Source organism: Triticum urartu, chromosome 7, assembly GCF_003073215.2.
Source record: "Triticum urartu cultivar G1812 chromosome 7, Tu2.1, whole genome shotgun sequence".
Classification (NCBI taxonomy): Eukaryota; Viridiplantae; Streptophyta; class Magnoliopsida; order Poales; family Poaceae; genus Triticum; species Triticum urartu.
The window spans coordinates 45,164,478-45,236,566 of NC_053028.1; the positions used below are offsets into that span (position 1 = coordinate 45,164,478).

Below are 72,089 nucleotides of genomic sequence, written 5' to 3' on the forward strand. Positions count from 1 at the left end.
CCACAAGGGGATTGGAGAGGATTGGAGGGGATTGAGGTGGATTTTGACTTGTGGGGGATTTAATCCCTCTCAATCCCCTCCAAACCCCTTCAAATCTGAAGGAACCGAACAAGGCCTAAAGCCCAATAAGGCCCATATACTCTCCGGCGAATTCCCGTAACTCTCCGGTACTCCGAAAAATACACGAATCACATGGAACCTTTTCGAGGTCCGAATATAGTCGTCCAATATATCGATCTTTAATCCGGGACTCCGAACTACCTTTAGTACATCAAAACACATAAACTCATAATACAAATTGTCACCGAACGTTAAGCGTGCGGACCCTACGGGTTCGAGAACTATGTAGACATGACCAAGACACGTCTCCGGTCAATAACCAATAGCAGAAACTGGATGCTCATATTGGCTCCTACATATTCTACAAAGATCTTTTTCGGTCAAACCGCATAACAACATACGTTGTTCCCTTTGTCATCGGTATGTTACTTGCCCGAGATTCGATCGTCGGTATCTCAATACCTAGTTCAATCTCGTTACCGGCAAGTCTCTTTACTCGTTCCTAATACATCATCCCGCAACTAACTCATTAGTTACAATGCTTGCAAGGCTTATAGTGATGTGTATTACCGAGTGGGCCAAGAGATACCTCTCCGACGATCGGAGTGACAAATCCTAATATCGAAATATGCCAACTCAACAAGTACCTTCGGAGACACCTGTAGACCACCTTTATAATCACCTAGTTACGTTGTGACGTTTGGTAGCACACAAAGTGTTCCTCCGGTAAATGGGAGTTGCATAATCTCATAGTCATAGGAACATGTATAAGTCATGAAGAAAGCAATAGCAACATACTAAACGATCAAGTTCTAAGCTAACGGAATGGGTCAAGTCAATCACATCATTCTCCTAATGATGTGATCCCGTTAATCAAATCTATACCTACTAATAAAGCAAGGTGCGTTTCGCCAATTTTTTCATCCGTTCACCGCTAAAAATAATTTAGTTTCCTATATCCGAGGTGGTACGAAATTTATATATGTTTGTCAGTTAGAAAAAGAATTTTCGTACGTGGGCCGCACACTATGGCCCAGCAAAGCCAGCCCACGTATTTTTCTGCCCACGCACTTGGGAAAATTCTATTTTCCGCACAGGGCGATAAATAGTTGAGTTTCCCACTAGACAACCAATATTCAGCTGGCCAATTTTTTTTGTGTTTTACTTCTATTTTTATTCTTAGTTTCGTATCTCTTTTTTCTCATCCAAGTTTATTTTCCTTTTAGAATTTATTTCTTAAATTTAAAAATCCTCAAAAATGTTCCGAATTAATTTTTTTTTGAAAATGTTCAAAATTCAAATACTTTGTTACTATTTAAAAAAATATTCCAAACTTGCAAAGAGTTTCCCATTTTTTCAGAAAATATTTTTTCAAAATTGTTCAAGATGTCTAAAAATCAAATAGCATTTAAAAATGCTTCAAATTCAAAAAATATTCTTATTTTTGTGAAATTTTCATAATAAAAAATAATGTTCGTTTAAAAAAGATACACATTTTCAATTTTTTTGAATTTTCAACACATGTTCCTGTTTTTAGAAAATGTTCACAAATTTAAATAATTTTCATGTTTTTAGTTGGAGTTTCGTATAGGACAACCAATAATGGGCTGGCCCAATTTTCTTTATTTCTGTGTTTTACTTCTATTTTTATTCTATTTCCTATCTATTTTTTCCCTTCCAAGTTTAATTTTATTTTAGAATTTATTTTGTAAATAAAAAATTCTCAAAAAAGTTCAGACTTAAGATTTGTTTTTTTAAATGTTAACAATTCCTTTTTTTCTATTTTAAAAAAATATTCGGAACTTGCAAAAAGGTTCCCATTGTTTCCAAAACAATTATTGTTTTTCAAAATAGTTTGAGATGTCTAAAAGAAAATAGCGTTTCAAAAATGCTCCAAATTCGAAAAATATTCTGTTTTATTGAAATTTTTATCATTAAAAATAATGTTTTGTATAAAAGATACATATTTTCTAAAAATCTTACGAATTTTGAACATATGTTCGCTTTTTAAAAAATGTTCACAAAGTCAAATAATGTTAATGTTTTTATAAAAAAATTGGTGTTTTCAGAAAATATTTGTGAATTGAAAAAGATGTTTCCTTTCATATTTTGTTCGCCTTTTAAAAAGTGTACATTATTTTCAAAAAACTATTCCAGATTTAAAATATTACTCATGTTTCCTAGAATATTCAGAAACTTCATACCTTAAAGTCCCCTGGATTGGAAGGATTGAAAGGAAAAATAGATTGAATAACTCATGGTTCCTCCCTGACGTACGATGACATAACAAAAGTCTTAAACACCATCGATCAATGAATGAAAAAATAACGGATTGATTCCTCCACACGCTGCGAAACCGAGAAGCTAATCGTTTCTTTTCTTTGTGTGCACATAGGGTTTTGCTTGCACATATAATTCTCACTGACTTTAACTGCATACTATTTTATCTCCTGTTGCAACGCACGAGCATATGTGCTAGTGACAAGTCATGTCTATGGTCATGAAACTTAACCATCTTTGATTAACGAGCTAGTCAAGTAGAGGCATACTAGTGACACTATGTTTATCTATGTATTCACACATGTATTATGTTTCCGGTTAATACAATTCTAGTATGAATAATAAACATTTATCATGAAATAAGGAAATAAATAATAACTTTATTATTGCCTCTAGGGCATATTTCCTTCAGTCTCCCACTTGCACTAGAGTCAATAATCTAGTTCACATGGCCACGTGATTTAACACCAATAGTTCCCATCACCATGTGATTAACACCCATAGTTCACATTGTCATGTGACCAACACCCAAAGGGTTTACTAGAGTAAATAATCTAGTTCACATCGCTATGTGATTAACACCCAAAGAGTACTAAGGTGTGATCTTGTTTTGCATGTGAGTGAAGTTTAGTCTACGGGTCTGCCACATTCAGATCCGTATGTATTTTGCAAATTTCTATGTCAACAATGCTCTACACGGAGGTACTCTAGCTAATTGCTCCCACTTTCAAAAATGTATCCAGATTGAGACTTAGAGTCATCTGGATTATTGACAAAATTTGCATCGACGTAACCCTTTACGACGAACCTTTTGTCACCTCCATAATCGAGAAACATATCCTTATTCCACTAAGGATAATTTTGACCGCTGTCCAGTGATCTACTCCTAGATCACTATTGTACTCCCTTGCTAAACTCAGTGTAGGATATACAATAGATCTGGTACACAGCATGGCATACTTTATAGAAACTATGGATGAGGCATAGGGAATGACTTTCATTCTCTTTCTATCTTCTGCCGTGGTCGAGCTTTGAGTCTTACTCAATTTCACACCTTGTAACACAGGTAAGAACTCTTTCTTTGACTATTACATTTTGAACTACTTCAAAATCTTGTCAAGGTATGTACTTATTGAAAAAAAAACTTATCAAGTGTCTTGATCTATCTCTATAGATCTTGATGCTCAATATGTAAGTAGCTTCACCGAGGCCTTTATTTGAAAAACTCCTTTAAAATACTTCTTTATCCTTTCCAGAAAATTCTACATTATTTCCGATCAACAATATGTCATTCACATATATTTATCAGAAATACTGTAGTGCTCCCACTCACTTTCTTGTAAATACAGGCTTCACCACAAGTCTGTATAAAATTATATGCTTTGATCAACTCATCAAAGTGTATATTCCAACTCCGAGATGCTTGCACCAGTCCATAGATGGATCACTGGAGCTTGCACATTTTGTTAGCACCTTTAGGATCGACAAATCCTTCTGGTTACATCATATACAACTCTTCTCTAAGAAATCCATTAAGGAATGTAGTTTTGACATCCATTTGCCAGATTTCCTAAAATGTCGCAATTTCCTAACATGATTCGGACAGACTTAAGCATCGTTACGAGTGAGAAAATCTCATCGTAGTCAACACCTTGAACTTTGTCAAAACCTTTTTCGACAAGTCTAGCTTTGTAGATAGTAACAGTACTATCAGAGTCCCTCTTCCTCTTGAAGATCCATTTATTTTATATGGCTTGCCCATCATCGGGGAAGTCAACCAAAGTCTACACTTTGTTCTCATACATGGATCCCATCTCAGATTTCATGGCCTCAAGCCATTTCGCGGAATCTGGGCTCATCATCGCTTCCTCATAGTTCGTAGGTTCGTCATGGTCAATTAACATGACCTCCAGAATAGGATTACCTTACCACTCTAGTGCGGATCTCACTTTGGTCGACCTACGAGGTTCGCTAGTAAATTGATCTGAAGTTACATGATCATCATCATTAGCTTCCTCACTAATTGGTGTAGGAGTCACAGAAACAGATTTCTGTGACGAACTACTTTCCAATAAGGGAGCAGGTACAGTTACCTCATCAAGTTCTACTTTCCTCCCACTCACTTCTTTCGAGAGAAACTCCTTCTCTAGAAAGGATCCATTCTCAGCAACAAATATCTTGCCTTCGGATCAGTGATAGAAGGTGTACCCAACAGTTACTTTTGGGTATCCTATGAAGACTCACTTTTCCGACTTGGGTTTGAGCTTATCAAGATGAAACCTTTTCACATAAGCATCGCAACCCCAAACTTTAAGAAACGAAAGCTTAAGTTTCTTACTAAACCACAGTTCATACGGTGTCGTCTCAAAGGATTTAGATGGTGCCCTTTTTAATGTGAATGCAGCTGTCTCTAATGCATAACCCCAAAACGATAGTGGTAAATCGGTAAAAGACATCATAGATTGCACTATGTCAAATAAAGTACGGTTATGACGTTCAGACACACCATAACGCTGTGGTGTTCCAGGTGGCATGAGTTTCTGAAACTATTCCACATTGTTTTAATTGAAGACCAAACTCGTAACTCAGATCATAGAAACTTCATTTTCTTGTTACGATGATTTTCCACTTCACTCTGAAATTCTTTGAACTTTTCAAATGTTTCAGACTTATGTTTCTTCAACTAGATATACCCATATCTGCTCAAATCATCTGTGAAGGTCAGAAAATAATGATACCCACCGTGAGCCTCAACACTCATCGGACCACATACATCAGTATGTATTATATTCAATAAGTCAGTTGCTCGCTCCATTGTTCTGGAGAACGGAGTCTTAGTCATCTTTGCCCATGAGGCATGGTTCGCGAGCATCAATTGATTCATAATCAAGTGATTCCAAAAGCCCATCAGCATGGATTTTCTTCATGTGCTTTACACCAATATGACCTAAACGGCAGTGCCACAAATAAGTTGCACTATCATTATTAACTTTGCATCTTTTGGGTTCAATATTATGAATATGTGTATCACTATGATCGAGTTTCAACAAACCATTTTCATTTGGTGTATAACCATAGAAGGTTTTATTCATGTAAACAGAATAACAATTATTCTGTAACTTAAATGAATAACCGTATTGCAATAAACATGATCAAATCATATTCATGCTCAACGCAAAGACCAAATAACACTTATTTAGGTTCAACACTAATTCCGAAAGTATATGGAGTATGCAATGATGATCATATCATTCTTGGAACTACTTCCAACACATATCATTACTTCACCCTTAACTAGTCTATGTTCATTCTGCAACTCCCGTTTTAAGTTACTACTCTTAGCAACTGAACTAGTATCAAATAATGAGGGGTTGCTATAAACACTAGTAAATTACATGTAAATCCAATATACCTTTGTCCACTTTGCCATCCTTCTTATCCGCCAAATACTTGGGGCAGTTCCGCTTCCAGTGACTAGTCCCTTTGCAGTAAAATCACTTAGTCTCAGGCTTAGGTCCAGACTTGGGCATCTTCACTTGAGCAGCAACTTGCTTGCCATTCTTCTTTAAGTTCTCCTTCTTCCCTTTGCCCTTTTCTTGAAACTAGTGGTCTTGTTAACCATCAACACTTGATGCTTTTCTTGATTTCTACCTTCGTCGATTTCAGCATCACGAAGAGCTTGGGAATCGTTTCCGTTATCCCTTGCATATTATAGTTCATCATGAAGTTCTAGCAACTTGGTGATAGTGACTACAGAACTCTGTCAATCACTATCTTCTCTGGAAGATTAAATCCCACTTGATTCAAGTGATTGTAGTACTCGGACAATCTGAGCACATGCTTACTGGTTGAGCTATTCTCCTCCATCTTGTAGGCAAAGTAACATCATAGGTCTACCTCTCGACACGGGCATGAGTATGAAATACTAATTTCAACTCTTGGAACATCTTATATGATCCGTGGCGTTCAAAACATTTTTGAAGTCCCGGTTCTAAGCCATAAAGCATGGTGCACTAAACTACCAAGTAGTCATCATACCGACAGAGCCGGCCTTGGGGAGGGGCAGGGGGGCAGCCGCCCTGGGCCGCCAGATTTCAGGGGGGCCCTACGCGTATAACTATGGGCCATGCAGGGACGCAGGTAGTCCATGATCAAATATATTCCGTATTACCCTCGTGATTTCAGAGGCCCGTAGGCAGTACCATGTACAGTACTTCCGTATTACCCTCGTTGAGATATGGGGCTTCACCCAACGCATGACCTTGCCAAAGCCCTACAGATTTTAGCACACAACGCCCACGACTCCATGTCTTTTTTTTGCGCCGTCAACACCCCCAAACACGATAAGGTCATGGTCGCCATTGCTGTGGCGGCGGCGACGGTGGAGTACACCAGTACGCTCGTCGGCGGCCTCTGGTAAGTATTGATTCACTCCTTTTTATTTTATCGAATCATGCGCGTTTGTATCTATTTTGAGATTTCTGCCTTCCCTTCAGTAGGAAAATTTTGGCCGCCACAAGCAGACTTCCGCTTGGCATTGGAAAACTAGGATTATCTCAAAGACACTCAGGTGGTCGAGAAGATTTCAACTTATTACCCCACCCCAAATCATAAGACGTTTTTGCAGGCTTTTTAGTCTACCTAAGACGTCTTACAATTTGGGACAGATGAAGTAGATTTCGAGGTTCAAGGTGGATGGAAAACATTGTTTTTAGATCTGCAAATGTGAAATTTTGAATATCTTTTCTACGGGTTTCTCATGTAGCTATACCATTTAACTTGTTATATGTGTTAATCTACAGGGATTAAAAGATGGTTCTAATGCTTTATCAAAGAGAAAAAATTCTTATCAGCAAACACATGTATAAGTAAGCACTGGATGTGGTGATAATGGCGGAGGTATTGTTTTTCTTCCTATCATAAAAAGCACATGAATCTTTTAAATGGCTATATATTAGCGAAAAACTATATGAGGTTTGTAGATGTCCCAAGAGAGGTTAGGTTTGGCAACTTTACACATTGAAAAGAAATTGTTGAATAAGATTGATATTGATACCATCGCCAGACATTGCATATGGGAAACTAGAAGAAAATTTTCAAGGTAATATATTAGGGGACCTAGGTTATAGTTTTGCCCCGGGCCCCCGAACTCTCAGGAACGGCCCTGCATACCGAGCTTTGCCAAACATTCATAACGTCTGCATATGCTCCTGCAATAGGTCCGTCACCTAGCGGTGCATCAATGACATAATTCTTCTGTGCAGCAATGAGGATAATCCTCAGATCACGGATCTAATACGCATCATTGCTACTAACATCTTTCAATTTATTTTTCTCTAGGAACATATCGAAAATAAACGGGGAAGCTATGTGCGAGCTATTGATCTACAACATAGATATGCAAATACTATCATGACTAAGTTCATGAGAAATTTAAGTTCAATTAATCATATTACTTAACAACTCCCACTTAGATAGACATCCCTCTAGTCATCTAAATGATCACGTGATCCAAATCAACTAAACCATGTCCGATCATCACGTGAGATGGAGTAGTTTTCAATGGTGAACATCATTAAGTTGATGATATCTACTATACGATTCACGCTCGACCTTTCGGTCTCCAGTGTTCCGAGGCCATATCTGCATATGCTAGGCTCGTCAAGTTTAACCCGAGTATTCTGAGTGTGCAAAATTGGCTTGCACCCGTTGTAGATGAATGTAGAGCTTATCACACCCGATCATCACGTGGCGTCTCGGCACAACGAACTTTGGCAACGGTGCATACTCAGTGAGAACACTTTTATCTTGAAATTTAGTGAGAGATCATCTTATAATGCTACCGTCAATCAAAGCAAAATAAGATGTATAAAAGATAAACATCACATGTAATCAATATAAGTGATATGATATGGCCATCATCATCTTGTGCTTGTGATCTCCATCTCCGAAGTACTGTCATGACCTCCATTGTTACTGGCATGACACTATGATCTCCATCATCTTGATCTTTTATCAACGTGTCGTCACATGGTCGTCTCACCAGCTATTGCTTTTGCAACTATTGCTATCGCATAGCGATAAAGTAAATCAATTACACACCACTTGCATCTTATGCAAATAAAGAGACAACCATAAGGCTCCTGCCAGTAGCCGATAACTTCAACAAAACATGATCATCTCATACAACAATTTATATTTCATCACGTCTTGACCATATCACATCACAACATGCCCTGCAAAAACAAGTTAGACGTCCTCTACTTTGTTGTTGCAAGTTTTACGTGGCTGCTACGGACTTAGCAAGAACCGTTCTTACCTACGCATCAAAACCACAATGATAGTTTGTCAAGTTAGTGTTGTTTTAACCTTCTCAAGGACCGGGCGCAGCCACACTCGGTTCAACTAAAGTTGGAGAAACTGACACCCACCAGCCACCTGCGTGCAAAGCACGTCGGTAGAACCAGTCTTGCGTAAACGTATACGTAATCTCGGTCCAGGCCGTTTCATCCAACAATACCGCCGAACCAAAGTATGACATGCTGGTAAGCAGTATGACTTGTATTGCCCACAACTCACTTGTGTTCTACTCGTGCATATAACATCTACGCATAAAACCTGGCTCGGATGCCACTGTTGGGGAACGTAGTAATTTCAAAAATTTCCTACGCACACGCAGGATCATGGTGATGCATAGCAACGAGAGGGGAGAGTGTGTCCACGTACCCTCGTAGACCGAAGGTGGAAGTGTTAGCACAACGTGGTTGATGTAGTCGTACGTCTTCACGATCCGACCGATCCAAGTACCGAACACACAACACCTCCGAGTTCAGCACACGTTCAGCTCGATGACGTCCCACGAACTCCGATCCAGCAGAGCTTGGGAGAGTTCCGTCAGCACGACGGGTTGATGACGGTGATGATGATGCTACTGACGCAGAGCTTCTCCTAAGCACCGCTACGATATGACCGGGGTGGATTATGGTGGAGGGGGGCACCGCACACGGCTAAAAGATCAATGATCAATTGTTTTGTCTCCAAGGGGTGCCCCCTCCCCGTATATGAAGGAGTGGAGGAGGGGGAGGGCCGGCCCTCTCCATGGCGCGCCCTAGGGGAGTCCTACTCCCACCGGGAGTAGGATTCCCCCTTTCCTAGTAGAACTAGGAGCCCTTCCAAGTAGTAGGAGTAGGAGAGAAGGAAAGGGAAAAGAGAAGAGAAGGAAGGAGGGGGCGCCGCCCCTCCCCCTAGTCCAATTCGGACTAAGCATTGGGGGGTGCACAGCCTCTCCTCTCTGTTTCCCCTAAAGCCCAATAAGGCCCATATTCTCCCCGGCGAATTCCTGTAACTCTTCGGTACTCCAAAAATACCCGAATCACTCGGAATCTTTCTGATGTCCGAATATAGTCATCCAATATATCGATCTTTACGTCTTGACCATTTCGAGACTCCTCGTCATGTCCCCGATCTCATCCGGGACTCCGAACTACCTTCGTTACATCAAAACACATAAACTCATAATACAAATCTTCAATGAACTTTAAGCGTGCGGACCCTACGGGTTCGAGAACTATGTAGACATGACCGAGACACGTCTCCGGTCAATAACCAATAGCGGAATCTGGATGCTCATATTGGCTCCTACATATTCTACAAAGATCTTTATCGGTCAAACCACATAACAACATATGTTGTTCCCTTTGTCATCGGTATGTTACTTGCCCGAGATTCGATCGTCGGTATCTCAAAACCTAGTTCAATCTCGTTACCGGCAAGTCTCTTTACTCGTTCCGTAATAAATCATCCCGGAACTAACTCATTAGTTACAATGCTTGTAAGGCTTATAGTGATGTGTATTACCGAGTGGGCCCAGAGATACATCTCCGACGATCGGAGTGACAAATCCTAATCTTGAAATACTCCAACTCAACAACTACCTTCGGAGACACCTGTAGAGCACCTTTATAATCACCCAGTTACGTTGTGACGTTTGGTAGCACACAAAGTGTTCCTCCGGTAAACGGGAGTTGCATAATCTCATAGTCACAGGAACATGTATAAGTCATGAAGAAAGCAATAGCAACATACTAAACGATCAAGTGCTAAGCTAACAAAATGGGTCAAGTCAATCACGTCATTCTCCTAATGATGTGATCCCGTTAATCAAATGACAACTCATGTCTATGGTTAGGAAACTTAACCATCTTTGATTAATGAGCTAGTCAAGTAGAGGCATACTAGTGACACTATGTTTGTCTATGTATTCACACATGTATTATGTTTCGGGATAATACAATTCTAGCATGAATAATAAACATTTATCATGAAATAAGGAAATAAATAATCACTTTATTATTGCATCTAGGGCATATTTCCTTCACATAATTTAAATATTAAACTTGTACAATTAAATATATGTACTAAAAACCTAAATTAGATCATTATTATTCATCATGGGCTGACTATCGGTCTGTCGAGTCTATTCTTGAAAACTCTTAGCTCACGTGGTGTACGTATTCGACCGTCGGTGATGGTAGCTCCTCCTTTCATTCCCGAGTGCATTACACCAAATTTTCTTGCACACAGGAATGAAGGAGAAGCTACCCCCATGACAATAGTCGGGATTCTTCATCCTCCCATATATATATGGTGGAGACTCTCCCTCACTGGTTCCTCTCTGACATTTGTGACCGTCGGTGATGGTACCCCCTCCTTTCATTCCCGAGTGCATTACCCCAAATTGTCTAGTACACAGGAACGAAGGAGAAGCTACCCCCACGACAACAGTCGGGATTCTTCGTCCTCTCATATATGGTGGAGACTCGACAGAAATATACATGTTTTTATCTACATCATATGAGCATTCAAACTTGATGGCCATTACATTTCAATGGTTGAAAATATCAGCAAAAACATTTCAAAATATCTTATAGGACTCATATTGACATGGAGATTTGGCTCGTGTGACCTCGAGGTCGGAGGGGGGTCGGTGACAGGGACGACGGCAGGGATGATGGAGTGGGCTCCTAGATTTCTGCAAAAACGAAAACCCTATAAGCTATCAACTAATGAAATGCATACGCCTTGCATAGTGCTCTCCAATTTTAGCATTCAAAGTAGGAGTAGTTTTCCAATTTGAGCAGTCAATAAGCAAAACCAAATCGTAAAATAAAGTAGTATTCAAATTAGCATGCATTAAATTATAAGCAAAACTACATCATCTCTAGCGTCCGTACATCATCGAATATTATCACTAATACACCTCGAATACTATCATATATATAGCATCACTAATACTATCATAGGGCATGGACAACACATAAAACCATTCTGCTTGTTTGCCTCAGCCACTTCGAGAAAATTATGCAGGCCCTTAATGTACTCGGAGGTGTCTCTTTCACCATACATCCATTGCCGGTTCATCTGCGTGCATTATATATAATTATGTGTGTCAAAAGTAAAAAAATTAGACAAGTATCTATCTAAAGTAAGAATTTTTTTATTTCAGAAAGAAGATAAGAACAAGAAGATCACCACGGTGGTGCCGGCAACGAGATCGGCGCGGGCGATCGACGACGGTGACGATGGGGACGGGGCATGACAGACCGCTAAACCTATGCAAATCTCGGGAAAAATGGAGCTCGGAGGTCGAGCTTCGAGAGGAGAAAGCTTAACTAGTGTGGCTCGGGCATTTCATCGAACACCTCATGTGCATAGGAGGTGAGCTAGAGCACCCAAATGGCCTCCCCTCGCCGGCCAGGAAAAACATAGCACTATGGAGTGCTCTACTGTGGCGAGGGGGTATATATAGGCAACTCATTTGTCCTGGTTCATGGTTGGAACCAGGACTAAATCTCCCCCTTCTGTCCCGGTTCGAGCCACGAACCGGCACCAATGTATGTGGGCCAGGAGCGAGGCCCATTAGTCCCGGTTCGTGCCAGGAACCGGGACAAATGGGTCCAAACAAACCGCGACCAATGCCCACGAGGCCCCGTCCGGCCCCATGGGCTGACGAACCGGGACGTATGCCCCCATGGGTCCCGGTTCGTGACTGAACCGGGACTAATGGGCTGGCCAAGCCCTAACCAAAGCCCTGTTTTCTACTAGTGTGTCATTTCCGTCTGCTCCTTGTTGGGTTCGACACTCGTAGTTACTGAAAGGACTACGATAGATCCCCTAGACTTGTGGGTCATCATAGATCGACCGAGAGGGGTAGGGGTGAGGTTCGCGCGAGAGAGTTTTCTTTTTTTTGAGGAATGCATGAGAGAGTTTGGTGGGGTGGGAGTGGATCGGGGGGTGGTTGATGCGGCTGTGGACACGCTCATTAGTAGCGTGGGTGTGTTACCTGCACTATAGCTATTCACTAAGTAGTAGCACAGGTTTTACAACCCGCGCTAGTACTATTTTATGTGCGGTTTTTTCCATGTGCTACCACTAATATTTACTAGTAGCAAGCGGTCAATATAGCGCGCTACTAGTAATTAGCAGTAGTGTGGGTTAATATAGCGCGCTACTAGTAAGCGTCTACCTATAAGCTATTTCCTAGTAGTGCCATCCTGCATTGCATAAATGGATGGATGGAACTAGTTTCCTTAGAAATGATAATTGGTTAGACAGATGGATGGAACTAGGTTTTTTTAGTAAAGCTTGGATAGATAGATGGATAGATGGATGGATGGATGGTAGGGTTAGAACTAGGGATTTTTTGGTAATATAAATTTTTAGTCAAAAAACTAATAATAGAATTTTTTAGTAAATGCATGTCATTTGAATAGAATACAATAGTAAGTGTAGACTAGAGTAGCAAATTATAATATGTTCAGTAAATTTATATCTTTTGAATAGTAATAGAATATATTTTTTAGTAAATGTAGGCCTTTTGAATGGTTTTGCTAATACTATTTTTATGAATGGTAAAAAAATAGAATATTTGAAGTAAAAAAGTACAGTAATAGAATATAAAAATTTCTCGTGTCGCATCTTCCTCTCCTGCTCAATCCCCATCCCGCCACCTTGACCACCTCCCTCTCCTCTCTGTTTAGTTTCATTTTCATATCTCTACTATTAAAGGGGGATCGAACATCGTGATGCTTCAACCTCCTCCTATTGCTGCCTCCCCTTGTACGATGCCCCACGGAAAAAAAACAGCAAAGAAAGATCCACAAAACTCGCTGCGGTTATGACCCAATGTCGGTGTACTAGAGTAGGGGTACCCTAGTATCCCGAACTTGTGCACGGACAGTCGCAGCATCCCGCGGCAAGGCTTGCCGAGTGGCCGCCAAGACCCTCCACGGCTACTTTGAAGACCATTCAAGAGCAAAGTACTCAAACCAAGGCCACGGCAAGAGGAGCTGGCCGGGAAGGAGACAAGACCCCGGCAAGAGGAGCTTGCCGGGAAGGCCAACCAAGGCATACCAATAAAACTTGCCGCGACGCGCCACGCGTCCCGACAAGGCCCGGTGAGCGACAAGCTCCCGAACACGACAAGACGACGACCGCGGCAAGGAGCTTGCCGCGGGAAACCCCCACTTCGTCCCCGCGCTCCAGCACACCCGCCAACGTGTCTCTCTAGGACCCTCCCAAGCACACGTGGCGAGAGGCCGTGCAGCTAGGGGTACGCGGTGGCAAGCAGGCGCTGACAAGATAACCATCGTGGCAAACGGTGGCGTCCCTAACGGTCCCTTTTCGCACTGTTTAGGCGACACAGATGGGCAATTAATGCCCTTGTCCCCTGCCGTCAGGGTTAGGTATGATACACTGTAGCAGGTAGCTGTGCCTACCACAACACCTTTCCATTTTTGCCCTTTACCTCCGTTGCCACCTGTCGGTAGCCCCTTGGGCATATAAAAGGAGGCCCATGTGCAACGGGGGGGGGGGAGGGAGGCACTCACGCTCGGTCTCGTTAGCCGCCGGCGTGTACTGTAGCACTCCGCGCTCCCGAGCAAGAAATCAATACAAACCACAAAGCAGGAGTAGGGTTTTACGCATCCGTGCGGCCCGAACCTGGGTAAATCGCTCGCGTGCATCGCCTCGATTTGCTATTTGCGCCATCTCCGCCCCCGCCGAACAGAAAGGGACCCAGTCCGCCGGTCCCATAGGTGCCCGTGGATCAGCACCCCGGCATCTTTGGCGCGCCAGGTAGGGGGCGTCGAAGTTGTGTGAACCAGATCCGGCGTTCTCGCGAGCTAGATCTTCATCATCTTCATCAACATGCCGCCGAAGAAGAAAGTTTCGGAGGCAGCTGCTCCTTCCGCGCCGAGCCAGCCACCACCGGAGCAAACGATTGGTGGGGCAGGCGCCGGCGGAAGGACACGCGTCGACGAGGGAACTCACTGTGCTGCCAGGCCCCAGGACAAGGCTGCGCTGCCCATCGGCGGCGTAGCCGGCTCCCACAATGACCGGGAGCACTCCAAGACCTCGGCGTCCGTGCATGCACCGCGCCCATCTCAGGAGGCGCGGGACCGGCGGCGTCATGGTACTCACGGTACCATGCGTTCGCTAGATCAAGATCGATCTGGTGGATCTCGGAGCGCTCAGGACCACCATGCACGTCAACCTGCTAGCGCGAGCGAGACACGGTCGCCTGGACGAGATACTACTCCTTCTAACGTAGTTAGAAGTCCGAGCATATCCCGCTCCTCGCACCATTCGCCACCGCCACCCGCCACCGCAGCAGAAGCTCTGGCGCGAGCTCAGCTGCTCCTAGACTACCCTCCAGCGGCGGACAAGATCGACGACTGGAGGGCCGCCATCCAGAGTCTCATCGGCTTTGCCAACGGCGACTCTCCACGGCAGCCGAGCACGTCTCAGCCGCGGCAAGCCAGCCAGGCACGAGCCGGAGACGACAAGAATGGTGGGGGTGCAACTACTGTGCACTCTCCACCCCGAAGGCCAAGATCGCCGACTCGCCGGGTCCACCTCGACAGCGACTCCACCGCGTCGTCAGATCCGCGAGTTCGTCGCGATCAGCGCCAAGTTCTTCAAGAACGACAACAAGAAGACGCTCGTACTCGCATCGAGCGCCGGAGAGAGGTGCGACGTCAATCAGACCAGCGCGCTGGGCCCTCTGTTGACATGCGTGCGCCAGAGGAACCAGGCGACTTGCCGTACGTGGTAGGTTGCCCTGCGTTCACTCGTGAGCTGCGGCAAGTCCAGTGGCCCAGTACGAAGAATTTCAAACCAGATGTACCAGAGAAGTACGATGGCAAGTCGCATCCATCGGAGTTCCTGAGCATCTACACCATCGCGGTGCAGGCTGCTGGGGGGCGGGACGATAAGATCCTTGCCAACTACTTCCCGCTGGTGCTTAAGCCCAACGTCAGGTCCTGGCTCATGCACTTGCCGGACAACTCCGTATCCTCCTGGGCAGACCTGTGCCATCAGTTTGTTGACGCCTTCACAGGCGGCCACAAACCTCATGGCCAAGAGAGTGACCTTCACCTGCTCGTCCAGAAGGAAGGGGAGCCACTGCGCAAGTATATCCAGAGGTTCAGCCGTGTACAGCACAACATCCCAAATATCCACCCTGCCGCGGTAATCAGCGCGTTCCATCAGAACGTGCGTAACCGCAGGATGCGGGAGGAGATGGCGATGTGCAAGATTTGGGACGTCAGCGAGCTATATGCCCTGGCCGACAAGTGTGCACGCGCTGAGGAAGGGAGGAAATTCCCCGGAGAAAGCACTGGAGCAGGGGGATCTGACAGCGAGGATGCCGCCCCGGCAAAGAAAAACCAGCGGCGCCACAACAGGAAGAAGCAGAACAAAGAGGTGATGGTTGTTGAGCAGTCCGGCAGCGACGGCGGCGCCAAGCGAGCCAAGGTCAGTAGCTCCGGCAAGGAGGTTGCCGCATGCACCAACTGCCAGGCTGTGGCGGCCGCCGACAAGCAGGACGGCTCCGACAACCAATACTGCAAGATTCACCGCACCAAGGGCCATGACCTCCGGAGCTGCAAGAAAGTCGAGCAGCTTATCCAGCAGAAAAAAGCTGAGTACGAGCGGTGCGACAAGGAGAGGGCCCAAGGGGGTGCTGGAGAATCCGGCAAGAAGCGCGCCGGACAGGGAGGACGCCACGGCAAGGCCAAGCAGCGGCAAGGAGACAGGCCTCCCCGCGGCCGCGACAACGATGAAGATGGCGACGACGAAGACATGGATGATGTTGAGACCAGTGAACAGGAGTTTCAGAAAGCCACAGAGGTCTTGTGCGTTGACGGAGGTGCTTCTCTGCACACTTCACACTGCCAACTCAAGCAGTGGGCGCGGGAAGTCAATGCAGCGGAACCACCTGTCGAATCGCGCAAGCTTCTGAAATGGTCCAGCACGCCTATCATCTTTGACATTGAGGACCACCCTGATCGCACAACTGCGGTCGGGTGCCTGCCGATGTTGGTTTCACCAACTATCCGCCACCTCAAGGTCACTAAGATGTTAGTTGACGGCGGGGCCGGCTTGAACCTGATCTCCTCCGCTGTACTCCGGAAACTCCAAATCCCTGACAGCGAGCTCGAAGAGACCGGCACATTCCAAGGAATCAACCCGGGAAGGAGCAAGCCGAAGGGGAAGGTCACGCTGCCGGTAACATTTGGCAGCGAGCTAAACTTCAGGACTGAGAAGGTCACATTCGAGGTTGCCGATATCCCATTGCCCTACAATGGGATACTTGGCCGTCCAGCACTCGCCAAGTTCATGGCAGCCTCTCACTACGCATATAACATGCTGAAGATGCCAGGCCCGATAAGCGTCATTTCTGTCCTTGGCGACAAGAAGGATGCTTTTATCTGCGCCGACAAGATCTACCAGGAAGCAGCAGCCACGGCAGATCGCAATCCACTTGCCGCTGAAGCTCCCGGGGGGAAGAAGACCAAGTCCGGCAAGAGTTCTGATGCCCACTCCGGCAAGCGCACCTCTTCGGAGTGCTGCGCTACCGTTGAGGACGCACCATCGAGCTCCACCGGCAAGTGCAAGAAGACGATGGCGGCTCCGCCAGAGACGAAGAAGGTATCCGTCAAGGAGGACGGCGCTGGTGGTACCTTCACCATCAGTGCCACGCTCGACCCTAAATAGGAAAGCGCGCTCGTTACTTTCCTGCGTGCAAATGTCGACGTGTTTGCATGGCAGCCGTCTGACATCCCCGGTGTTCCCAGGAAAGTGATTGAGCACCACCTTGCCGTTTGTCCTCATGCGCGGCCCGTCAAGCAGAAAGTCAGGAAGCAGGCAATGGAGCGCCAAGAGTTCATTGCAGAAGAGATCAAGAAACTGGAAGCAGCAGGCCTTGTCAGAGGAGTGCTCCATCCCACGTGGTTGGCCAATCCTGTAGTCGTGCGCAAGGCAAACGGGAAATGGAGACTTTGCATCGATTTTACCGATGTTAACAAAGCTTGTCCCAAAGACCCATTTCCTTTGCCGCGCATTGACCAGATTGTTGACTCCACAGCCGGATGTGATTTGCTTTCATTTCTTGACGCATAATCAGGATATCATCAGATCTTCATGGCAGAAGAGGATGAGGAGAAGACCGCATTTATTACTCCATGTGGCACGTACTATTTCGTACGGATGCCTTTCGGATTAAAAAATGCTGGTTCGACGTTTGCAAGAGTAGTCCATGTTGCTCTTGAGCCACAAATACACAGAAATGTGGAAGCCTACATGGATGATATAGTGGTCAAGAGCAAGGACAGAGCAACCCTGATTCAAGATTTAGACGAGACCTTTGCAAATCTGCGCAAGATCAGCCTCAAGCTCAACCCAGAGAAGTGTGTGTTTGGAGTTCCCTCCGGCAAGCTTCTCGGGTTCTTCGTGTCTCAGCGGGGAATTGAAGCCAATCCCGACAAGATCAAGGCCATTGAGCAGATTGAAGCACCAAAGCGCGTCAAGGATGTACAGAAACTTGCCGGTTGCGTGGCTGCTCTCAGCAGGTTTATCTCTCAGTCTGCTGAGCGCGCCCTACCATTTTTCAAATTATTGAAAAAGGCAGGTCCAGTGAAATGGACTCCGGAAGCGGAGGCTGCGCTGCAAGACCTGAAGAGATACCTGTCCTCCCCTCCAATACTAGTCGCACCTAAGCCACAAGAGAAGTTGTTGCTGTACATAGCGGCAACCAATCAAGTGGTTAGTGCTGCGTTATTAGCAGAGAGGGAGACAGATGATGAGCCAGCAACCGCGGCAAGCGCATCCAGCGACAAGCAGGGGGCTTCCCCGGCAAGCTCTGGTCCCGACAAAGATGGATCTGCGCAGATGCACGAGGAGACACAGAAGAAAATGGTGCAGTGCCCAGTTTACTTTGTCAGTTCCCTCCTGCAGGGGGCTAGGTCAAGGTATTCCGGTGTGCAGAAATTGCTTTTCGGCCTTCTCATGGCCTCGAGAAAGCTGCGCCATTACTTCCAAGCACATGAGATCACAGTTGTCACTCGCTTTCCGCTGAAGAGGATACTGCAGAATCCAGAAGCGACAGGCAGGATTGTTGAGTGGGCACTGGAACTGTCAAGCTTTGGCCTCAGGTTTGAAAGCACTTCAACTATCCAGAGCAGAGCATTGGCAGAATTTATAGCAGAATGGACGCCAACACCAGATGAAGAAATTCCAGAAACAAGCATCCCCGACAAGGAGGCAAGCAAAGAGTGGCTGATGTACTTTGATGGTGCCTTTTCGCTGCAAGGCTCCGGCGCTGGTGTACTGCTTACCGCACCCACCGGAGAGCACCTCAAGTACGTAGTCCAGATGCACTTTCCCAAGGAGCAAGCAACAAACAATACTGCAGAGTATGAGGGATTGCTCGCCGGTCTCAGGATCGCGGCAGACCTTGGGATCAAGAAGCTCATTGTCAGGGGTGACTCACAGCTTGTCGTCCGCCAAGTAAACAAGAATTATCAGAGTCCGTTGATGGAAGCTTACGTTGACGAAGTGAGGAAGCTAGAAGAGCACTTTGACGGCCTACAAATGGAGCATGTTCCAAGAGCTCACAACGCCATTGCTGACGGCCTGTCAAAATGCGCCGCACTTAAGCTACCTGTGGAACCAGGAATCTTTGTGCTCAAGATGACTCAACCGTCCGTAACACCATCAACTAGACAGAGCAAGAAAAGGAAGTTGATTTCTGGTGACTGTTTGCTGGCAGAGCTTCCTGAAGCCGCCGCCAAGAAGGTCCCTAAGATCAACGTCGAAGGCGCTGAGGAGCAGTCTGCTCCGGCAAGCCCTAGGGTTTGTTCCATTGAAGCAGAAGCTCCCGGCAAGCTTGCCGGGGAACGTCACGCTCCGGCAGAGCCGCAGGTTCTTGCCGTAGAAGCGGATATTCCCGCAGCAGTCTCCAAAACCAACACCAAGAGCACTGAGGAGCAAGATGCTCCGGCAAGCCCTAGGGTTTGTTCCGTCGAAGCAGAAGCTCCCGACAAGTTTTGCCCCGGCAAGCTTGTCGGGGAACGTCAAGCTCCGGCAGAGCCGCAGGTTCTTGCCGTAGAAGCGGATGTTCCCGCAGCAGAGTTGCCTTTAGTCCTTGTTGTCGAGCCACAAGCTCCAACATGGGCGCAGCAGATTGTCTGTTTCCTTCAGACAGGAGAACTTCCCGAAGAGCAAGAAGAAGCGGAAAGAGTAGCCCGGCAGTCAAGTATGTACCAGTTCGTCGACAAGACACTGTACAGAAGAAGACTCAACGGTGTGAAATTGAGGTGTATTCACCGGGAAGACGGACAAAAGCTGTTGGCAGAGATACACGGAGGCATATGTGGTCACCACATTGGCGCAAGAGCACTTGTCGGCAAAGCGTTCCGGCAAGGTTTCTTCTGTCCAACAGCCCTCCAGGATGCAACTGCACAAGTAACCAAGTGTGAAGCGTGCCAGTTCCATTCCAAGCAGATACACCAGCCAGCTCAAGCTCTCCAGACGATCCCTTTATCCTGGCCATTTTCGGTCTGGGGGCTCGACATCCTCGGCCCCTTTCCCCGAGCTGTCGGGGGCTTTGAGTACTTGTACGTTGCAATCGACAAGTTCACAAAGTGGCCGGAAGTGGAACTAGTGAGGAAGGTGACAGCACAGTCAGCAGTCAAGTTCTTCAGGTCGATTGTTTGCCGCTTCGGGATCCCTAGCAGGATAATCACCGACAACGGCACGCAATTTACGAGCCGCACCTTCACGCAGTACGTCCAAGATCTTGGCGCCAAGGTCTGCTTCGCTTCTGTTGCTCACCCGAGAAGCAACAGTCAAGCGGAGAGGGCAAATGCTGAAGTGCTGCGCGGGCTCAAGACCAGAACTTTCGACAGGCTGCACAAGTGCGGAAGAAACTGGATCGAGGAGCTGCCGGTGGTTCTTTGGTCGATCAGAACGACGCCAAATCGAGCCACTGGACAGACACCTTTTGCTCTAGTCTATGGAGCAGAAGCAGTTATCCCCACGGAACTCGTATACGGGTCACCTCGAGTGCTCGCTTATGATGAGCTCGAGCAAGAGCGGCTGCGACAAGATGACGCGCTGCTCCTTGAGGAAGACCGTCTTCAGGCTGCTGTGCGAGCTGCTCGCTACCAGCAAGCTTTGCGTCGCTACCATAGCCGCAAAGTTAACGCCAGAAGTCTCGAGGAAGGCGACCTTGTTCTTCGGCGCGTTCAGTCCGCCAAGAATTCCAACAAGTTGACGCCGAAGTGGGAAGGCCCTTACCGGGTGAAGCGAGTCACAAGGCCTGGTGCTGTCCGCCTTGAGACCGAAGATGGCGTACCAGTGAGCAACTCCTGGAACATCGAGCATCTTCGTAAGTTTTACCCGTAAGGCGCGGTTGTCGGACCCTGTCCGGCAACCACCCTTTTGTACATGTCTTGCCGCTGTTGCATGTAATCCTTTGTACAAAGCCAGGCGCAGACCCTGAGCACAAGCAGATGAAGCGCTGGCACCCCGGGGTTATAGCATGCATGCTAGGTCGAGTCTCGTCCTTGGTTAGGGTTGATAGTGCCTAACAGCGGCTAACCCCTAGCTTAGAGGTCGAGTGTCCGTCCCTTTGCTTTTCTTTCGTTCACAGGGCTCGCATATCCTGGCCAAGACCACTTGAGGACGAAAAGGAGAAGAAGGGCGCGCCGGCACCTGGGCCCCGGCAAGCCAGTGTTGCTAGGGGCTGCGAGTACCAAGATCCATCCACGGCAAGCTAGAGTTGCCGGGGGCTGCGATATTAGATAAGTCTTTCGTCCCTCATCATGCATCCTCTTATGGACTAGGGAATGCGAAACCACGTTTCTTCCCGGAAACTGCCGTGCTCCCTCAACTCTAGGCCCTGGGGCTCGTTCCCGGGGCCAAGTTTGGTCGTAGTCGCGGCAGCAAAGGGATAAAACGAGGAGGCTGCACCCACCTCGTTCCCGCCTCCGTCAAAGGCGTGAGAATGGTCGAGCGACGTGGGAAGGCGGCAGGGCCTGTTGCCGGGAGATGAAATGTCTGTCCGAGGGATACCAAGGATTTGCTCCTTGGCGTGGGTTCAACCCACGAGACAAATAACCCGGCAAGCATCCCCTTTTCATTAAAAAACATCCCACTCAGGTACAGTCCATAGAGGATGAAAAACATGAAAGAGAGGATTAGAAGTTTTAGATGCAGCTAAGGCCCGAAGGCTTACAAATTAAAAAGATAAGATGCCCGTAATCCCTTTCCTGTCCCTCTCTTCAGGAGGTAGGTGAAGGAGGCGAAAAGGGCAAAAGGGGCGCCTAGGCGAGCTACGGGCGCCAGAAGACACCAAGAGAACATCCCGGGGGCCGTCCGAAGGCTGGACGGTGATGGCGGCGCCAGAAGCGGGGCTCGAAGACGGGGCGGCAGGACGTCAGCACGCTGTCGAGGGCACCACGCCCTCGTACTCCGACCTGACGGCCTTGTCGCCAGCCCTCTTCCCCTTCCGCAGCCTCCCTACGCCAGCCGCCCAAGGAGACGACCCCGGGGAGTTCAAGGAGCCGGCGACATGGATGATGGGGTCACCGGTGCCGCACGAAGCGGCGCCCGACACCTAGTTGGACCCGCCATCCCGCCGCCCGCTACCCTCATTGTCGCTGTCGCTCTCCTCCTCATCACTCTCGCTCGAGGGGGAGCCTTCACTATCGGAGGAGCTGTCCACACAGCACTTCGCCCGAGTGCCGAAGCACCCGAAGACCTTGACGGAGAGGAGATCGCCCTCCATCAACTTAAAATGGAGGGTAAACTCCTCCATCAAGCTGTGGATACGGGCGAACGTCTTCCACCCTCTATCAAGATACATCACATTAGGGGCTGGGAATACAACGCGGACTCACGTGCCACTGATCCCACAGCCCCTCATGTGCAGTCTCAGTGTCTCGGGCGGGTCCAACTCCATCGCGCTTGCAAACGGAGCTGGAAGCCGGAGGCGACGACGAGGAGCCCGGCGCAGCCTGACGAAGAACTCGCAAGGGTCGTCCCCTATATGGACCGCCGTGGGGAGAGGAACCGCCGGCGGAGGCGAAGCTGGCGCGCCGCCCCGTCCGCCTCTTCCCCGAGCGCCTCGACCTCGTCCTCGACCTCGTCCACGACCTCGCCCCCTCCCTCTTCCCCTTATGGCTGGCTCTGCCACCACAGGCGCGGGAGAGGGAGGGGTGCGCTGTCTGGCGGCGACCCTCGCCGCCACCGATGAAGGGCCAGGGTTCCCTTTCTCCATGGCGAATGAGAGAAAGGGGAGCAGAAGCTGAAGAAAGGAGGAGATGAGAGAGTGCGGGCTTCCGTGCTCCCCTACCGCTCTTTATAAAGGAGCGAGGTGGGGGCTCGGCCGCCCCGCTCAGCGAATCAAGGCACGGGAAGAGCAGGGAGTCGGGGCCGACCCGCTGCCTCTGCTCGCAACGGCCCAGTTTACCACTTCCACCGTCCGCGACCCCAAGCGCATGGGAGCCGCGTGGCGGGGATGCAGAACCAAGGCGACGGGTGAGGCGGCCTCGCCCCACCCCGTGATCGCGGGGAGTGGACGCCTCGAAAACCGCGCACCGGCCCCATCCAGTAAATGCACCACGCCCCCACGCCTACCTCCGTTTAGGGAGGAGGGCGTGAACCGTCCCCTTCATCATAGCCTGACGCATGCTCGCGGGGCTTAGCCCCGCGCACGCCGCCCACGTCACCCACGATGCTGCATTTGACGCGTGCCGTTCTGGGCGTGCGCGGTGGAAGCGGGGAGATATGCGGCGTGACCTAGGCCGCGCGTGCCCGTGTACTGTTTTGGGCCTGGCCCAACAGCGCTCGGCAGCGTGTCTAGCCCAGGCCCGGGGGCTCCTGTCGGTGTACTAGAGTAGGGGTACCCTAGTATCCCGAACTTGTGCACGGACAGTCGCAGCATCCCACGGCAAGGCTTGCCGAGTGGCCGCCAAGACCCTCCGCGGCTACTTTGAAGACCATTCAAGAGCAAAGTACTCAAACCAAGGCCCCGGCAAGAGGAGCTGGCCGGGAAGGAGACAAGACCCCGGCAAGAGGAGCTTGCTGGGAAGGCCAACCAAGGCATACCAAGAAAACTTGCCGCGACGCGCCACACGTCCCGACAAGGCCCGGTGAGCGACAAGCTCCCGAACACGACAAGACGACGACCGCGGCAAGGAGCTTGCCGCGGGAAACCCCCACTTCGTGCCCGCGCTCCAGCACACCCGCCAACGTGTCGCTCTAGGACCCTCCCAAGCACACGTGGCGGGAGGCCGTGCAGCTAGGGGTACGCGGTGGCAAGCAGGCGCTGACAAGATAACCATCGTGGCAAATGGTGGCGTCCCTAGCGGTCCCTTTTCGCACTGTTTAGGCGACACAGACGGGCAATTAATGCCCTTGTCCCCTGCCGTCAGGGTTAGGTATGATACACTGTAGCAGGTAGCTATGCCTACCACAGCACCTTTCCATTTTTGCCCTTTACCTCAGTTGCCACCTGTCGGTAGCCCCTTGGGCATATAAAAGGAGGCCCGTGTGCAACAGGGGGGGGGGGAGGAAGGCACTCACGCTCGGTCTCGTTAGCCGCCGGCGTGTACCGTAGCACTCGGCGCCCCGGAGCAAGAAATCAATACAAACCACAAAGCAGGAGTAGGGTTTTACGCATCCGTGCGGCCCGAACCTGGGTAAATCGCTCGCGTGCATCGCCTCAATTTGCTCTTTGCGCAATCTCCGCCCCCGCCGAACCGAAAGGGACCCGGTCCGCCGGTCCCATAGGTGCCCCTGGATCACCACCCCGGCACCCAAGAACCCACGAACTCGGGCATCCCAACACGCGAGCTCATCCAATCCAATTCGACCTCACGCCCTCGCACACCTGCTTTCTATCCGCCTCCCGTCCCCAGGCTGCTGTTCCCATCGCGGCGCGTCCCCCATCTCTAGCCGAGCCACATCCCCAACCCAGCACCGCCAGCCGGCGATACCGCTCTCACACAACCGCCTTCCTTCCTTCTCGTCGCGCCGCAGTGCGTTGCCGTCCATCGCCTACGTCCACTCTCATGGGCGTGTCCCCTTCGGCCCCGCATGTCGGGTCGGGAAGAACTTCTTCCCTTGGTCGGCATCGAGTGCGGCAAGGTCGACAGCGCTGCGAATGTGGGGGGCGATCGCGGTGGCCGCCTCCACGAGAGCTATTCTCCAAGTATGTGATTCCTCTTCTGGATCGGTAGTTGTTCATGTGTTTGGTATGAGTATGACCACGTTTTGGTGATTGAGCGCCCAGTACAATAATGTCCTATCACGACTCCGCTGGCAGATCCGACACTAGCGGCCGCCATCTTCCTCTAAGTATTTCACCATACGGCGGCTGGGCTGTCAACGATAGCACGGGAGCCCAACTGCCCAAGTACACCGTCCAGCTCCAGCTGGAGTACATGCTCACTGAAGATGACGACACACCTATGCTAGCACGAGGTTGTAAAGTCTCTGGTGAAGGACTGTGCCACAGGTTCGTCAGATATTGATAGGAGTTTTTTTTAGCAAATTTCAAAAATGTCTTTAGTTGTCTTTGTCAAACCACCCAGTATGGTAGACATGGAGTTGTAGCTCTACCAGTATTGAAGTTGATGTGGTTAAGTTTGTTCTAGCTTCTTGTTGGCACTGGATCCAGTCCATATGGTGCTAATAATACTGAATGTGTGATTTACTGTGATCTTTGAGCTGTTACAATAAACTAGACATACAGTAATGAATCCTGACCATCGACACACATGGTCGTATTCTGTTCAATTGCCTGCTCTTTCCTTGCTATTATAGAACAGAGTAGCGGGAGAGACTTATAGTGCCAATTATTTTTCAAAACCTGCATATCTGTTGTGATCTAATATATGTTCCGTCTGACTGAATAGCTAAAAACAGAACTTCTAAGTTCTTGCATTTGACTGATCAAAGTATGCACATGTATGCTATATTACCTCATCAAATTTTCTTCAGAATTTTACTATATAACTGGAACTAATGCTAAGCTACATTGTACTTTTCTAGAAGAAGAGCTATCACACAGAGCCGCAGAGGCACAACAATCGGGTACTAACCCACCTACCATTGCCGCTAATGGAAGAAGGAAAAGAATGATGCCCCTCAAAACTTGTAGATCATATTCCTCATGTTAACTATCTCAAAGCTCACTTTTTCTTTTTCCTTTCAATGCTTCCTCTTATGTTGGCATCAAAATAGCAAAGTTATTTCCTCAATGCAGGGAACAATCACGCCTTAACCAAGCAACCACGCAGGTCAGAGGTCATGCAGTGTCGATAAGACCTCTAGTGACTCATTTAACAGGCTTTTAGGACTCACTTGTTCATTTTCATACACATGTTCTTCGCATATGGTTTTCTTCCAAGGTAAAATGATTGTGCTATTATATTATGACGTCTGAAGTTTGTATATTTCAGCATAGACATTTTCCTCACACATAGTTTTGTTTATAAAGTGCAAGATTTTTTAGAAGTTCAAATTTTTAAAAAGAGGGCTCAGACATGGCGACAAGAATGAATGTGGAGGGGAAGGAGTGGAGAGAAAGATGTCTCTCTCCTCGTGGTGCGAAAAACACTATACATGATTATGTATTATGTTGCGTTAAAACAATCTGGAATATAAAGGATTCTGGAGGTGAGCTTGTATTTTTTACCTACCCATGTCGGTATTTCCTTCTATCACTATTCTTGTCGCGAGGCATGTTTGTTCCCATGATGTAATGTTTCATTTTCTTTTACGATTCTTCTAGAATCCAATAAAAGTAAACATGGTCTGAGGTTACCTAATCTTATACTGTAATTTCATAATTTCCTTGACTTTTTTTACAGTTTCAACACATGTTCTTCTTACTAAAATAAACCAAAATGCCATTATCGTGCTTTTAAAGAATTGGTGATGTGGTATTTGTGTTACACTTATCAAAGAATAGATAAATGATTGTCCCACCTATGAATATATTTGTATGATAGTAAAAATGAAACATAAAACAAGCAGGAACTATCTGTAGATACTAAGAGTCCCAATAAATACAAAGGTTTATGTATTAGCCTAACATTTTAGAATTGTTCTCAGCATGTTACTATGATTTAGAGACAGAACAGAATTTTTTACATGCTGACTACATGGAGTTCTGAATAAGTTATCCTCTCTGATTTTTAGTGCCAAACAATGCACGGGGTCTTTCCAGATTGAGACTTCTCTGGTCTTCTTGTTTTGTCACTCATGTAATGATGCACTGATACAATTTGCCTTTCCATTGGAATAATGTGTTGCTTCCTTGACACCACATAAGCTTTTTCAGGCTCATTCCAGGAGATACACTTGCATCTTTTATCTATGTGCCTTTTGAAGTTATGAATCAATGAATGCAACTCCATGGCTCTAGCAAATCATGGGGACTAAATGCTACGGAAGGAAATGTTTCTCAATCTCCTGGGACTCATGTATGGGTACTACTTCCTCCATTTCTAAATATAAGCCCTTTTAAAGATTTGAATACCATAGACATATTTTGGAGTGTAGATTCACTCATTTTTCTCTGTATATAGTTCCATATTGGAATATCTAAAAAGGCTTATATTTAGGAACGGAGGGAGTATAATGGAATGTTCCATGCTGGCTATTCTATCTGGTGATGTCATGGTGTGAGGTACTCCATGCTGGGTACTAGGACTGACTGCTTGTTGCTAGAATGATGTCTTTCTTCTATTTTTCAATAAAGAAAAACATGAGTAGTGTCTTGAAGGAAGCAGCTTGTTGAGTCAATAAATTATTTTCCTCCATGCTAAAATCAAATGCAAGGAAGCATGCTAGCATACAAGAATATTGTGATACAAGTAGGAATACCTAGTCACAAGAAATTTATATTTTTATGCACACATTTCTGTATTAAAACCAGGACATTTTTTGTATTAAAACTGATACTATCCCACACATGTTTAGCATAGGAAGCTGGATGTTCCTATGAATTGTGAAAATTTGTATTGTTGCACTCAATAATAGTAAAAATATGGACAATTCATCTAATTATCGTTGCAATCTTTTGCCTTGATCTTTCTGATTGCCCTGGAGGAATCTGAGAGCACTGGTTTGACAAGTGAGACGAATCCAAAACTGAAAGATAACCGAGAAACTGAAAGGAGAAGAAGTGCCTTGGTCTCCTTTGAGTTTGGACAGGGAAAACAAAATGCATGGTAAATACTGTTTTGGTATTATGCTCGGATTGGCGAATTGTTCAATAACAATATTGTAAGCCATTGTGTAATAGACAAGCAGATTGCCAAGAAATGTACATCATATTTGTATTTTTATCAGAAGCAAGTGTAAGGCGATATTTGTCTCAACATTATTTTGGAAAAGAGGTTGGAGTCCGCCTTTAAATTAATGAAGCTCTTACAACCAATGGTACAACTTAACGCAACACTGCAAAACAAAAGGAAAAAAACTACGGCAAGATACATACAGGGATGCCTAGGAGCAGCAACAAAGTGATTGAAGGACCAACACTGCGAAGGAAACAAACTCGAGAAGGAGACCGGTTGTCAAACGAAGCTATGCCAATGCCATCACCTGATTGTCTGACAGAACTGCCTCATCATGTTCCCTCGCCATCACTAGTAGAAAAGGGGGCAAAGGTCCAAGCCGCGTCAGCCCATTAGTCCCGGTTCAGTCCAGAACCGGGACCAATGGGGGCATTGGACCCTGTTCATGAGCCCAGGGGGCCGGCTGGGCCACGTGGGCCATTGGTCCCGGTTCGTCTGGACCTTTTGGTTCCGGTTGGTGGGACAAACCGGGACCAATGGGCCTCGCTCCTGGCCCACCACCATTGGTCCTGGTTGGTGGCTTGAACCGGGACCAAAGGCTCCCCTTTAGTCCCGGTTCATGCCACCAACCAGGACCAATGAGGTGCCTATATATACCCCCTCGCGTAAGATCAGAGCACACTGCTCTGTTTTTCGTGGCCGAGGGGGAGAGGGCTTGGTGGTGCTCTAGCTCACCTCCTATGCACACAAGGTGTTCGATGGAATGCCCGAGCCACACTACTTAAGCTTTCTCCTCTCCAAGCTCCATTTTCCTCGATATTTGTCTAGGTTTAGCGGTTCGTCACGCCCCGTCCCCGTCTTCACCGCCGTCGATCACCCGCGCCGAGCTCATCGCCGGCACCACCGTGGTGAGCCTCTTGTTCTTATCTTCTTTTTGAAAGGAAAAAATATTCTTACTTGTATGTTTACATAGATACTTGTATTATTTTCTTACTTTTATTATTGCATCTTATATAGTGCGATGGTTTTGGTATCCGCCCCCATCGGCCCTCGTCCTCTCTATGATTCGGATGTGGTATATATATTATCTTTATAACTATTGGTTCATTTATTGTTTATGAAAATTATGCCGACCAACGTGACATAGATTTTATTTATGTAGGATGTATGTGAATCGGAAATTCCAACCGACCCTATTGTCGAGAGGTTAAATTTAGTTGAAGAAGAAAACAATTTGTTGAAGGAAAAAATAAAAAAATTTGAGGAGGAGAAGATGATATTGGAGTTGCATGTTGCGGATGTCGTCGATGATCACAATATCAAGATGGATGCAATGCACTTGAAGATTAGAAAGATTAGAAAATATGTCATTCATACCGTGGCTTGGTATCATTATGCCGTTGGATCAATTGTTACCTTGGTTGCGATTATGATCGCATTTGTTTTTGCATTGAAATGTTTTACATAGTTTCAATCTATGGTTTAATTAATTAGATGATCTGGAGAGCTATATGTTGTTAGATGAGAACTATGTATGTACTTTAGTTTTAATGTGATGATGAACTTCTATTAATTTGGACACTTAATTATATATAATGCGCGCAGATGAACCGGCAATGGATGTACGGTGACAGACACACCTCCGAGTACATTAAGGGCATGCATGAGTTTCTCGATGTGGCTGAGGCAAACAAGCAGAATGGTTTTATGTGTTGTCCATGCACTGAATGTGGGAATACGAGGTCTTACTCTAACCGGAAAATCCTTCACTCCCACCTGCTTTACAAGGGTTTCATGCCACACTATAATGTTTGGACGAGGCACGGAGAAATAGGGGTTATGATGGAAGACGGCGAAGAAGAAGAGTACGATGATGACTATGTGCCCCCCTGAATACGGTGATGCTGCAACGGGGGGAGCTGGTGAATATCAAGAGGAACCAGACGATGTGCCCAATGATGCTGCAACGGGTGAAGCTGCTGAAGATCAAGAGGAACCAGACGATGTACCCGATGATGATGATCTCCGTCGGGTCATTGTCGATGCAAAGACGCAATGCGGAATTCAAAAGGAGAAGCTGAAGTTCAATCGCATGTTAGAGGATCACAAAAAAGGGTTGTACCCCAATTGCGAAGATGGCAACACAAAGCTCGGTACCGTACTGGAATTGCTGGAGTGGAAGGCAGAGAATGCTGTGCCTGGCAAAGGATTTGAGAAGCTACTAAAAATATTGAAGAAGAAGCTTCCAAAGGATAACGAATTGCCCGACAGTACATACGCAGCAAAGAAGGTCGTATGCCCTCTAGGATTGGACGTGGAGAAGATACATGCATGCCCTAATGACTGCATCCTCTACCGCGGTGCATACAAGGATCTGAACGCATGCCCGGTATGCGGTGCATTGCAGTATAAGATCAGACGAGATGACCCTGGTGACGGCGAGCCCCCCGGGAAGAGGGTTCCTGCGAAGGTGATGTGGTATGCTCCTATAATACCACGGTTGAAATGTCTGTTCAGAAACGAAGAGCATGCCAAGTTGATGCGATGGCACAGTGAGGTCCGTAAGAAAGACAGGAAGTTGAGAGCACCCGCTGATGGGTCGCAGTGGAGAAAAATCGAGAGAAAGTACCGGGATGAGTTTGCAAAGGACCGAAGGAACGTATGGTTTGCTTTAAGCACGGATGGCATTAATCCTTTCGGGGAGCAGAGCAGCAATCACAACACCTGGCCCGTGACTCTATCTATGTATAACCTTCCTCCTTGGATGTGCATGAAGCAGAAGTTCATTATGATGTCAGTTCTCATCCAAGGTCCTAAGCAACCCGGCAACGACATTGATGTGTACCTAAGGCCATTAGTTGAAGAACTTTTATAGCTATGGAATGGAAACGGTGTACGTATGTGGGATGAGCACAGACAGGAGGAATTTAACCTAAAGGCGTTGCTGTTCGTGACCATCAACAATTGGCCCGCTCTCAGTAACCTTTCAGGACAGACAAACAAAGGATACCACGCATGCACGCATTGTTTAGATGACACTGAAAGTATATACCTGGACAAATGCAGGAAGAATGTGTACCTGGGCCATCGTCGATTTCTTCCGACCAAACATCAATGTCGAAAGAAAGGCAAGCATTTCAAAGGCGAGGCAGATCACCGGAAGAAGCCCGCCATGCGTACCGGTGATCACGTACTTGCTATGGTCAATGATTTACACGTAATCTTTCGAAAGGGTCCCGGCGGACTAGCTGTTCCGAATGACGCTGAGGGACACACACCCATGTGGAAGAAGAAATCTATATTTTGGGACCTACCCTACTGGAAAGACCTAGAGGTCCGCTGTTCAATCGACGTGATGCACGTGACGAAGAACCTTTGCGTGAACCTGCTAGGCTTCTTGGGCGTGTATGGGAAGACAAAAGATACACCTGAGGCACGGGAGGACCTGCAACATTTGCACGAAAAAGACGGCATGCCTCCGAAGCAGTATAAAGGTCCTGCCAGCTACGCTCTCACGAAAGAAGAGAAACAAATCTTCTTTGAATGCCTGCTCAGTATGAAGGTCACGACTGGCTTCTCGTCGAATATAAAGGGAATAATAAATATGCCAGAGAAAAAGTTTTAGATCCTAAAGTCTCATGACTGCCATGTGATTATGACGCAACTGCTTCCGGTTGCATTCAGGGGGCTTCTACCGGAAAACGTCTGATTAGCCATTGTGAAGCTATGTGCATTCCTCAATGCAATCTCTCAGAAGGTGATCGATCCAGAAATCGTACCAAGGCTAAGGAGTGATGTGGCACAATGTCTTGTCAGTTTTGAGCTGGTGTTCCCACCATCCTTCTTCAATATCATGACGCATGTCCTAGTTCATCTAGTCGATGAGATTGTCATTCTGGGGCCCGTATTTCTACACAATATGTTCCCCTTTGAGAGGTTCATGGGAGTACTAAAGAAATATGTCTGTAACCGCGCTAGGCCAGAAGGAAGCATCTCCAGGGGCCATCAAACAGAGGATGTTATCGGGTTTTTTGTGGACTTCATTCCTGGCCTTAAGAAGATAGGTCTCCCTAAATCGCGGTATGAGGGGAGACTGACTGGAAAAGGCACTCTTGGAAGTGACTCAATAATATGCAGGGACGGATATTCTTGGTCTCAAGCACACTACACAGTTCTACAGAACTCTACCTTGGTGACCCCGTATGTCGATGAACACAAGAACAGTCTGCGCTCCAATCACCTGGAGCAGTGCGACGACTGGATTACATGTGAACACATCAGGACTTTCAGCAGTTGGTTGGAAACACGTCTCAGAGGTGACAACACTGTTTTTGATGAGCTGTACTTGTTCTCCAGGGGACCATCTTTGACTGTATTGACTTACAAAGGATATGAGATAAATGGGAATACATTTTACACGATCGTCCAAGATCAAAAGAGCACCAACCAAAACAGCGGTGTCCGCTTTGATGCAGCAACCGAGAGTGGAAAGGACACATATTATGGTTACATAGTGGACATATGGGAACCTGACCACGGACATGATTTTAAGGTCCCTTTGTTTAAGTGCAAATGGGTCAATCTGTCAGGAGGCGGGGTACAGGTAGACCCACAGTACGGAATGACAACAGTGGATCTGAAAAATCTTGGGTACACTGACGAACCGTTCGTCCTACCCAATGATGTGGCACAGGTTATCTAGGTGAAGGACATGTCTACCAAACCGAGAAAAAGAAAAGATAAGGAAGCGAATACATCATACGATGAGCCAAAGCGCCACATAGTTCTTTCAGGAAAAAGGGACATCCTGGGAGTGGAGGGCAAGACAGACATGTCTGAAGATTATGACAAGTTTCATGAAATTCCTCCCTTCAATGTCAAGGCTGACCCAAGCATCCTGATAAACGATGAGGATTATCCATGGTTACGGCGCAATAAGCAAATGACACAAGCAAAGAAAAAGTGAAGACTTTCTCCCGCAACTATTATGATGATATCATGCCAACTTTGTAACACACGAGTATGCTATGCCAACTTTTTCAGAGTTCATTTGAAAACTATGAATTTAGGTCGAATTTTCTCTATAGGTGCATCTATGTTCATTTTTTTAGTAAAGTTAATCACAAACTCGTGATTCACACAAATTTCAAAGAATTCAAATTTTAACTATTCAAATTTGAAAACTAATGGCACTAACAGAAAGTTTATAATTTTTCAAAAACTAATGGCACTAACAGAAAGTTTATAATTTTGCTGACCTAAAAGCAAAAAGAATTAAAAAATAAAGCAAAAAACAAAAGAAAATAAATAATATAGAAAACAAAACAAAAAAACTGGAAAAAAAATAAAAAATAGCAACAATAAGTATTTTGTTGTAAGTAGAAACAAAATAAAATAAATAAAGCAACAAAGAAAATAGAAAAACAAAAAAAGTGTTTTCAAATTTGAAAACTAATGGCACTAACAGAAAGTTTATAATTTTTCTAAAACTAAAAGCAAAAAAGAATTAAAAATAAAGCAAAAAAAAGAAAATAAATAATGCAGAAAATAAAACAAAAAAACTGGAAAGAAATAGGGCTCGCCCCTGGCCCATGACCATTAGTCCCGGTTTGTGGCACAAACCGGGACTAAAGGGTTGGTCCTCGTTGTGCTCAGAATTTAGTCCCACCTCGCCAACCGAAGGGCGCCCACACCGGTTTATAAGCCCGTCCCTCTCTGCCTTGTTGAGCTCCTCTCAAAGTGAAAATAGATGCCCCTATACAGGGAATTTGACCTAAATTCATAATGAATTTCTTTGAAATTCATAGAAATTGATTATGATTTAGGTTGAATTTTCTCTATAGGTGCATCTATGTTCATTTTTTTAGTAAAGTTAATCACAAACTTGTGATTCACACAAATTTTAAAAAACTCAAATTTAAACTATTCAAATTTTAAAACTAATGGCACTAACAGAAAGTTTATAATTTTTGTGACTTAAAAGAAAAAAGAAATCACGAAAAAACTATAAGTATTTAGTTCTAAGTAGAAATGAAAAAATAAATAGCAAAAAAGAAAAAAATGCCAATAATATTTGTTATTACTAACTAAAATTACCAAATTGAGTATAATGATAAAACACAGTAATATTAAATAGCAGGAAAAAGAATGACTCAAAAATCAATTTTTATAGTAAAGTTATTCATAAACTAGTGATTCACACAAATTTTAAAAAATTCAAATTTAAACTATTCAAATTTTATAACTAATGGCACTAACAGAAAGTTTATAATTTTTGTGACCTAAAAGAAAAAAGAAATCACTAAAAAACTATAAGTATTTAGTTCTAAGTAGAAATGAAAAAATAAATAGCAAAAAAGAAAAAAAATACCAATAATATTTGTTATGACTAACTAAAATTACCAAATTGAGTATAATTTTAAAACACGGTAATATTAAATAGCAGGAAAAAGAATGACTCAAAAATCAATTTTTATAGTAAAGTTATTCATAAACTATTGATTCACACAAATTTTAAAAAATTTAAATTTAAACTATTCAAATTTTAAAACTAATGGCACTAACAGAAATTTTATAATTTTTGTGACCTAAAAGAAAAAAGAAATCACTCAAAAAACTATAAGTATTTAGTTCTAAGTAGAAATGAAAAAATAAATAGCAAAAAAAATGCCACCTACTGGGCCAGCACGGCCTGAATACGACTAGAAACCCAACCATGGGCCAAGATTCAGGCCCGCAGCAGGCCCAGTAGGCCCACAGGCATTGCAGTGTCTCATTAGGCCCGTAAGCCTGCAGTTCAGAGGAGTTTGAAAGGGAACACTGAGCATGGCTTATAAACAGGTGCGGGAGCTCTTCAGCTAGCGAGGTGGGACTAAACTCCCACCATCACGCCAGCGCAAGGCCATTGGTCCAGGTTGGTGGCACCAACCGGGACTAAAGCGGGGCATTGGTCCCGGTTTGTGCCACGAACCGGGACCAGTGGCTTTGCTATATAAGCAAAGACTTAGTGTTTTTCATTTCATCTCTGCAGTTGCCCGCGCCGACGACACTGCCAAGCTGCGCGATTCACACCCCGCCCGCGCCATCACCTCCCCGCTCTACCCCGACGCCGTCGCCGCCCCGCCTTTGCCTCGCCGTCGCATCTGCCTCGCCGCGCCCCAGCTGCCCCACGCCGCCGTCGCCTCTGCCTCGCTTTGGTCAGGGCCGGCACCGCCCCCCTCTTCCCCCTGTTTTTTTTTGCAAATATATAGATGTTTTTTCCTGATTATATGTATATGTATGAGTATATGTATCTGTTTATATGTCCTTTTTTTAGATTTTTTGTTTTTTGCATTTTTATAAAAATGTATATATATATGTATGTATATATGTTCTTTGTGTGTGTGTATATATATATATGTTCATGTATATATGCAAAAGATAGATTTTTAGAAAAAAATAGTATTTTTTTCTGTTCATAGATTTTTTTTTGGTGATATTGATTATTGTAAATATACAAATGTTTGTATATTCATATGAACTCTCTCGGAGAAAAAAATGTAATCGGGGAGAAAAAAAAGTTCTAGGATCGTCAAGGGGTCGAGAGGGGGTCGAGGGTCGCCGAGGGGTCGAGGGTCGAGAGGGGGTCGAGGGTCCCCGAGGGGTCGAGGGTCGAGAGGGGTTCGACGGTCGCCGAGGGGTCGAGGGTCGAGAGGGGGTCTAGGGTCACCGAGGGGTCGAGGGTCGTCGAACATGAGAGGAAGAAGAGGATAAAAAAAGAAGAGGAAGAAGAAAAAAAAGAGGAGAAGAAAGAATAGAGGAGATCTTCTCCTCTATTCTTTCTTCTCCTCTTTTTTTACTTCTTCTTCCTCTCTTTTTTATCAGGAACGAGGGTCGTCGAGGGTCGCCGAGGGGTCGAGGGTCGAGAGGGGGTCGACGGTCGCCGAGGGGTCGAAGGTCGTGAGGGGGTCTAGGGTCGCCGAGGGGTCGAAGGTCGTGAGGGGGTCTAGGGTCGCCGAGGGGTCGACGCCCGCATCACTTGTGGGACGTGGATGTAGTGTCCGACACCGACGGCCACATGTATCTCACACCGACGACGCCCGCGTCACTTGTGGGACGTGGATGTAGTGTCCGACACCGACAGCCACATGTATCTCACACCGACGATACTTGCTATTTAGGGTTTCCTCTACCGCTCGGCGACCCTCGACGACCCTCGTTCCCGATAAAAAAAAGAGGAAGAAGAAGAAAAAAAGAGGAGAAGAAAGAATAGAGGAGTTCTACTCCTCTATTCTTTCTTCTCCTCTTTTTCTTCTTCCTCCTCTTCTTTTTTTATCCTTGAAGCATGGTCGAGGCCACCCCAAACCCTAGAGAAGCAGCGTCGAGGCCACTAACTAATATTAGTTCTACGTTTGCCACTAATATATCCATCTGTCATGTTTGAATAATAATTGACATGTTGTAAATATTTGTAGAAACTATGGACACCGCCCGAGACGAAGTACCAGAAGAGTTGTTCGGGGACATAATCGCACGAGGAAGTGATACCGTCTGCTCGTTGTTTCTCAACGACACCGATGGTCTGGAAGCAGCTGGCTATGATTATGATGGCTCCGGTGACCCAATGCCGGTGCAAGAAGGAGACCGTGATGACGGCTCCGGTGACCGAACCGAGTCCAGCCAGGTATATATATTAGTTAAGCCTGTGCTGACTAGCTAATTGATGCATTCATTGTTTTGGTATGTACACATATTAATTAAGTCTTTATTCTTTTTTCTAGCCCTCCGGATCGAGCACAACTTCGGTAAAGAAACGAGGCCCGAAGAAAAAGTTGAGCTCGGATGAAAGGTTTGAGATCATAGCAATCGCGCCCGACAGCCAACCGATTGAACCATTCGGACAAAGAACGCATTTGTTTCTCAGTGCGGGGTTCTGGTTAGGGACAAGATCCCGATCGACATCCAGCAATGGTTAAAGCCGGCTATAGAAGACCCTGATGCGTCTTATGTCAAAGATATGCAGAAAAATGATCTTTGGACTGAGCTAAAGTCAAATTTCACCCTACCGCCAGAGGATGATCTGGAGAAGCCAGTTAAAGAGCAATTAATCAAGTCTTTTGTTCTTAAGAGGATGGCAGACCTATTCAGGACGTGGAAGAACGAGCTGAATAAGTCTGTCGATAAAAAAGAGACACCAGAATTCAAGGGCAGATATGAGAAGATCAGAGATCACTGGCCCGCATTTGTGGCCCACAAGACATCGGAAAAGAGTAAGAAGATGTCAGTGACAAACAAGCAAAATGTTGCGAAGAAGAAGCATCACCATCGCACGGGGTCAAGTGGCTACCTCGTAGCCCGGCCTAAGTGGGCCAAGACTGAGAATGATCTGGTTGATAAAGGGATCGAACCAAAGACAATTATCTGGCCAGACCGTTGCCGGACTTGGTTCTTCGGGGCTGGCGGAAACTTGGACCCTGTATCAGGGAAGTGCATTTGGACTGATGAGCAAATGGAAATACCAGTCAAGAGGCTTAAGCACTATATCGAAGCAACGCAGCAAGGGACGTTCGTTCCAGACAGAGAGAACGACGAGCTCACAATGGCCCTCGGGAATCCTAAGCACCCTGGATGGACACGAGGCACGCCAGGCTCCATTCCCTGGAAGGCTGGGTTTCTGGATACAGGCGGTTACAAATGCCACAAGAGGAGGAAGAAAGTGGAGCAGATCCAACTGCAGGCACTGCATGCTAGGGTACAAGCGATAGAGGAACGAGAAGCAAATCGCAGCAAACGAACTGCCAAAGCTTCCCCCGAAGCTACCCCGCCATCTCAGCGGAGAAGCAGCGTGGCTTCCACCAAGCTACTTCAGCCGGAGCATGTCTTGACGGCTCCTGCCAGCTATCCCGTGGATGCTATCACGGAGTCTCAAAATTGCCACCTTATGACGCAATGGATTAATATGAAGGTCAAGGCGGCTGTTGGCTCTGTTTTTCCTACTTAACCCGGCGCAACTTTTCACTGCCGGCCGATTCTAGAAGGATATGCTAGGGTGATGGTGGATGAAATAACGGAGGTATTTGAGGACCTCCATCTTGACCACCCTACCGGTGAAGGGGAGACTCGGCTGGGTTCTGCTCTGAAGACTCCATGCCTATGGCGGAAGGAGCTCATCAACCTTCCGAACTGGATGCCTCCGCCTCCTCCTCCTCCTCCGGCGAGTCAGGGCACTCCGCCTCCTCCACCGCCTCCTTCTCCGGCGAGTGATGATCAGGGCACTCGGCCGGCTCCTTCTCCGGCGTGTGGCGGCACTCCCCCTCCTTCTCCGCCTGCGCCGGCGTGCCCGAGCAGCCAGCCTCCTCCTTCTCCGCCTCGTCAGCAAGGGCGGAAGAGACCCGCCGCTGCTCCGGCTGCTCCGGCGCGTCGTAGTCCTTCTACTCCGCCTCGTAAGCAAGTAAAGAAGACAGCCGCTTCGTCTGCTCTGCCGGCGTCTAGCAGTACAGCCAGAGGCGGGAGGACATACAGATTCGGTCATTCTCTGAAGACTCCAGAGAAGTTACCATATGAGAGGACCCCGGAGGAGAACGCCGAGATCGCGCGAGAAGAAGTGAGGAACTTCTTTGAAGGGGTGAAAGCAAAGAAACATCCACCTCCGGAGGAGAAGGTAGATCCGATGAAAGCGAAGCGCACTCTGGCTGCCCTGACAAAACCACCCAAGTCTCCGCCGAAAGGCAACTATGAGCACGTTATTGGAAAGGCATTTGCTGAAGCGGAGCGATCGGGAAGTACTGTCAGTGATCAAAGGCTGAAAGAACGACGAGCTGGGAAACAAATTGCCCAGCTCGGCGAACAAGCGAAGCAATCGTGCCCCCCGCTCAAGGTGCCTAGCGACATCGTCGCTAATGATCCAAGGATGGTGCCCGGTTATAGCAATCTTGGAGATTACCTGCCCGACGATGTACATTATGATTTCTTGGAGGTGCAGATACAAAGATACGAGTACGGGAAGCCTCTCATCAAAGATGAAAGATCTCTATCAACGATGATGCGAAGATTGCATGATTGGTACTTGAAAATTTGCAGAGAGTCTGGGGGGAGGAATACTTCGTATGTGAGAGTTAAAAAGGAGCATGACCTCGTTGGAATTGAACTATTGCATGTTCCATTTGAGGAGTTCTTTCAGTTTTTCAATCAATTGGCCCTCGATAAAGCAACGTCACCTGCTACTGTCTGTAAGTAGTACTACTTCTGTCACTAAGTCTCTCTATATATAGCTCAGCTCTTTCATTGCATGTATTTATAATTATCCTCACTATATTATGCAGATTGAAGATCGTCGAATTGAAGAAAAGACAAATCGGTGATATTGGGTTCATTAACACAAATCTCATAGATGCAACTGAGGTTAAATTTCATGCCGCAGATACCGAGGCCAACTTGCTACGATCGTTGGTAATAAATGAAAACAAAGATATAATACTCTTTCCTTACAACTTCAAGTGAGTGTTACTGTCTTGTGCATATTCAGTTTCCCTTATATATTAGTCAAGGTTATAGTAATGTAATTGATGAGTTATGCATGCGTGTGCAGTTTCCACTATATTCTCCTAGAGATTAAGGTTGAGCAGGGACTAGTAACCGTCTTAGACTCGAGACGAAAAGATCCCCAGGACTATGCGGACATGACTCAAATGCTCGAGAAGTAAGTTAAATCGATCATTATCCACCATATCAGCAACTTTGTTTATTTCCTGATATATCAAGTAATTGTTTTCTTTGTCTGGCAGGGTTTGGAGAAAATTCACCAAAAAAGCTCTGGGACTGCCGAAGAAGCTGCAATTTAGACACCCGAAAGTTAGTACTATAGTAGCATGTTCCACGCATCTCCTAGTGATTCAAGCGCTAGTTTCATCAATACCATTTGGCATTCTTTCTTATCAGTTTGATTGACCACTATTTCTTGTAAAGTGGTTGTGGCAGGAACAAGGGAATGATTTCTGTGGATACTACGTTTGCGAGTCCATCCGCCACACGACCTGTGAGCGGGGCTACTCTGACGAACAATATGAAGTGCTTAAATAAAAACATTCACAATTTTATTTCATTACCATCATTTGTGTTGAGTTCAATCATTCATATATATTGACCCCCTTCTTCAAATTAGATGTTTCGGAAGCGGGATGAACTCCTAGCACCAGCTCGCATGCGAGCAATTCAAGAGGAATTGGCGGCATTCTTTCTGGACCACGTGATCGCTGAAGACAGAGAATACTATGTGGACCAAGCGTCCGTATGTTAGGAGATTATATTTGTAAGAGATAATTATTGTATATATGTAGCCGGTAGTGTCGGATAGATATACGAGAACTTGTTGTTCGACAAATCTCTCGGAGAAGGAGAGGTGGTCGATATCACTTCTCTCTGTATGCATATATGTTCATGACTATCTTCTGTTTCCATTGTTTGCTTACTAGCTAGCTAGCGTGTCTAGTCCTCTCTATACGTATGTATAGTACGTAGCGTCGACCAATCACGGACATAAGAGAGGACACTTCTCTCTATTAATTATAGCTAGCTAACACAATACATGAAACACCTAAATTAACCCCTCAAAACCCCCAACCCCCCCCCCCCCCCAAAAAAAACAAAAACCCCAGCCACAGAAATGCTGACGCGTGGTTGCCTATTGGTCCCGGTTGGTGCCACCAACCGGGACCAAAGGCCCTCCTGCCTGGGCTCCACGCACAGGCCACGTGGAGGCCCATCTGTCCCGGTTCTGGACTGAACCGGGACTAAAGGGACAGGGCATTAGTAATGACCCTTTAGTCCCGGTTCAGGAACCGGGACAAAAGGCCCTTACGAACCGGGACAATAGGCCCATTTTCTACTAGTGCATAAAGGAAACCTCAGTTCCTCGCCCCAGCACGAAGGGTGTCACACAGTCGAACAAAGAAAAATTCTCACCACCCTAGAGCGCAGATGGAAACTAGCACGAAAAAGGGAGGCCTTCGAGCACAACCATCTCACTGAACTTGGCTCTAGAGAGTACCACCGTCAAAGCATGGAACCATCACATGACGAGAAGACGTTGCCATCCACAACTTAGACCTTGCTGATGCGACAGAGCCTCCAAGGAGGAAACGACGTCACAACACCACGACCGCCTGGTTTGGAACATGCTAGACCAAGGGTTTACACCCAGAGCCCATGGTGTATGGAGGCCACCCATGACGACACCTCCAAGGCGGGAAATGACACACGATAGTGTCGCTATCACCGACACAAACATAGTTGGGCAGAGCTTTGTATCTGGATATGATCCCCATCATCCAGGTCCATCAGCTATGGCCGGCCAAAGAATGGTGTAGACAACGCCTATAATAGGAGAGGTTGCACCAAAGCTAACACTTGCACGATGGATGCCTCCCGATTGATCCGCCTCATTGCAAAAAAGCCAAGAGAACACATGAGCACCTGCGTAGCGACACCCGCCAATATTGTGTCGCGCCATCCCACTGTCCGGAGCTGCCGCTCTGCCGAATGAGCAGACCATCACCTACCATCCACATGGTGGTGACCGCAAGCATTGAGCCGACCACCCTGTTGCCGCACCGGTGCAACTCCGTCACCCACTACACCCCAAAGCTTGCAATTTGCACCCGCAGAGTGATAAACCCTAGATCTCGACTGTTGGGCGCCTAGAGAAGCAACCACAAGGGCAACCAATGAAGGGAGGTTGATGCACAAGGAAGCCAATGGGTCACATCAGGAGCACGTTGCAACTGGTGGTTCTAGCTTCCATCGGCAGCTAGGGACGCCATACACGTCTGTCGACATGCGTGAGGAGCCGCACCACCAGTACCTAGCGACGGCAGCCTGCATCAACCACACGGCTGACCAGGATGGGGGATCCTAAGGGGTGAGATCTTCTATGCGTTGACGATTGAGAGAGATGGAGCATGCTAAGGGAGCAGGGGAGGAGATAAATAGATGGAGGGGGTGCCCTGCCGCCACTGTGGGTCGGCCGAAGGAAGCCAATAGCAGAGGTGAGGGAGAGGAGGAGTAATGCTACACCTACGTGAAATACATACGTAAAGTAACGTAAATAGCAACATGGTGGGCTAGGATTGAAGAGAGGGGGAGGAATGGGCCCACCCCCCTTAAAATCAAGGGGGAAGAGGATTTAGTTTAGGTATATTACGTAACCTTTCGTAACGTTTTACGTAGATGTAGCATTATTGGGGAGAGGAGAGAGGAGGGGTTGGTTGGGATGGCGGTGACGCCACCCCCGCCCGCGGGGTGGTGAGCCGCAAGAGCGCCCAGGAGAAGTGGGGGTTCCCAACACGAGAAGAATTGCAAGGATCATCCATTTATCTCAATATTGCAATGATATTTTGATTAATGTCTCGATGTATAAGTTAGTTGTCCGTGGCAACGCACGTGCATTCAAATAGTATATGTAATGTATGTATGTTTGCTAGAATGGATGCATTATTGATTTTTGCACTTTTGTTTCATTATTGATTTTGAAAAATCTAACAAAATCGATGCATGGATGCATTTTGCAGGGAACACCTTCGAGTGGCCTACGTTTTGCCCAAATGTTGATTAATTTGTTGGCGTCGAGCCCTAGCTTGCTCTTGGCACCGGTGACCAGCTCCTCTCTCTCTCTGTCTCACGAATGAAGATAGAAGAAAGAGAAGACACAGGACACGGTAGTGTTTTCCTAGCGCACAAACGCCTCACCACACGAATGGCGATTTTTTTCCTTCAGCACAAACTGAGGTCGGCAACACACCGTGGCTGAGAACACACGCGCACACGACTACATCTCTAGCCCCAACACCACACCCCCAATAATGCTACACTACAACGGCACTGCGTAACGTAATCAAAACCGCCCCCCCCCTCCCTCCCTGATTTCAAGGGTCGGCCCGTGCCCCCAACTAATGACGAATTAAAAACTGTCAAATCATCAATTACGTAAGGTACGTAAGAATCACTACGTAGGTCTAGCATTACTCCTAGCCCCCCTGGCCGCCATCACGGCCTACAGCTCTGCTTAAATAGTCTGACCAATCCATACAGCCAGCGGCTACACACCCCACTAACTCAGGCACGCATGCACGGACCACACCGGCCACTAACCAGCTAACTACATGCACGCCATGCCCAAATGGCTCTATGCATGCAACGCACCGGCCAAGCAACGCAGCTACTTGATCCGGTTTTCACTCAACTATAGACTTAGCCACACACGCAACGCCCGCTAGCTAATCTAATCCAGCTAACAACCTTGCTTGCCAAGATTACTACTAACATAATTTCCATTCTGACAAATTTTAGGCGCTCGATATGTCCTGTTTTAGCAAAGTTCATGCCGGAATTTTTCGTGGACTTCAGTCTGACTTGTGCTATAAAGTAAGAAATATTGAGTGCCTTGATTTGCTGGAACATGAACTAAATGACATTCTGGCAACCTATAGGTCACTTTTTATGTCATTAATCCATATATGTAACAGGTTGACTGTCATTCTGTCGGGGCTCCTTGTGTGATGACTTTTGGTCTTCTCTTGAAGGAAGGATGCCGACTGTTGTCATGGGGGTCGCTTCTCTTCCTTCTTCCCGTGACATACCTTCGCAATGCATGAGAGAAGGAGGGGAAGCGACCATCATCAACAGCCCCAATATTTATGAGGGAGAGTCCGCCATATACTGTCGAAATATGAGAGAGGAAGAATCCCGACTGTTGTCGTTGGGGTCGCTTCTTCTTCATTCGAAGGTGCTAGACATTTTCATTTAATGCACTTTCGAATGAACGGAGGAGCGACCGTCACTGATGGTCGCAAATGTCAGAGAGGAAAAATCCCAACTGTTGTCGTGGGGGTCGCTCCTCCTTCATTCCCATGCGCAAGACATTTTGGTGTAATGCACTCGGGAACGAAGGGAGGAACGACCATCACCGACGGTCGAATATATCAAAGAGAGAGTGCCCACCATATGCACCATGTGAGATGAGAGTTTTCAAGGAAAGACTCGACAGACCGACAGTCAACCCGTGATGAATAATAATGATCTGTGTGTTGAGTTCCTGTTATTTTTCGTTGATTTTTTTTATCTTTGACTTATGAACACAGGAAATGTGTAACAACGGTAGGATCCCTGAGTGCGACTACTGCGAAGTCTGACGACGGTAGGATTCCTGAATGCGACTACTGCTAAGACGACACGGGTATGTGCGACGGGTTGCCTCATCTGCAAAACGGTATGTGCTTCACCATTGTGCTGAAGGAGACTTTCGACATTTTTACGGTACCTAACGACAAATATTTTTCCCTAATTAAGCATGACCGTATGTTTTTAACGTGTAATTTCCATTTTTTACAATTCAAATAGTACATCCCGTGTCATGCAAGACCGTATGTCTTGGAAAAGCCGGGTTTCGAATATATGGAGGGAATAGACATGAAGAGAGCTCACCTTAGGACAAAGCATGATTTCACTTTTCAAGTTAAGCTATTTAATGCACCAAATAGCTCAATTTTTGGTTGCTCAACTTCAAAAGGACTTTGCAAGGCCTATGAACTTAAGGAGGATATGAAAATAACCTTCGATCTTGGGCCCGAAGTTGAAATTGACGATAATATCGACATTTGCGTGGATGTGGACACGCTTCCAATTCTACCTCTTTGTGAGTTTGTCAAATAAATATGTTAAGTAATTTATATTATTTATTTAAAAATCATAGACGGCTTATTTCCATTGACAGCTTATTTTCATTGTACAAACAATATATGGAAGATAGTAGACAAAACCTACTACACTGAAGGCTCTGGACTAATTTACGAGGAGAAATATCATATTGTCTCATTTATAATTGATGTTGAGACTTTCAATAACAATTATGAAACTCTTCTACACTATGGTCAATACGTGTCACTAGTCCACGTGTTGAACTGCGGTAACATCCATGGAAATAGCATGGTAAGATTATTTTACTATTATGCACTAGTACATCTTTTGCATACTACATAGTTAACTACGATATTATTATGCTCTTCAACAGAAAATCCCGAAGGATTGTGTGCCTCATTTGATGCATACAAAAGTTCACATTGATATTATTAGCTTACGTCCAAGTCTGCCTATGGTTCTCCGCTATGCATAAACGATATCTCGAAGAGATGAAGACCTCACAATCAAAGGATGCGAAAAAGTTATGAATGATCGCATGGAGCAACTTGGAGGCAACATGGTGCGAAGCCCACGAATTGGAAAGAGGATAATCTCCATTATCCATAATGAAGAGTTAGGGGCTATACTGTTTTATGCTATTTTACCTTAGAGAGGGTAGCAGGTCCTAGCTAGTACTCATGATCACGTGCTAAGAACAATTAACTACAGTTGATTATGACTATGATGATGAGGAGGAGTTGTTATTATGATGAGGATGGTGAGTGATGTGCTACAATGATGAGTTGTTAGATGACTATGATGATCATGTGTATGACTTGTTATTATGATAATGATGATGAGTTATTATTATGATGATGATGCTGAGTTATTATATCATTATGATCATGATGAGTTATTATATTAGTGGGTAGACTCAAGTGGATTATGCATGGTGCAGATCGAAAGTACTACTACTAGTAACTATATTGCCTTCACTTGAATTTAACCCATGTTTCTTTCACCCACTGTAATAACTCATCATGCTTATAATGATATAACAATTTCTAAATTGCTACTGTATTAAAACTTGTATAACGGTGTATAAATACACTACAAAGCAACATAAAAATGGAATACCGACGAGTAGTAGTAGCGCATGTCCTGGGCTCGCTACTAATAACTATCAGTAGCACGGGGTTGGGCCAGCGCTACGGCTATCTGAGTTAGTAGTAGCGCGGGTGAAAACCGGCGCTACTACTAAACTTTAGCTGTAGCGCCGTACTAGTAGCGCGCCCACGCGTGCTACTCCTATGCCATAACCCCGCACTACTACTAGGGTTTCCCTAGTAGTGTGTTTCTGTATTTATCCAAAAATACAACCAAAAATAAAGAAAAAATATTAAAGTGAAAATAAACCAAAAGAGAAAAAAAGTAAAGAAGCTGGCAAAATTGCAGGAAAAGGAAAAGTAGACAAAAACTAAAAGAAATACAAAAACAGCAAAAAAAAACCAAAAAAGAAGGAAGAAACCCTGCATTACTGGGCCGGCCCACAAAAAGAAGATTCAGGTGGAGTCTCCTTGTATCTCGCGATTTCCAGGACATGTTTCTCAAGAGAGAAAACAGCGAGAACGTACTCTGACACGAGAGCGTACCTCCCAACTCCCGAGGCACTCTGGTTCAGTATATACACACTGTCATCGCTTGCGCGACAATTCCCATCACTTCCTGAACATCGATCTCCTACGATCCGATCTAGTTTCACTTTCACCATCACGTAGGTACGTAGTCGGTGCAATTGCGAGGTAGCTTGATGTCGTCGGATGCCATGGACATGGCTAAAGAAGGCGACCACCTCCCACAACAAGAAGAAGAAGGTGGTTTCGGGGACCTCATAGCCGATTTCGTCGTCGGCTTGGACAGCCAAAATGCTCTTGAGTTACTGCTAGGGCTACGCGCCATGGTGATGCTGAACATGGCCGACATCATCCACACGCCGGCGTGGCGGAAGCTCCAGACGACCTGATGTTGGCAGTGACGGCGGCCGGGGCACTGAAGACGGTGGACGCGCCAATATCCGACGATTACCTCAACTGCCCGATCTGCTTGGAGGAAGATGACAGGGCGGCCAGGAACGGAGATATAGTTCTGGAGGTGAGATGTGGATCTTGGGTTGATCGGACGGACAAATGTTCATGTTCAGAACATGTAGAATCAACATGGAGAGTAGAACTAATTTGTTTAAAGTTTCAGAAGGCACAATGTGCAATATGTATACATGGGTTTCCATGCGCATTCGGCTGCTGTCATCAGAAATAGAATCTCTATTCCGTCACAGATGAAAAAAGCTTATTCGAGGCAACATCGTTCAGCATGAAGATAAATTAACCAAGGACTGGAAAGGCTATGTATTAGTTTCTGCATGCCGAGGCTTACCTTTCTGTTCATAAGGATTAGTATTCCCACCAACCATCTCATAAAGAATCCAATTTTTTATAGATCAAATCACACTTCAGGACCTTGAGGTAGAGCCGTTTTATGGGAGTTTTCATTTCCCTGTTAAGATAAAGAAGTCCCTATGCATGATTTTGACCTCTTGCTGATATTTTGGTAGTAAAATATCATTATTTGTTTCCTTTTTGCTCCTCTAATATATTGTTACTTTTCTTCCCAGTTGGTTGAGAGAGTGAAAGTGAATCAATCTGATGATTGTTGACATGGGAGAGGAGGAGGTGTACATAGAGCTTTTCAAGATTGTTTATATCCTCCTTTGTTCTTTAAATACATATTGTTACTTTAGGTTGCGTATACAAAAATATTGTGCTAAGTTGCTTGAGATAGTGAATGTGAATCGATCACGATTGTTGACATGGGACACGAGGAGGTGTACTGACAGTAGTTTTAAGCAAATCAGATGGCCGCTGTCACAGCGGAGACTGGCAATAGGAGAAACTAGAGCAGGAGATGCAAGATATATTCTCCATCTATTAAATTCCTCGCAGAACAACATAATCGGCTTGGTCCGATCCTTATCATTTGATCTAGGAAAGAACGGTCGTGTACATGTGTATCTTGAGCACTCTGCCTTGTACATGATTTCCTCTGTAGAGTGAGGTGACAAGCCACATTAAATTTTTACAGGAGGCATAATTTAGAGATGTTTTATCAGGTTAACCCATATTAGTGAGTCAAATTTGTTGATGTTTTAATGTAGAAAAACTGAATGTTGTATTTTACTTCGAATACATGCTAAATGTCTGATTATCTGCATGGTATTTTGAATCATTCGTGTTTTAACTATACTGCCAAGGTATGATGCCTAGACTTCTAATATTTTTCCTATATATCTGACTTTGAAGTTATAACAACTTTTAATGATTTCTGCAAATCATTTCTACTAGAGTACGGTTTTGTCTGTACATTAGCTAGCCAGGTTTTGTTTGCAAAAGAAAAAGATAGCCAGGTTTTAAACTATTGGGAATACAGTTAGCTGCATGGAGTACTTGAATTGCACAGGTTTTCTTGTTACAAGGTTCCTGATGTACAGCAAAAAGCCTCCAGATTGATGTAATAAAAAACATTCATGTGAAGTTTTCATGCCAATATAACTACAGACAACAGAGTATGTGTATTTTATTTTTGGATCATAACGTGGTTCCCTTTGTATTTTACTGTGTAACACATACACCATCGTTTTATATTTATATTTTCCCTACAACAAATCAGTTCAGTTTATTCCTGATCTAGATTTTGCTTAGGGAATTTTATGTCTATTCCAATTGACACTTAAACATACTTGCATCACACACAACACATAAGATTATACCAGTATTGCTCTATTGGTAATATCCTATGAAAATTCTTGCCCCTGGTTAATTAGTTTGGTTTTGCTAATTGTTATTCATATTGTTCTATGTATGATTTATAGCTTCAGAAAAAGTGTGATCATGTATTTTGATTGTTCTCTAAATGTTTGGAATCGTGCTCTCTCTAGATCTGTATACTGCTCACAACTTTTTTCGAGGACTATGGCCTATACCAGATGACTGTGAGATTATTGTTGCTCATGTAGTTCAATGGCCCATGTTGGTTTGCATCTTCATGGACCAAATTTAATTATGCCAGGTATTTATGGTTCCTGTTAAAGGTCAGCCAAGGAATCAGGTTGTATTTGTGTTCATCACTATGGATTTACGACTGCTAGTTACAAACTCCTAAAAATAATTCAATTCCAATTTGTGTTCACATCTATGTCAATTAGATACTCCACATGGAAACATTGAACTTTAGGATCGAGGGGGGACATACACTGATTTGGAAGGATAGCAAGACACATTGAGCAAAGAGTCAAAGGCAAGGCACCAATGTAGCAACGGGACAATGTTCTCCATGTTTTTGTAGCTACTACTTTCAAAATGAGGTCTTGTGTGAAAATAAAGAGGATGGACAGATGGGGGATCTTTGCTCATTCTTATATTTTGTTAGACCATGTGATTTTTTTTCTCCCGCTGCAACGTACGGGCATGTGTGCTAGTCACCACTTATGTATATATCCTTCAAAGTAGTTTTTGGGTGACAAACAACCATATGACAGTTTGGAGAAGCAAAAACATATAAATGTTAGAATAATCTGACGGATGGCCGCATATTGGATCAAGTAAAGAGGATAAATTTCTCCTAAAACATTCACTTGGCGACATTGATAGACTGCAGTATCTTGCGGTTTTTGCACAGGAAATATCAGATTAATGTTAATGTGTACCAACAAATCTGTAAGTCCACTGATGATGTTGCACGCCAGCTGCAACCTTGATTGACACAGCATTGTTCCAGCTGGCGCTTCTTCCTGTATGCAGCGGCCACATCATTGACATATAGAAGATCAAGAACCTATTTTCTGACATTGTAATCTCTATTCTTCATTGCTACTGGTAGACTCGTCCTCAAGACCTGTAAACACCGAATTTCAAGATTAAAGACTTCCTCATACGAAGAAAATGATAACATTTAACCATTAAAAAATGCATACATGTTAACATTGTTAAACTGTATGATGCAACCTACTCAGACATATATTGATATCATAATGATTGTTGTAAGCAGAAAATGTTCACATAGATAAGTTTGAAGATCAAAGAATACTACTTCCTCGGAAAGAAATGCAAGAAGTACTACCGGAATCGCCCCCTATGCCGACGGCCAGGGCCGTCGGCATAGGCCTGAGTCCCGTCGGGATAGGCCTATGCCGACGGCCCCCGTCGGCATAGGGCCGTTGGCAACATATGCGTCGGCACAACCAGGGAGGCCGTCGGCATAGAAAATCCGTCGGCATATATGATACGCCGACGGGGGCCGTACATCTATGCCGACGGCCCTGGCCGTCGGCAACTATCACGCCTAACGGCGGGCACCGATTCCACGGGCGGTGCAAGGCCAAGGGTAGCTGCCCCTTGTGCTGGCGCCAGGTGGTGACGATGCCTGTCGTTGCCGCCACTGGTACTGTTGCGTCGTACGCATACTTGTCCATCTTTCGGGATTATGGCCAGGATGTGACCGACGCCAATGCCATAGACGTTGGTGATGATGCTTACTTGCTTAGCTAGCTAGGGTGGTTTGTTCTGATTCTTGCCTTCAGAGTAAGCTTGCCCTTTGGGAAACGACGTCGATCAGGAAGTGTAGCTATACATGTACAATTATTCACGTTTTTACATATGTTATCCATCATGTTCTATCATGTTAATTGTTCGCAAAGAAAACGTTCTAGTATCATGTTAATTACCCTTGAAAGGTAGAAGTAGATGAGAGCTACAGCCTGCAGGTTGATGTTTAGGTACCAGGCTCAAATTTGGAGGTTAAGAAAACCTTACCTTCAAAACAATGGATGAATCAGGTACACTTTTTTTAACAGACATCATAGACACTGGACCGCTCCACCTCATCCTCTCGATGTTGTTGTGGCGAACATGGCAGTGGTTTCCTCAGGCAGCAGAGGAGGACATAACTAACCTCCTCGGGGGTTAGCTAATGTGCAAATAAACAAGACAAAAACTAGTGGCAGAAAATAAACCGCGTAAGTGGCATGCCTACTCAGTACCAAATTGAGAATTTTTCAAAATGGGGTAAATTTTTCACAAAGCTGAAAGTTGAGGGTAAAAAATGAGATTAACTCATTATGTAATAAGGTTAGGCCAAAAGAACCATCAATTCTCAAATTTGAAAATTAGAATCTTTGGCAGTTCCCCCAAAGAGAATAGTATATATAGAGGTACATTAAGAAAAACCTTGGCTAAATCAGTAACGCTTACTAGAGGAAACTTCTATCCCAAAGTGGGGAAGACAAAAATATATCAGCTACTACAAAGTGGGAACTTGTTGGTTGTCTAATGACAATGTATATTTCATACCACTAGGAGAGATTTCCATCAAGACACTCATAGAAATAATTGAGTTCAAAAGGATGCCCCACTTATTGTATCCGCTAGGTTTGATCTTATTAGATGACCTCCAATTAAAATCTCCAGCTATAACATTTCTGAAAATTTAAGATTTCATGTTTCTTTTACCTACGAAATCAAGGTCAGTGTCTGCTATATGTCCCTAAATAAATAATCTTTCTCTCCGCCTGCGAGAACCCCCACAATTCAACACCAGAACTATCAATATTGATTCTTCTTTTATATTCCCACTTACTTAGCGGACTCCTAGTTGGAGTTTTAATTCCCTGACAAACTGAATGTTACCTGATTTTGTATTATCCAATTCCTTCATTTCAGCTGTGGAAATTAAAGGTCGAGCATATCCTGAAGAAATGAAGTCCACATCACCATGATGTAGGGTTTCATTCTAAGAACCTAAGAGCATCCACAACTGGACCGTTCAAATCCTCATTCTACATCTGGGCGGATGGCCCGGTCACCATCCGGTCAAGATTTTGCCACCTAACTGGATATCAAAGAGAGCAAGCGGCTCGGATGGCTGCCTATCAACCACCTCCACCATTCACATACTGTGGTGGCCCGAGATAATGATACTGCAAAGCATAGGCCAAAATCCTAAGCTTGGGGGATTACATATTTCTTTCCCTTCATTTTCCTTGTTGTACAGAGATCTCGATGTGCTTTTTTTTTCTTCTAGCTTGTTGTTTTCATTATAGTTGTGTTTTCTTCTTTTCCTTGATGTTTTATTGTTTCTGCTCTTTTGTTCTTAAGATTTCAAAAACCTCAAAAGTATTTTCTTGTTCCTTTGGTGTTATCTTTTGTTTGCCACTTATTTGGTTTTTAGTTGCCTTCTAAATTCTTTTAGAGGAAACGCCCAAAAGAATTTATTCATGCTTCTCCCTCATTGTTTTTGGTTTGTTTCTTCTTATTTAAAACAACAAAGATATTTTTTTTCCTTTTTTATTTCTGTGGCTATATTTGTGTTCTAAAATGGTTGGGAAAATCTCAAAAAATAATCTTAGCTTTTCTCTTTCTTCCTGCTTCTTTTGCTTTTTTAAAAATGCAAATAGATTTGTTTTATTCTTCTTATCTGTTGCTTCTTTCTCTTTGGTTCTTTTATGGTTTTCATTGCTTATTTTCTGGTCTTGTGCTTTATTTGTGTTTCTTGATTTTCTGTAAGAAAATTAAACTGTAAAAATATTTTCTCTAGGCAATCGATAACAAGTACCGGTAATCATTCTTGCAACTTTATATGAGGGAGAGGCATGAGCTAACATACTTTCTCTAATTGTATTATATGCACTTATGATTGGAACTCTAGCAAGCATCCGCAACTACTAAAGATCATTAAGGTTGTGAAACCCAACCATATCATTAAGTATCAAGTCCTCTTTATTCCCATACGTCATACCACACCCACTCGGGTTTAAGTTTTTGTCACTCTCGCAACCCACCATAAGCGAACCGTGAACATATTGCAACACCCTACAGCGAGGGCCCTGCATCTTTGCGTGAGATGGAGGGCACCGTAGGACAATACCATAAATAAAATACAATCATACCAACCAAGATCACGATTAACCCACAGGACAAAACAGATCTACTCAAACATCATAGGATAACCATAGATCATTGGGAAATAATATATGGAGTTGAGCACCATGTTTAAGTAGAGATTACAGCGAGGAGAAGAGGTGTTACACCACTGTATAGAGGGGGAGAAAATTGGTGTTGACGGTAGCAAGATTGTCAATGTAGATCGCCGTCCTAATCGTTGTCCCGGCGGCACTCCGGCGCCACCAGGAGAGAGGGGGAGAGAGCCCCTCTCCTTATTCTTCTTCCTTGGCCTCCCCCTAGATGGGAGGAGAGTTCCCCCTCTGGTCCATGGCCTCCATGGCCGCGGAGGGGCGGGAGCCCCTCCGAGATTGGATCTCCCTCTCTGTTCTCTTTTGTTTCCCGTTCCCCAGATCTGGCCGAAAACCGTTTCTTATATTCCCAGAGATCTGTAACTCCGATGGCGCTGAGATTTTAACACGATTTTTTTTCGGATATAACCTTTCTTGCACCTAAAGTAGAGCCCCAACCGACGTACGAGGTGATCACAACCCACCGTCACGCGCCAGGGGCCTCTGGCGTGCCCTGGTGTCTTGTGGGCTGTGTGGGCCACCGTTTGCGGTGATCCCAACTCCCCAAAATCACATATATTCCAAAATAATTCTTCGTAAAATTTTATTGCATTTGGACTTCGTTTGATATGGATACTCTGCGATACAAAAAACATGTAGAAAACAGGAACTGGCACTAGGCACTGGATCAATAGGTTAGTCCAATTAATCATATAAAAAGTTGCGAAAAATATGTGAAAGTTGTATAATATTGGCATAAAACAATCAAAAATTATAGATACGATGGAGACGTATCAGCATCCCCAAGCTTAATTCATGCTCGTCCTCGACTAGGTAAATGATATAAAAAGATAATTTTTTATGTGGAATGCTACCTAACATAAACTTGATCATATGTCTAGTCATGGCATGAATATTAAGACATAAGTGATTCAAAGCAATAGTCTATAATTTGACATAAAGACATCAATACTCAGGCATCCCAACAAACAATCATATCTTTCAAAATATCAACGCTAAAGAAAGCTATCCCTACAAAATCATATAATCTTGTCATGCTCTGTCTTCATAACACAAAGTATTTATCAGATACACAATTACCATTCTCTGCTATGATTTACATCAATCAAGTTATGCCCCATGATTCTTAGAAGATTGAAATTTTATCTTGAGATTATTATGTCTCGAAGTCCTTACAACTTGCCTACATATAATTATATGATCGTTATCTCCAAAGGACATAAGTATTAAATCTCTATACATGGGTTAAGAAAGTGTTCATAAAAGTATTTTTTTATCGCTCACTTTGTCACAAGCAACAAGCTAAGCTTGGGGGAGGTGTTACGTCTCAAAAGTATATACTTCTCAAAGAGCTTTCACTTAACTATGGACTCAATACTTTCTATGAATACAAACTAATCGGGACTGACATTGTTTTTAGCAAAGTTTCCATGGTGTCATATTTTTATTGGGAAAATGTTTGGGAAAATAAAATAAAAATAGGAGGCATAGTTTTGCAATCAATCATGGACAAGGGGCCTTAAATTGGGCCAAGTGGTTGCCTAGGGTGCCTAGGGGCCCACCTTACATGGGGCAACTAGGGCCCATGGGCCCCCCTTGGCTAGCCTCTGGTGCCCCTAGATTTATATTGCCCCAAAACCCTTCTGTGATTTATCTTGATTTCTTTGCAACACAGAGACACCGCCATCATTATTATTCTTCCGGAGGGCTGCTGGAGGCTAGGGTTTCATCTCCGTAGAGTGGGAATCTTCTCCATCTATTCCGTCAACCCCTTATCCAACATGGAAGCATGGTATGCATAAGAATTGAATGAGATTTATCATGTATTATACTTCATGCTGATGGGGGACTAATTGTCAGTGAATCGATGTTGTTATGACTTATGACTTTGCTATGCGTAATCCTTTTTGTCCCCGGGCTTCTTCCCTAGCCCGCTGTGCTCGAACTAGAATAAGGCCTGATGCTAGAACGCATGCATGGGACGGCCGATGTTGATGGGATGCATGCACGCATGGGATGCACGCATGGGTCGGTCAGGACGGACACATGGGAAGCACGCATGGACAAACTCGAACAATGTTGCCGGCCAGAAGCACGCATGGACGCACGGCCAGAATGCAAGCATGTGACGCTACTCGCCTCCGGCCGGTTTCGCCCCAGGCTCTTACCAGCCGCAGCCGAGCTCCTCAGCCTGCTCGCTGCTTGAGTGCTGCGCCACCAGGCCGCCTGCTCCGCTGTTGACCGGTTTACGGTTTCCCTAAAAACCGACACGAAAAACTAATAGTTTGGGGTATATAGGGGATAATATACATGGTGGTTTTTTCAACCTGTACTTCAAATTTGAAGATTTGATCACTTCTATGGGATCACACTAGAGAAGCTCTAATTATGACGCCGCAGCAGTATGCATAAATGCTTAATTTCTATTTTTTTCATAAACATGAATAATAATTTTTATTTATAATTTTTGAACATCAGTACAGACCCAAGCATTCATATAGACACGCATACACTCACCTTATGAATGCACACACGCACACCTGTATCGCTATGACCATCTCCGAAAGACTGAGCCGGCATATTATCTTAAGATTTACGAAGTCACCGTAGGCGCCTCGTCGTCGACAGGAACGTCTCCTCCCACTAAATGCACATCGATGTTATCTCGAGATTTACAAACTCACCATAGGCGCCTCATCGTCGACGGGAACGTCTCCTCCCACTGAATGCACATCGCCGTAAATCCTGAAATAAATCCAGGAATAAATGCGAGCACCAGCATTTGAACCCTGGTGGGCTGGGGATGCCACAGTCCCTGTAGCCATCCAACCAAAGGTGGGTTCTCAATTTTTATTTATAATTTTAAAATAAGTTTAATGATGGATTATTATAAACATTAAAATACTCATTTATATGATTATAAATGTACATACACTCAAAAAAATCATGTTATATGCAACAAATGTTTCTGCATGCAAATAGAAATATTCATAGATTTGGAAAAACATACATGTTTCGAATACGTCTGAAAGATTTTATATGTTTGTGAGAAATTGTTCATGTGTATTAGAAATATGTGCGCATGTAATTTTGAACAAATATTTCCACATTTCACCGTATATAATAAAATAAAAGGAATATATAAAAGTGGAAATAAACCAAAAGCTAAACCGAAATAATACAGAAATAGAAAAAGGAAAGAAATACATGTTTCTTCTCTGAAAGTAAGAAAATCAAAGTAAAAAACACGCGCGTTACTGGGCTGGTCCATCAAAAGAAATAGGTGTTTCTTTCTATTATAAGAAAACACATAATAATTTAGTATTTCCTGAAAAACGTAATAATTAATATAATCCTATTCCGACACGAGAGCGTGACTCTCCAACATTCTGGTTTCATATTATATGCACACTGTCGCCTGTGCGATTATTTCCATCGCTTCCCCTACGATCCGATCCAGTTTCATTTCGCCATCACGTACGTACGTACGTAGCCGGCGGTGAGAAACTGATCAATCTCTCTCCAGCGCTATTGCCAGCTAGCTAGATGGCGTCGAATGCCATGGACATGGCCGAAGACCTCCCACAAGTAGAAGAAGGTCTCCCGGACGTTCTAGTCGCATACGTCGCCGTGCACGGCCCACTTATCCGCCAAAGCACTCTCGACTACCTACTAGAGCTAGGCACCGCGGTGAACGCGGCCGACATCGCCGCACTCGTCGGCGTCGCGGGCGACGTCGACCCAGCGTTGGCGGCGGCGGTGGACAAGGCGCTGAAGACGGTGGACGCGCTGTCAGACGATGACGGCCTCAACTGCCCGATCTGCTTGGAGGACGACATAGAGGCGTGGAAGTTGACGCCGTGCGGGCACCGGTTCCACGGGCGGTGCGTGGAGAGGTGGCTGCATGCCAAGGGGAGCTGCCCCATGTGCCGGCACCAGGTGGTGACGATTCCTGCCGCTGATGATGAGTCGTACGTATACATATCTCTCTCGACGGAACATGGCCAGGATGTTAGCGACTCCGGCGCCATGGAAATCGATGCTGCTTCTTAGTCGACAATGCTAGACTTATGCAAATTTCCTTGCGTCTGCGCTTTGGGATATGATGTCGATTACGAAGTGTAATCACAGAATTGTTCCATCATGTTATGACATGTTAATTATTTGGCAAAGAAAGTGTTCTATCATGTTCCAAATTGTTGCATTGTATAACTGCTTTCTAGGCTTTCTAGCCATGGAAGTAAAATTGTTCACGTTTCTCCATCTTGTTCCACCTTGTTAATTATTCGCAAAGTAAGTGCTCTATCATGTTGATTACTCTCAAACGGTAGTAGATTTGAGCTGTAGCCTAGGTCGAAGTTATGTACCAGGCTCAAAACTGAGTGATGTTCTGATCGAGGTGAGTTTCAGTGGAAAAAAATGTGGGGAAGTTTCTTTTCTTTTTCTTTTTTTTCTGCGGGGGATGTGGGGAAGTTTCAATGGAAAGCGGGGCTAAGAAGACCTTAGGTAGGAACTCATTGCATGCATCAGTTACCTTACCGGACGTATTGTTTTGTTGCAAAAGAGTCTACCTGGAACAAGTATACAAGCTAATATGGAGTAGCATGGTCACACACACTGTTCAAAACATTGCTTGGCAACCCCAAAAAAAAACATTGCTTGGCGAGTTGCTGTTAACTCTCTCCCAACATTGAAGAACAAGGACAAGCGAGGTCTGGAGGTCTCAAGCATTTTGCCCAATCTGTGGTACTGAAACAACGGATTGTTTCCATGCCCTTTGTCATTGCCCACTATCCATTCAGCTATGGGAGTGTATGTCTGAACTCTAGCGCCCGCCGAAACTCAAAGATGTGACCAAAACAGGAGTTGAGTGGTTACTTGAAGTACTACATCCATTGGGAGATGTGGAGCGAGGTATGGTTCTGTTCACCTTCTCAAGGTGTTGGCATAACCGTAATGAGCCAGTTCATGACAAATTACCACCACCGATGGACGCTTCTCGCAGATTTTTATGCAGCTACCTGGACGCACTCATTGTGATACTGATAGCAGAAGATTCCATTTGTGATCTGGCCAAAGGGAAGGTGTCAATATCTTATGGTCTGAAATCAAAAGTTCACATGAAATATCAAATGTGTTACCCCCTGCAAAGTGGTCTCCTCAGCCAGTGGGCTGGGTTAAACTCAACACTGACGGTTCATGGACAAAGGATGGGAAGGCGGCAGCCGGGATGGTGCTCCATGATCATCTAGGTAAAATCATTTATACATATTGTAGGGAGCTCTTCTCTTGTACAGATGCCCTTGAAGTAGAAATAAGTGCATGCATGGAAGGTTTATCCATTGCAATTCAGCGCTCCGGTCTCCCAATTCAAATCGAGATGGATTCCCTGTCGGCAATGAACATATTGAATGTCTTTGATGGCAGAGGTCAAGCATTTAGAGTCTCTGCATACGACTCATATTGCTCACATCAACCATTCTCAAAATTTTGTTGGTGATTGTGTAGCAATGTTTGCAAGAACTGAGCGTGGAACTATAGTCTAGTTAGGATCTGGCCTTCTGAAAGTCATTGATTTATGTAAGGAAGACTGCAAGGTTGATGTTTGAGTAATATAAGTTTTACCCGCAAAAAAAAGTCTACCTAGAACTGATTGCTCTCACCCCTTGATTGGATCGGTGGCTTTCTCGCCTCTTGCAAGATTCTTGGGTGCAGTGCGTCGCTGCAACATGGGCCTCCTCCTTGGAGTCAGTGGCAAGGATCCTTCCCTGATATAGAGGTTAGGGTGGTGATGGACAATTTGGCAACATCCTTCAAATAACGACAGCGTACCAACTAGACTCAGTGGATCGCTCCTGTCACCTCTCAGCACGATTGTGGGAGCCGGGGTAGTGATATCCTCCTTGGGATCAATGGCCGATGATGGGTGTGGCAGAGCAAGCGCCCTGTCGCACCCACCATTGACCATCTCCGCATGTGGAGCAGCTGGTGACGGCGCTAGGGAGGATCCTACCTCCTTAGATGGTGGTGGTGGCTGCCATGATGATGGGAGAAGTGCTCCTTGGGCAACGCTAGACCATGAAGTGTTTTCGGGTGGAGGAACCGATCGCAACCATTTTCGGTAAGACGACTATGAGGGAAAACTGCACCAATGGTGGCGGATGTGACGCCCCCGCCTCGACCGTGCACTAATCATACACGCAAACATGCCCGATCAAGACCAGAGACTCACGGGAAGATATCACAACACAATTCTAGACACAAATTTAAACATAAAGCTTTATATTACAAGCCAAGGCCACGAGGACCCGAATACATAAGTCAGCGAAAGCAACTATATCTGAGTACGGACATAATTAGACAAGTTTTCCTTAAGAAGGCTGAGCAAAACAACGATGACTAGATCGAAAAGGCGAAGCCTCCTTCCTGGGGCCTCCTATCTACTCCTGGTCGTTGTTCTCCACGAAGTAGTAGGTGATACGTCTTCAACGTATCTATAACTTATGAAGTATTGCTACCTCTTGAGAACTTGTGTTGGTTTTTCCTTGAAGAGGAAAGGGTGATGCAGCAAAGTAGTGTAAGTATTTTCCTCAGTTTTTGAGAACCAAGGTATCAATCCAGTAGGAGGCCACGCACGAGTCCCTCGCACCTACACAAACAAATAAATCCTCGCAACCAACGTGATAAGGGGTTGTCAATCCCTACATGGTCACTTACGAGAGTGAGATCTGATAGATATGGTAAGATAGCATTTTTGGTATTTTTATGATAAAGAGAAATAAAAGATGGAAAGTAAAATAAAAGGCAATAAAAATAACTAAGTATTGGAAGATTAATATGATGGAAGATAAGACCCGGGGGCCATAGGTTTCACTAGTGGCTTCTCTCGAGAGCATAAGTATTCACGGCGGGTAAACAAATTACTATTGAGCAATTGACAGAATTGAGCATAGTTATGAGAATATCTAGGTATGATCAAGTATATAGGCATCACGTCTGAGACAAGTAGACCGACTCCTGCTTGCATGTACTACTATTACTCCACACATCGACCGCTATCCAGCATGCATCTAGAGTATTAAGTTCAAGAGAACAGAGTAACGCTTTAAGAAAGATGACATGATGTAGAGGGATAAACGCATGCAATATGATATAAACCCCATCTTGTTATCCTCGGTGGCAACAATACAATACGTGCCTTGCTGCCCCTACTGTCACTGGGAAAGGACACCGCAAGATTGAATCCAAAGCTAAGAACTTCTCCCATTGCAAGAAAGATCAATCTAGTAGGCCAAACCAAACTGATAATTCGAAGAGACTTGCAAAGATAACCAATTATACATAAAAGAATTCAAAGAAGATTCAAATATTGTTCATAGATAAACTTGATCATAAACCCACAATTCATTGGTCTCAACAAACACACCGCAAAAGAAGATTACATCGAATAGATCTCCATAAGAGAGGGGGAGAACTTTGTATTGAGATCCAAAAAGAGAGAAGAAGCCATCTAGCTAATAACTATGGACCCGTAGGTCTGAGGTAAACTACTCACACTTCATCGGAGAGGCTATGGTGTTGATGTAGAAGCCATGCGTGATCGATGCTCCCTCCGGCGGAGCTCCGGAACAGGCCCCAAGATGGGATCTCGTGGATACAGAAAGTTATGGCGGTGGAATTAGGGTTTTGGCTCTGTATCTAGTAGTTTGGGGGGTACGTAGGTATATATAGGAGGAAGGAGTACATCGGTGGAGCAACAGGGGGCCCACGAGGGTGGAGGGCGCGCCTGGGGGGGTACGCGCGCCCCCCTACCTCGTGGCCTCCTGGTTGATGTCTTGATGTAGGGTCCAAGTCCTGTGGATCATGTTCGTTCCGAAAATCACGTTCCTGAAGGTTTCATTCCGTTTGGACTCCGTTTGATATTCTTTTTCTGTGAAACCCTAAAATAGGCAAAATAACAACAATTCTGGGCTGGGTCTCCGGTTAATAGGTTAGTCCCATAAATAATATAAAAGTGTATAATAAAGCCCAATAATGTCCAAAATAGAATATAATATAGCATGGAACAATAAAAAATTATAGATACGTTGGAGACGTATCAAGCATCTCGAAGCTTAATTCCTGCTCGTCCTCGAGTAGGTAAATGATAAAAACAGAATTTTTGATGTGGAATGCTACTTGGCATAATTTCAATGTAATTCTCTTAATTGTGGTATGAATATTCAGATCCGAAAGATTCAATACAAAAGTTTAATATTGACATAGAAATAATAATACTTCAAGCATACTAACTAAGCAATTATGTCTATTCAAAATAACATGGCCAAATAAAGTTATCCCTAAAAAATCATATAGTCTGGCTATGCTCCATCTTCACCACACAAAGTATTCAAATCATGCACAACCCAATGACAAGCCAAGCAATTGTTTTATACTTTTAATGTTCTCAAACTTTTTCAATCTTCATGCAATACATGAGCGTGAGCCATGGACATAGCACTATAGGTGGAATAGAATGAAGGTTGTGGAAAAGACAAAAAAGGGAGAAGATAGTCTCACATCAACTAGGCGTATCAACGGGCTATGGAGATGCCCATCAATAGATATCAACGTGAGTGAGTAGGGATTGCCATGCAACGGATCCACTAGAGCTATAAGTATATGAAAGCTCAACAAAAAGAAACTAAGTGGGTGTGCATCTAACTTGCTTGCTCACGAAGACCTAGGGCATTTTGAGGAAGCCCATCGTTGGAATATACAAGCCAAGTTCTATAATGAAAAATTCTCACTAGTATATGAAAGTGATAACATAGGAGACTCTCTATTATGAAGATCATGGTGCTACTTTGAAGCACAAGTGTGGAAAAAGGATAGTAGTATGGCCCTTTATATATATATATATATATATATGTATATGTATATATATGTATATGTATATATATATATATATAATTTTTTTGGGCCTTCCTTTTTTTATTTGGCCTTTCTCTTTTTTTATTTGGGAAAATACTCTATGAATGATGATCATCACACTTCTATTTATTTACAACTCAATGATTACAACTCAATACTAGAACAAAGTATGACTCTATATGAATGCCTCCGGTGGTGTACCAGGATAGCAATGATGCATGAGTGACTTATATGAAAGAATTATGAACGGTGGCTTTGCCACAACTAGAATGTCAACTACATGATCATGCAAAGCAATATGACAATGATGGAGCGTGTCATAGTAAACGGAACGGTGGAAAGTTGCATGGCAATATATCTCGGAATGGCTATGGAAATGCCATGATAGGTAGGTATGGTGGCTGTTTTGAGGAAGGTATATGGTGGGTGTATGATACCGGCAAAAGGTGTGCGGTATTAGAGAGGCTAGCAATGGTGGAAGGGTGAGAGTGCGTATAATCCATGGACTCAACATTAGTCATAAAGAACTCACATACTTATTGCAAAAATCTATTAGTTATCGAAGCAAAGTACTACGCGCATGCTCCTAGGGGGATAGATTGGTAGGAAAAGACCATCGCTCGTCCTCGACCGCCACTCATAAGGAAGACAATCAATAAATACATCATGCTCCGACTTCTTAACATAACGGCTCACCATACGTGCATGCTACGGGAATCACAAACTTCAACACAAGCATTTCTCAAATTCACAACTACTCAACTAGCACGACTCTAATATCACCATCTCCATATCTCAAAACAATTATCAAGTTTCAAAACTTCTCATAGTATTTAACACACTCATAAGAAAATTTTATTAGTCTTGAATACCTAGCATATTAGAATTATTTAATTAAATTACCATGCTATTTAAGACTCTCAAAATAATCTAAGTGAAGCATGAGAGAATAATGGTTTGTATAAAACAAATCTACCACCGTGCTCTAAAATATATAAATGAAGTACTAGAGCAAAAATTATATAACTCAAAAGATATAAGTGAAGCACATAGAGTATTCTAATAATTTCCGAATCATGTGTGTCTCTCTCGAAAAGGTGTGTACAGCAAGGATTATTGTGGTAAACTAACAAATAAAGACTCAAATAATGCAAGACGCTCCAATCAAAACACATATCATGTGGCGAATAAAAATATAGCTCAAACTAAAGGTACCGATAGAAGTAGACGAAAGAGGGGATGCCTTCCGGGGCATCCCCAAGCTTTGGCTTTTAGGTGTCCTTAGAATATCTTCGGGGTGCCATGGGCATCCCCAATAATAGGCTCTTGCCACTCCTTGTTCCATAATCCATAAAATCTTTACCCAAAACTTGAAAAGTTCACAACACAAAACTTAAAGTAGAAAATCTCGTGAGCTCCGTTAGCGAAAGAAAATAAAACACCACTTCAAGATACTGTAATGAACTCATTATTTATTTATATTGGTGTTAAACCTACTGTATTCCAACTTCACTATGGTTTATAAACTATTTTACTAGCCATAGATTCATTAAAATAAGCAAACAACACACGAAAAACAGAATCTGTCAAAAACAGAACAGTATGTAGTAATCTGTAGCTAACGCAAGATCTGGAACCCCAAAAATTCTAAAATAAATTTATGGACATGAGGAATTTATCTATTAATCATATTCAAAAAGAATTAACTAAATAGCACTTTCCAAATAAAAATGGCAGCAGTTCTCGTGAGCGCTAAAGTTTCTGTTTTTTACAGCAAGATTAAAAAGACTTTCCCGAAGTCTTCCCAACGGTTCTACTTGGCACAAACACTAATTAAACACAAAAAAATAACCAAAACAGAGGATAGATAAATTATTTATTACTAAACAGGAGCCAAAATCAGAAATAAAAATAAAATTGGGTTGCCTCTCAACAAGCGCTATCGTTTAACGCCCCTAGCTAGGCATAAAAGCAAGGATAGATCTAGATATTGCCATCTTTGGAAGGCAATCCATAAGTGGCTCTCATAATATATTCATAAGTTAATTTAATTTTATTTCTAGGGAAGTGTTCCATGCCTTTCCTTAACGGAAATTGGAATCTAATATTCCCTTCCTTCATATCAATAATTGCACCAATCGTTCTAAGGAAAGGTCTACCAAGAATAATAGGACATGAAGGATTGCAATTGATATCAAGAACAATAAAATCTATGGGCACATAGTTCCTATTTGCAACAATAAGAACATCATTAATTCTTCCCATAGGTTTCTTAATGGTGGAATCCGCAAGATGCAAGTTTAAAGAGCAATCATCAAAATCACGGAAACCTAACAAATCACACAAAGTCATTGGAATTATGGAAACACTAGCACCCAAATCACACAAAGCATAGCATTAATGATCTTTAATTTTAGTTTTAATAGTAGGTTCCCACTCATCATAAAGTTTTTTAGGGATAGAAACTTCCAACTCAAGTTTTTCTTCATAAGATTGCATCAAAGCATCAACGATATGTTTAGTAAAAGCTTTATTTTTACTATAAGCATGAGGAGAATTTAGCATGGATTGCAACAAGGAAATACAATCTATCAAAGAGCAATTATAATAATTAAATTCCTTGAAATCCAAAATGGTGGGTTCATTAATATTTAAAGTTTTGACTTCATCAATCCCACTTTTATCAATTTTAGCATCAAGATCTAAAGACTCCGAATTTTTGGAACGCCGTCTAGGTAAAGGTGGATCATATTTGGTCCCATCATTATAAAGATTCATATTGCAAAACAAAGATTTAATAGGGGACACATCAATAACTTTTATATCTTAATCTTTATTATCATGGAAACTAGAAGAACACGCTTTTATAAAGCAATCTTTCTTAGCACGCATCCTAGTGGTTCTTTCTTTAAACTCATCAAGGGAAATTCTCATGGCTTTGAGAGACTCATTGATATCATGCTTAGGTGGAATAGATCTAAGTTTCAAAGAATCAACATCAAGAGAAATTCTATCAACGTTCCTAGCCAACTCATCAATCTTAAGCAATTTTTCTTCAATCAAAGCATTGAAATTCTTTTGCGAAGCAATAAATTCTTTAATAGTAGTTTCAAAATCAGATGGATATTATTATAATTTCCATAAGAGTTGTTGTAGGAATTACCATAATTATTAAAGGAATTACTAGGATACGGCCTAGGATTAAAGTTTCCTCTATACGCGTTGTTACCAAAATTATTCCTACCAACAAAATTCACATCCATAGATTCATATCCTTAGGATCAGAAGAAACACTTTTATTAGCAAATAATTTCATAAGTTCATCCATCTTTCCACTCAAAACATTAATTTCTTCTATCGCATGCACTTTTTTATTAGTAGATCTTTCAGTGTGCCATTGAGAATAATTAAACATAATATAAAAGTGTATAATAAAGCCCAATAATGTCCAAAACAGAATAGAATATAGCATGGAACAATCAAAAATTATAGATACGTTGGAGACGTATCAAGTATTCATGTTGTTATTGAAGGAAATATGCCCTAGAGGCAATAATAAAGTTGTTATTTATATGTCCTCATATCATGATAAATGTTTATTATTCATGCTAGAATTGTATTAACTGGAAACTTAGTACATGTGTGGATACATAGACAAATAAAGTGTCCCTATTATGCCTCTACTTGACTAGCTCGTTAATCAAAGATTGTTAAGTTTCCTAGCCATAGACATGTGTTGTCATTTGATGAACGGGATCACATCATTTGAGAATGATGTGATGGACAAGACCCATCTATTATCTTAGCATAATGATCGTTTAGTTTGTCTGCTATTGCTTTCTTCATGACTTGTGCATGTTCCTCAGACTATGAGATTATGCAACTACCAAATACCGGGGGAACACCTTGTGTTCTATCAAACGTCACAACGTAACTGGGTTATTATAGAGATGCTCTACGGGTGTCTCCGATGGTGTTTGTTGAGTTGGCATAAATCGAGATTAAGATTTGTCACTCCGTGTATCGGAGAGGTATCTCTGGGCCCTCTCGGTAATGCACATCACTATAAGCCTTGCAAGCAATGTGTCTAATGAGTTAGCCATGGGATGATGCATTACGGAACGAGTAAAGAGACTTGCTGGTGACAAGATTGAACTAGGTATGTGATACCGACGATCGAATCTCGGGCAAGTAACATACCGATGACAAAGGGAACAACGTATATTGTTATGCGGTTTGACCGATAAAGATCTTCGTAGAATATGTATGAGCCAATATGAGCATCCAGGATCTGCTATTGGTTACTGACCGAAGATGTGTCTCAGTCATGTCTACATAGTTCTCGAACCCGTAGGCTCTGCACGCTTAACGTTCGATGACGATTTGTATTGTGAGTTTCGTGTTTTGATGAACCGAAGTTTGTTCGGAGTCCCGGATAAGATCACAGACATGAAGAGGAGTCTCGAAATGGTCAAGACATAAGTATTCATGTATTGGAAGGCTACGTTTGGACACCGTAATGGTTAGGGTCGTTTCGGAGTACCGGGGGTTACCGGAACCCCCCCCCCCCGGAGGTTAATGGGCCACCATGGGCCTTAGTGTAGAAGAGAGAGGGCCGGCCAGGAGGTGGCACGTGCCCCCCTTGCCCAGTCCAAATTGGACAAGGGGTGGGGGCGGCGCCCCCTCCTTCCTTCTCTCCTCTTCCTCCTTCCCTTCGTCTCCTACTTGCAATAGGAAAGGGGGGACCGAACCCTACTTGGACTGGGAGTCCAAGTAGGACTCCCCCCCATGGCGCGTCACCCTAGGGCCGGACCTCTCCTCCCCCTTTTATATACGTGGGAGGGGGCACCCCAAAGGCACACCAAGTCTTCTCTTAGCCATGTGCGGTGCCCCCCTCCACTGTTACACACCTCGGCCATATCGTCGTAGTGCTTAGGCGAAGCCTTGTGCCGGTAACTTCATCATCACCGTCATCACGCCTCGTCCTGGAAAAACTCTCCCTCGTCCTCAACTGGATCAAGAGATCAAGGGACACCATCGGGCTGAACGTGTGTTGAACATGGAGGTGTCATACGTTCGGTGCTTGGATTGGTTAGATCGCGAATACGTTCGACTACATCAACCGCATTACTAAACGCTTTCGCTTTTGGTACACACTCTCCCCTCTCGTTGCTATGCATCTCCTAGATAGATCTTGCGTGATCGTAGGAATTTTTTTGAAATACTGTGTTCTCCAACAGTGGCATCAGAGCCAGGTCTATGTGTAGACGTTATTTGCACGAGTAGAACACAAAGAGTTGTGGGCGATAATAGTCATACTGCTTATCAGCAACGTCTTACTTTGATTTGGCGGTATTGTTAGATGAAGCGGCCCGGTCTGACATTACATGACCACATTCATGAGACTGGTTCTACCGACGTGCTTCGCACACAGGTGGCTAGCGGGTGTCTATTTCTCCAGTTTTAGTTGAATCGAGTTTGACTACACCCGGTCCCTGTTGAAGGTTAAAACATCACACTTGACGAAAAATCGTTGTGGTTTAGATGCGTAGGTAAGAACGGTTCTTGCTAGAAGCCCGTAGCAGCCACGTAAAACTTGCAACAACAAATTAGAGGACGTCTAACTTGTTTTTGCAAGGCTTGTTGTGATGTGATATGGTCAAGACGTGATGATATATAAATTGTTGTATGAGATGATCACGTTTTGTAACAATTATCAGCAACTGGCTGGAGCCATATGGTTGTCGCTTTATTGTATGAAATGAAATCGCCATGTAATTGCTTTACTTTATCAGTAAGAGGTAGCGATAGTCGTAGAAGCAATGATTGGCGAGACGACAACGATGCTACGATGGAGATCAGGGTGTCAAGCCGGTGACGATGGTGATCCTGACGGTGCTTTGGAGATGGAGATCAAAGGCACAAGATGATGATGGCCATATCATATCACTTATTTTGATTGCATGTGATGTTTATCTTTTATGCATCTTATTTTGCTTAGTTCGGCGGTAGCATTATAAGATGATCTCTCACTAAATTTTAAGGCACAAGTGTTATCCCTGAGTATGCATCGTTGCTACAGTTCGTCATGCTGAGACACCACTGTTGGGGAACGTAGCAGAATTTTAAAATTTTCTACGCATCACCAAGATCAATCTATGGAGTCATCTAGCAACGAGGGAGAGAGGAGTGCATCTACATACCCTTGTAGATCACGAGCGGAAGCGTTCAAGAGAACGGGGTTGATGGAGTCGTACTCGACGTGATTCAAATCACCGATGACCTAGTGCCGAACGGACGGAACCTCCGCGTTCAACACACGTACGGTTGGGAGACGTCTCCTCCTTCTTGATCCAGCAAGGGGGAAGGAGTGGTTGATGAAGATCCAGTAGCACGACGGCGTGGTGGTGGAAGCAACGGTGATCTCGGCAGGGCTTCGCCAAGCGCTGGGAGACGAAGGAGTGTCACGGGAGGGAGAGGGAGAGGCCAGGGGCTTGGGTGCGCAGCCCTCCCTCCCCCCCCCCCCCCACTATATATAGGGTGCCTAGGGGGGCGCCGGCCCTAGGAGATCTAATCTCCTAGGGGGGCGGCGGCCAAAGGGGGTGCCTTGCCCTCCATGGCAAGGGTGGCGCCCCCTACCCCTAGGGTTTCTAACCCTAGGCGCAGGGGGAGGCCCAAGGGGGGCTCCCAGCCCACTAGGGGCTGTTTCCCCTCCCACTTCAGCCCATGGGGCCCTAAGGGATAGGTGGCCCCTCCCGGTGGACCCCCGGGACCCTTCCGGTGGTCCCGGTACAATATCGGTGACCCCCGAAACATTCCTGATGGCCGAAACTGGACTTCCTATATATAAATCTTTACCTCCGGACCATTCCATAACTCCTCGTGACGTCCGGGATCTCATCCGGGACTCCGAACAATTTTCGGGTTACCGTGTGCTAATATCTCTACAACCCTAGCATCACCGAACCTTAAGTGTGTAGACCCTACGGGTTCGGGAGACATGCAGACATGACCGAGAAGCCTCTCTGGTCAATAACCAACAGCGGGATCTGGATACCCATGTTGGCTCCCACATGCTCCACGATGATTTCATCGGATGAACCACGATGTCGAGGATTCAATCAATCCGTATACAATTCCCTTTGTCAATCGTTACGTTACTTTCCCGAGACTCGATCGTCGGTATCCCAATACCTTGTTCAGTCTCGTTACCGGCAAGTCACTTTACTCGTACCGTAATGCATGATCCCGTGATCAACCACTTGATCACATTGAGCTCATTATGATGATGCATTACTGAGTGGGCCCAGAGATACCTCTCCGTCATACGGAGTGACAAATCCCAGTCTCGATTCGTGCCAACCCAACAGACACTTTCGGAGATACCTGTAATGTACGTTTATAGTCACCCAGTTACGTTGTGACGTTTGGCACACCCAAAGCACTCCTACAGTATCTGGAAGTTGCACAATCTCATGGTCTAAGGAAATGATACTTGACATTCAGAAAAGCTACAGCAAACGAACTACATGATCTTTGAGCTAAGCTTAGGATTGGGTCTTGTCCATCACATCATTCTCCTAATGATGTGATCCCGTTATCAATGACATCCAATGTCCATAGTCAGGAAACCATGACTATCTTTTGATCAACGAGCTAGTCAACTAGAGGCTCACTAGGGACGTGTTGTGGTCTATGTATTCACACATGTATTACGATTTCCGGATAACACAATTATAGCATGAACAATAGACAATTATCATGAACAAAGAAATATAATAATAACCATTTTATTATTGCCTCTAGGGCATATTTCCAACAGTCTCCCACTTGCACTAGAGCCAATATTCTAGTTACATTTTGATGAAATGAACACCCATGCAGTTCTGGTGTTGATCATGTTTTGCTCTAGGGAGAGGTTTAGTCAACGGATCTGCTACATTCAGGTCCGTATGTACTTTACAAATCTCTATGTCTCCATTTTGAACACTTTCACGAATGGAGTTGAAGCGACGCTTGATATGCCTGGTCTTCCTATGAAACCTGGGCTCCTTGGCAAGGGCAATAGCTCCAGTGTTGTCACAGAAGAGAGTCATCAGGCCCGACGCATTGGGTATGACTCCTAGGTCGGTAATGAACTCCTTCACCCAGACTGCTTCTTGTGCTGCCTCCGAGGCTGCCATGTACTCCGCTTCACATGTAGATCCCGCCACAACGCTTTGCTTGCAACTGCACCAGCTTACTGCCCCACCATCCAAAATATACACGTATCCGGTTTGTGACTTTGAGTCATCCAGATCTGTGTCGAAGCTAGCATCGACGTAACCCTTTACGACGAGCTCTTCATCACCTCCATAAACGAGAAACATTTCCTTGGTCCTTTTCAGGTACTTCGGGATATTCTTGACCGCTGTCCAGTGTTCCATGCCGGGATTACTTTGGTACCTTCCTACCAAACTTACGGCAAGGTTTACATCAGGTCTGGTACACAGCATAGCATACATGATAGACCCTATGGCCGAGGCATAGGGGACGACACTCATCTTTTCTCTATCTTCTGCCGTGGTCAGGCATTGAGCCATGCTCAATCTCGTACCTTGCAATACAGGCAAGAACCCCTTCTTTGACTGATCCATTTTGCACTTCTTCAATATCTTGTCAAGGTACGTGCTCTATGAAAGACCAATGAGGCGTCACGATCTATCTCTATAGATCTTGATGCCTAATATATAAGCAGCTTCTCCAAGGTCCTTCATTGAAAAACACTTCTTCAAGTAGGCCTTTATGCTTCCCAAGAATTCTATATCATTTCCCATCAACAGTATGTCATCCACATACAATATGAGAAATGCTACAGATCTCCCACTCACTTTCTTGTAAATGCAGGCTTCTCCATAAGTCTGCATAAACCCAAACGCTTTGATCATCTTATCAAAACGAATGTTCCAATTCCGAGATGCTTGCACCAGCCCATAAATCGAGCATTGGAGCTTGCACACCTTGTCAGCATTCTTAGGATTGACAAAACCGTCCGGCTGCATCATATACAATTCTTCCTTAAGGAAACCATTAAGGAATGCGGTTTTGACGTCCATTTGCCATATCTCATAATCATAGAATGCGGCAATTGCTAACATGATTCGGACGGACTTCAGCTTCGCTACGGGTGAGAAAGTCTCATCGTAGTCAACCCCTTGAACTTGTCGATAACCCTTAGCGACAAGCCGAGCTTTATAGATGGTCACATTACCATCCGCGTTTGTCTTCTTCTTAAAGATCCATTTATTTTCTATGGCTCGCCGATCAACGGGCAAGTCAGTCAAAGTCCATACTTTGTTTTCATACAAGGATCCTATCTCGGATTTCATGGCTTCCAGCCATTTGTCGGAATCTGGGCCCGCCATCGCTTCTTCATAGTTTGAAGGTTCACCTTTGTCTAACAACATGATTTCCAAGACAGGGTTGCCGTACCACTCTGGTGCGGAACGTGTCCTTGTGGACCTACGAAGTTCAGTAGCAACTTGATCTAAAGTTTCATGGTCATCATCATCAACTTCCTCTCTAGTCGGTGCAGGCACCTCAGGAACATTTTCTTGAGCTGCGCCACTTACCAGTTCAAGAGGTAATACTTCATCAAGTTCTACTTTCCTCCCACTTATTTCTTTCGAGAGAAACTCTTTCTCTAGAAAGGACCCATTCTTGGCAACAAAGATCTTGCCTTCGGATCTGAGGTAGAAGGTATACCCAATAGTTTCTTTAGGGTATCCTGTGAAGACGCATTTCTCCGACTTGGGTTCGAGCTTTTCAGGTTGAAGTTTCTTGACATAAGCATCTCATCCCCAAACTTTTAGAAACGACAGCTCAGGTTTCTTCCCAAACCATAATTCATACGGTGTCGTCTCAACAGATTTCGACGGAGCCCTATTTAAAGTGAATGCGGCAGTCTTTAAAGCATAGCCCCAAAATGATAGCGGTAAATCGGTAAGAGACATCATAGATCGCACCATATCTAATAGAGTGCGATTACGACATTCGGACACACCATTACGTTGAGGTGTTCCAGGCTGCGTGAGTTGTGAAACTATTCCACATTTTCTTAAGTGTGTGCCAAATTCGTGACTCAAGTATTCTCCCCCATGATCTGATCGCAAGAACTTGATTTTCCTGTCACGTTGATTCTCAACCTCACTCTGAAATTCCTTGAAATTTTCAAAGGTCTCAGACTTGTGTTTCATCAAGTAGACATACCCATATCTACTCAAGTCATCAGTGAGGGTGATAACATAACGATAGCCACCGCGAGCCTCAACACTCATTGGACCGCACACATCAGTATGTATGATTTCCAGTAAGTTGGTTGCTCGCTCCATTGTTCCTGAGAACGGAGTCTTGGTCATTTTCCCCATCAGGCATGGTTCGCACATCTCAAATGATTCGTAATCAAGAGACTC

General features: G+C 44.7%; 1 protein-coding gene and 1 long non-coding RNA gene across 2 annotated transcripts; both read left to right on the forward strand.

Moving 5' to 3' along the window:
* Positions 1 to 25,483: 25,483 nt before the first annotated feature.
* LOC125519311 lies at positions 25,484 to 41,539 on the forward strand. Its single transcript, XR_007288215.1, has 3 exons — positions 25,484 to 25,590; positions 32,056 to 32,059; positions 41,329 to 41,539. It is a non-coding gene; the product is annotated as an uncharacterized LOC125519311 (long non-coding RNA).
* Positions 41,540 to 56,234: 14,695 nt separating this feature from the next.
* On the forward strand, positions 56,235 to 56,919 carry LOC125517988 (E3 ubiquitin-protein ligase RNF181-like). The gene has a single exon (XM_048682953.1). The coding sequence runs from the start codon at positions 56,272 to 56,274 to the stop codon at positions 56,776 to 56,778; it is 507 nt and encodes a 168-aa protein (XP_048538910.1). The 5' UTR covers positions 56,235 to 56,271; the 3' UTR covers positions 56,779 to 56,919.
* Positions 56,920 to 72,089: the final 15,170 nt, after the last annotated feature.

What these genes read in the sequence shown, in the direction of transcription:
- LOC125517988 (XM_048682953.1), top strand. Translation starts at nt 56,272, where the DNA reads ATGGCGTCGAATGCCATGGACATGGCCGAAGACCTCCCACAAGTAGAA.